Consider the following 72,089-nt stretch of genomic DNA (forward strand, 5'->3'; position numbering starts at 1 on the left):
ACATGGAGGGGCTCCACTCTGGACTCAGTCAGTAACTCTCAGGCCAGGGTACTCTGCTGAGGGGGCCCCCTGGAACTAGGGGCCCACTGCACCAAAGGGGATGCGGGAGCCTATGTTATGCCACTGGGCTCATCTAAGTCCCACAGTTTTGGTGCAGTAATACCGCTTCCTTACATACTAATATGAAAGGATGTTGTAGGGATGCAGTATTGCCAGTCACATCCACGTTTACCTGCTTGGAACAAAGGGCAGTATTACAGGTTTTTTTTCCTGATACTAAAGATTTTCCCTCTTTTCAAGCAGAAATGTTTACCAGTTGTTTCTGGTACACATTTCACAGGTTTTTCTAAGAGAAATGTGAATTGCCAAAATGCTTCATGTGTACAGCGCTGATTCAAAAAACACAGAACAAAATGCTTTACAGTGACCTGCAAAGCTCCCCAATCAGAGGTGAACCTGGAGGAGAAAATGGAACAGGACATTTTGAGGGAATAGGGCCAAAACTTGCCTCTGCGGCCACTGTGGTGAAGTGGAGCCCCCAGCCATTGAAGGGGCTCCCAGCACTACAAGCATGTTCAGCCCAAAGCCTATGAATATTTGTGAGGTTTTGGAGATTTGGGAACCCCTTTTGACAGTGTGCGGGGGACTGGGGCATCATTTTGTGTTGCACCACTGTTAAGCATCAACACATTTCCCCGTTTGAGAAGATCCTTTGATATGTTAGGCCCTTAGACCCAGGTGTGAATTGCAAACAAATAACATGTATGGAAGGTGTCAGGGATCTTTTTAAACACAATCTATACATTTCTGTTACAGGAAATATTTTTGTAGACGTATTGTGCATCAAACTGCCCCAATTTCTGCTGTTTTCATGTGCTGTCACCACGTACAAGATGTTGGAAGCACCAGAATTAGGTAGTTTAATCCCGGCATTCCTAACCGACCTGCCCTACAGTGCAAACCGTAATGTAATTGGATGGACTCACTTCAAAAATACTTAACAGGTTTTTTAAACCCTTTGGCTTTCCACTGCTGAATTTCCAGTCGACCAGTTAAATTTGTTTTTCTTATCTGAGTCAGGTAAGGCACAATGTATTTTTTAAAAGAAGGCTATGCGTGTTCAGCCAGAAAAAACAAACAACATAGAACTAGTTCAAGCAAAATATCGACATAAATCAGTGGGCACCATTAAACAGTAATAGTCAAAGTCAAATCATACTTTAGTTGGACCATAGGTCATGAAAGTTACACACAAAATAGTAAAAAAAGAAAGTGCATTTGTTATCATTGTGCTTTCACACTGGCTTAAAATAAGGTTTAGAATAAAAATAGCTTCTATAAAACCTTCAAATACTGGCAGTAAAAAGTCTATCATAGGACGTAGCCTACTATAGTCCACCATTATTCCCGGTGCATAACTTAACACTTAGATGCCGAAGTTTCTAAAACGTCTGCATCACAATGTTAAAATAATACAAGTATTTAAAAGGTAACAAAACAGTAAAAGGTGGTTACAGATTCAAATTTCCCGGATAATACCATCATCAAGATAAAAACAAACAGCCCGGCCCAAGATTTAAAGTACTAAGTTGATGTTATAAAGTAATACAGTTTCATAATAATTTAGGTAACATACTTTGACAAAAGGAACTTACTACCTTCACAATCATATGAGCAAAGTTAAGCACAATCAAATTATTAGAGACACATGCACAGTGTGGCAGATTGCTTATAGCATAACTTAAAACACATATTGGATTCATGTTAAAGTGGCACGAATCCCAAACAAGTGCATAAAAATAATTCTTTGAGGCTAACACTGGTGATAAAATAGCAGAAACACAGGATTATTACCCACATATTGTCTAAAAGAAATCTGTTCCAAAGCCCTGTCCAAACCACTTGGTCAAATAGGTCTTTACCCATAATTTGGGCTAAACACTGAAACCTGGTACTGTAATAGCCCTATGGCGAATAGACCAAGCTGCTGACAAATATTTAGTAACCACACTTACTACTAGTGTGGACGGGTCATATTTGCAAATTCAATGAGCATTGGCACAGTCGTATAAAAACAAAGCCTTGCACAATGGGATAATCAATTTTTTCCTTAGACTCTTATATCGGGGACAGAAGAAAAGCACATGTTCGGTTGACGCCATGCATGAATTCCAATTTATGCATTTATTGGCCTCAGAACTATTCTGCGACCATCGGCCAGTAAAACTGTTAACAAGTAGAATACCATATCTAAACTGAAGGAATAGAGCACGAGGGCATGCAGGTATTGGGAGATCAAGGAATTGCTCAGACCATGGCTCCTGTTTGGCAAGCAAAACTTCTGATGTTAAACGGTGTCGGAAAGTAGCCTCTTTCTAGCATGGTTACCCCCACTTTTGGCCTGTTTGTGAGTGTGTGTCAGTGTGTTTTTACTGTGTCACTGGGATCCTGCTAGCCAGGACCCCAGTGCTCATAGATAAAAACCTATATGTCAGTGTGTTTTGCCTGTCTCACTAGGATCCTGCTAGCCAGGACCCCAGTGCTCATAGTTTGTGGCCTAATGTGTATGCCTGTGTAGTGCTTAACTGTGTCACTGAGGCTCTGCTAACCAGAGCCTCAGTGCTTATGCTCTCTCTGCTTTTAAATGTGTCACTGTAGACCAGTGACTTCATTTACCAATTTCAATTGGCATACTGGACCCCCCCTATAAGTCCCTAGTATTTGGTACCTAGGTACCTAGGGCATTGGGGTTCCAGGAGATCCATATGGGCTGCAGCATTTCTTTTGCTACCCATAGGGAGCTCAGACAAACCCTTACACAGGACTGCCACTGCAGCCTGCGTGAAATAGTGCACACACTATCTCACAGCCATTTTCACTGCACTTAAGTAACTTATAAGTCACCTATATGTCTAACCTTCATTTGCTGAAGGTTAGGTGCAAAGTTACTAAGTGTGAGGACACCCTTGCACTAGCAAAGGTTCCCCCACATAGTTCAGGGCCATTTCCCTGGACTTTGTGAGTGCGGGTACGCCATTACACGTGTGCACTACATATAGGTCAATACCTATATGTAGCTTCACAATGGTAACTCCGAATATGGCCATGCAACATGTCTAAGATCATGTAATTGTCCCCCCATTCCAAATCTGGTATTGGGGAGCCAATTCCATGCATCCTGGGGGCTCCACCATGGACCCCAGTACTGCCAAACCAGCTCTCTGAGGCTTGCACTGCAGCTACAGCTGCTGCCACCTCACAGACAGGGTTCTGCCCTCCTGGGGTCTGGGCAGTCCAGTCCCAGGAAGGCAGAACAAAGCATTTCCTCTGAGAGCAGGTTGTTACACCCTCTCCCTTTGGAAATAGGTGTTACAGGCTGGGGAGGGGTAGCCTCCCCCAGCCTCTGGAAATGCTTTGAAGAGCACAGATGGACCCTTTCTCCTCTGCTCTGGTACGAAACTGGACAAAGGAAAGGGGAGTGACCACTCCCCTGTCCATCACCACCCCAGGGGTGGTGCAGAGAGCTCCTCCAGTGTGTCCCAGACTTCAGCCATCTTACTTTGCAAGGTGTGGGGGTACTCTGGAGGGCTCTGAGTGGCCAGTGCCAGCAGGTGACGTCATATACCCCTCCTAATAGGTCCATACCTGATAAGGTAGCCAATCCTCTTCTCAGGGCTACTTAGTGCCTCTCCTGTGGGTTCTCTTCAGATTCTGCTTGCAAGTTTCCATCAGGAATCCTCTGCAACAACTTCAAACTCTTCTGTCCTCGGATCAACCGCAGCCTGCTCCAAGAAACGCTGTAACTGCAATAAAGTGTCTACAAGAGACAATTTTTTTCAGCAACCTCAACTCCAAGTCAGCAACTGCAACAGTTTCCACAGTGTGCACACTCTGGGTAATCCCTGTCTTTATCCTGCATCAGAAGGAGCAAAGAAATCTCCTGTGGAGTGACAGAGTCACTCCCCTGCTCCAAGCAGGCACCTTCCAAGATGACGACCGGTACCCTGGGACTCCTCTCACAATGACGAGCGTGCTATTAAGGACACAGAGGGTGGACATCATCAACACAGACTGTCCTGAGGTCCCTCTGACCTAATTTTGAGGAGGTAATACCTTGCCTTCCCTGTGAATGATGGTACCCTTGTGTATTGTGTCTTCTTTGCCTCCTGAGGCCTCTGTGCACTCTTTGCAAAATTCCTTCATGCACAGCCTAGCCCAGGTCCCCAGCACTCCATCCTGTGATGCTCAACTCACTGAGTTGTTCTCTGGTGGATTGGGACCTTCTTTTGTTGTGCTGCATCAACCACATTTTGCACCTCCGTTGAACCCAGATCCTGCGACTCCTGAGGGTGCTGGGTGGCATCCTGAGGGCTCTCTAAAGTGCTGAGAGCCCCCTCTTCCTCCTCACACAGAGTTGAGGCCCCAAGGTCCCTTTTGGGTCAATCCAGTGCCATTTTGATGCAAAATGCACTTTTGTCATAGCCAAGGCTTGTTGGCGATTTCCAACATGAAATCTCATCTGCAATGATCTTCACACCGTAGGACAATTTTTGCATCATGCAGGAATCCACTGGCATCGTCCTAGGGTGCATTTCTGCAGTCTTCAACTAACCAGGGACTCTTCTTTTGCACCCTCTTCTGGGCTGGCAGGGGCTCCTGCCCTTCCTGGAACTTCTTTCAACTTCTGGACTTGGTCCCCTTCCTTTGCAGGTTGTCAGGTCCAATAATCCAGCAGTTGTTCTTTGCAGACTTGGTTGGCTGCTGCAAAATCCCAAAAAACGAGGTGTAGTGTGTCCTAAGGAAACTTGCAGTACTTTACTTCTCCTTTTCTGGGCTCTGGGGTGGGGTAATTTACTTATCTTTACTGTATTCTTACTCACCGAGTGATTCTGCACACACTACACTTGTCTACGGGGGAATTTGTGATTCACATTCCACTTTTTTTAGTATATGGTTTGTGTTGCCCCTAGACCTATTTTCTCCCATTGCATTCTATAGGATTTCCTACTGTTTGCATTGTTCTATGACTATTTACTTGTCTAATTTTGGTTTCTAGTGTATATATTGTGTATAATACTTACCTCCAGAAGGAGTATTGTCTCTAAGATATTTTTGGTACTGTGTCACCCAAATAAATACCTTTATTTTTGGTAACACTGAGTATTGTCTTTACTTGTTTATAAGTACTGTGTAACTATAAGTGGAATTGCATGAGCTTTGCATGTCTCCTAGTTCAGCCTAAGCTGCTCTGCTATAGCTACCCCCATCAGCCTAAGCTGCTAGAACACGACTTCTTCACTAATAAGGGATAACTGGACCTGATATAAGGTGTAAGTACCCAAGGTACCCACTACAAACCGAGCCAGCTTCCTACAAACGACCCACCCCGTTGCTATGAAGAATCTGCTAGTTAGCCTTCTCCCAATATCTCAGTTTGACCAGTGAAATAGCATTAGCTGGGATCGACTCGGGCTTCTCCCAAAATTGGGGGAAACTCAAATTGTCCCAGACTGATATCATCTCCCTCAACTAACTGACCTTTTTCCAGTTACATTGATTCCTTATAAGGTCTTTGATTGCCTTGCAAAAAGGTTCCAGTTCCTCTGTTCTCCAAAGGCGGATCCAATATAAGAGAGGCCTCAAACCCGCTACATCTTTAATGCTATTCACCCCGAGATCAAGTCTAAGGGGGATCATCGGGGTACCCTTCCCCGTCCTGGCTATATATCTGATAAAATCGTTCTCTTTAATTTGTAGGGCATCCACCTGTCTTTGAAAGCCCCATAGCGCTGCACCATACAGTTCAGCGCCCCGGATCTGAACTTTGTAGATTTCTGCAATGGGGTTTAATGGGGGGGCTAACTACAGCTCTGGCTTTACGTCCCAAAGCCCCTCCTCTTTGGCATATAATATGTGCTCCTTTTCTGATATGTGCATCCCATCTACATGAGTCCATCAGCCTAATCCCCAAATAATCAATCTCATTGACCATTTCCAATGGAATAGAATTCATTAATATACTAGCTTTCTTCTTTCACGAGCTGCAGACCATAATTTAGTTTTCCCAACATTGACTTCCAGGCCAAAGTCTCTACAAAATAAACAAAATTGGTCAACTAGATTTTGCAAATCCCAGGGGTGATTTTGCCAAGATGATGGTATCATCTGCATAAAGCAATCCTGGGATTTTCTTACCTGCCAGCCTAGGTGAATCGTTATTACAATTAGTTAAATACTTAATACAGTTGTTTATATATAAAAGAAAGAGGATAGGGGCAAGGACACAGCCTTGCCTTGCTCCTCTCTCAATAATAACTGGGTCTGTTAATTCACCATCCTTGCCACTCCTGGTTCGGGCAAAAGTGCCTTCATGAAGTCAGACAATAAGGCTTAAAAGACCTTTCGGGACTCCCATGTTGGTCAGTGTCAGCCATAATTTATTCCTGGGTACCAGGTCAAAGGCCACTCGAAGGTCAATAAAGGCCACATATAGGTTTCCACCTCCGATGTCCACAGTGCTCCATTTAGTTGGCAAAAATCTCAGGACTTGATCTATTGTACTAACCGCAGGTCTAAAACCTGCCTGTAAATCAGAAATGGCCCCACGCTCTGTGATCCACTCTTCTAAATCGAACAAAATCTGCTTTGCAATAAGTTTTTGAAAGTTGTCGAGTAGGCTTATCGGACGATAATTGAAAGGGTCGCAAGGACTGCCTTTCTTAAAAAGGGGAACTATCTCAGCTCCCCTCTATGTGCAAGGAATAGGTGCTCCTGCGGCAACTACGTTACAAACTTTGTTCAAGTAGGGGGCCCAGATATCAGGGTTTGAAGATTGCCAGGTATTTTATCGAGACCCGGGGCCTTTCCCACTTGAGGGAAGCTATTGGTGCCTTAGTTTCAGCTAGGGAAAACTTGATTGGAGGAACACCAACTTCCCTAATGCTGATCAGCTCCCTGAAATTAGGTTCATTTACACCTGAGTAAAGTGACCCAAAATGATTTACCCATACTGCCGGGAGAATCGAAGTATCAGGCAAGGGTCGGGAATCACCACTGTCATTTGAAATCAGCTTCCAAGACTTTGAGGCATCATTAGCTCTTGCAGCCTCCAAGAGAGCAGCTTATTGTTTCTACTCCCAACTTCTTTGTGCATTGGAAAGTTCCCACCTATAGCTCTCTCTTGACTGTCTTATTGGCTCTCTGGTACCCCTTCTCAGGTCCCTCAATAATTTGTGCTTGGCTTCCCTGCATGAATGGTTGAACCACCTCTCACTACACCTGTTTGTTGTTTTAGCGACAACTTCTTCAATAAAAAGTTTTTTTTAATAGTTGATTAGTTCCATATGAGCAACCAGGAGCCTATTATCATGCTCAAGTAAATGGAGCATATGCTCTATTTGGTCTGCCAGAAGGCTAAATATTGATGAAAGGGAGCCTAGAGAGGAATTAACAACATCCCACTTGATATTCCGTTTGCTATGTGCAGTAAGCTGATGCACATAGTCCCTGGAATCAGGGGCCTCTATTGTGGGCAGCAGACCCCTAATAGATAGAATCAACGGGTCGTGGCCAATTTCCTCATGTTCTTTTATCACCAAAGCAACCATATGCCCCCACAAACAAATGTCTAAAATAAGGTAATCAATACAGCTCCTATAAGCTCCACTTCTGAAAGTGGGACAAGGTTTTGCATCTTAGCAGCAGCGACCATTACAAGCGCGGAGACCATATGCAAATGTAATATCAACAATTTGGTAAAACGTTTTGCTCATTCTGAGACTTTTGTTCATTGCTAATTGCAGGATACCCCAAAGAATGTCCTCTTCTTGGTAAAGCTCTTGGGCCAGAGAATATGTCTCAAAAGTAGCATTGAAGTCCCCTGCAATTAGGATGTAATGAGTAGTGGATCTACTGGACAAAATATTATCAAGAACAGTTAAAGCATCAGACTCGCAGTTACTGCCCACACTCCTGCTATATATATTCACCAATAGTAGGGTTTTTTCTCTTTGGGTGGATAATGTTAAGCCTTGCAAGTCAGCACAACCCATGTCCATTTCCTCAACTTGACACTTGAGGGAACTGCTAACCCATATACGAAAACCACAGAGGGTCTTCCAGAAGTCACCTTATGCGCTGCAACCCAAAAATTCTCAAAACCAAATCTGTGCTTGGGCTCCAGGGCCCATGTTTCTTGGAACAGGCATATCTTGTGCTCATCTATAAAAGAGCCCCAGTCTGGAATTAGCATTTTGGACTCAAGCCCGGCTATATTCCAACTAAGGACTGTAACCGGCGCATCATCCTGGGCTTGTGGTGCATCATCCTGGGCTTGTGATGTAATCTGTGTGGGGCTCATAGAGTTCAGATTGCCCATTAGATCTACCGCTGAACTACCCACTCTAGGTCCCCCAACTTCTGTATCTCCAATGGTATCACACATCCCAGTGAATTCAGAACCGAGCACAATGGCTGGTGTATCACTCTGGGCTAGCGGTACTATTTCTGTAGGACCCATGGAATCCGCATTTGTAATCTGCTCTTTTTCCAGGCTGCTTACTCTGGATACCCAAAGTTCCTTATCTCTAGAAGTAATACACTCCCCAGTGGTTAATCTCGGCCCCATTATCCCAGGGATACCCTGTGTAACTTTGACTATGTGTCAGTCCACGTCTGGGAGGGAAGATGGAGGTTGCGTACATTCAGACTGTAATACATGATGCATATGGAAACAAGAGGGACCTCTAGAGTCAAGTGTCAAACCACTACGGGCGAGTTCGGGTACTGGGGGATAGAAGATTGAGAGTCTACACAAAGAAACACCTCCAGCTAAGGGGCTAGCTCTGCAGGAGTTTAGGAAAATCTGTTGGACCAGGGCAGCTGAGTCAAAGTTAATAACAATACAATCTCCCACTCCAAGCTTATTCAGCAGGCCCACCCATCCCACCCTCCTCACCACTAATATTGAAGGTACCATAAAAAATGCAAATTTAGCATTAACATGCAGCCAATGGATGACCTTATTTTTCAACTCTATATAAGTCTCCACTCTATTTGTTCGGAGCCTAGGAACATTTGTAATTACAAGCACATATGGGCAAGATTCCAGGGGTAGATGTAAAACTTCTAACTGAGCCCCATGGTTATTAGGTCTAGTTCTGCTAGACTCCAGGTCCATCACTAGGGGGCATACTAATTGATGCTCATAGACATTGGAAGCTTTAGGCATCTTAGACCCCCCTTCCGTCTGCTGATCTCTCGCCTTTTATACTCTCACCCCTTTGTACTCTCCTCTCTTGTACTCTCTGGACCCCCTACTTCTCCTCCCGCAAAGGGTGCAACACTCGCGTTCGCCTCCAGCTGTCCACTCATTATCCACTCACTCTTGGAAATATAAAATTATTGAGTTGTGGGGCTCTGGAAGGCGAACAGATTATGACTCGCTGGCCAGCACAAGGACCCCACCAAGAGAGGCCGCAGCTATACTTCCCCCTGCTGAATTTGTCTTATGTGCCCTTGCACCAATCTTCTCACAAAAGAGTAGAGAGAAGAGAGAGAGGAGAGGCCAGTCTCTAGGTACTACCAAGGTACTGCGAAGACTTGACTTGTGGATTCCTCTTTCCCCCACCTGGGAATAGGAGTCATGCAGAAGGCACAGGGAGCGTGCAGGGAGCCCAGGAAATACTACATAAACCGGTGAAACACTCAGCTCATCAGATCAGGCTCATCAGATTTGGCTCCAGCACTGACAACAACGCATGAAGATCACGCTGAACACAGGACGCTGATGCTTAAAACGAAACAGGGCAGAAGACGGACAGACAGACGATGCCCCCAGGGCTAGTGCTGAATTCTGTACTTTGGACTCTCCAGGTGCACCCTTCCTGCTCATCACAAAATGGGGCGGGTCGGATCGTCAACCACTTGCCAACCGCTTGCCGCTTACAGTCTGTCGCAGGTGCAGCCACAGTCTACTGCAAATTGCCGCTGTATACCACTATTTGCTGTCGATGTCAGCCACTGCTGTTTTCGAGGCACCAATTCGCTGATACAAATTTCACGGGCGCCAAAGCCGGTCAGCACCATGCAGCTTCTTTCTGCAGCTCCTCGCTGCCCACACTCCCCACACAGGCACCAGAGCTTTGCTTCTAGGCGCCAGGTCACACTCAAAAACAGGTACAGGGGGCAGAGGAAAAGAGAAGCCCTCAGGTCATCAGGCCTTCAGTGCTTGGCACCTTCAAATCACCATGCTCCAAAGCGCTCCAAAAGCGCTCCCCCTGTGACCTCCTGCGGGCTCCAAGGTACCGTGTGCCAAGAAAGAAACACAGGGAGCCGTCGTGCTCTGGGCTGTGTTCCCCTCTCTACCGCCTGCCCCGCCTTGCCTCACGGGAATTTCAGACGCGCTGAGTGGCTACGGCCTCTTAACCTCTCGGCTGCCGCGCCCGTGCTGCAGTCTCAGAGCTGCAGTGCCTCTGCCTTTACCTGGGGAATAGGGGCGCTGCCTTGCCTCGCAGGAATTACGGGACCACAGAGCGCGGAGAAGCCGTGCTCTGAGCCGCAGGCCTCTGCGCTCCGCGTCCTTCGCCTCCCTTTTCTGCTCCTGGTTCCGGATTCCCAGCCAAATCCCTTATTCCCTTTGTACACTGAGTTTGAACCTGGCAGACACTCGCAGAATGAGAAGCTCATCCAGAGCATAACGAAACTTGAGGGAGCCTACCTACAGACTACATGAAGGGGCACCACTCTGGACTCAGTCAGGAACTCTCAGGCCAGGGTACTCTGCTGAGGGGGCCCCCTGGAACTAGGGGCCCACTGCACAAAAGGGTATGCGGGGGCCTACGTTATGCCACTGGGCTCATCTAAGTCCCACACTTTTGGTGCAGTAATACCGCATCCTTACATACTAACATGAAAGGATGTTGTAGGTATGCAGTATTGCCAGTCAAATCCAAGTTTACCTGCTTGGAATGAAGGGCAACGAACAGTATTACAGGTTTTTTCCTGATACCAAAGATTTTCCTTCTTTTCAAGCGGAAATGTGCACCAGTTGTTTCTGATACACATACACTGTGGTGAAGTGGAGCCCCCAGCCATTGAAGGGACTCCCCAACACTTCAAGCACATTCAGCCCAAAGCCTAGGAATATTTGTGAGTTATTGGAGTTTCGGGAGCCCCTTATGACAGTGTGCGGGGGACTGGGGCATCATTTTGTGTCAACACATTTCTCCATTTGAGAAGATCCTTTGATACATTAGGCCCTGAGACCCCAGTGGCGTAGCGTGTGGGGTGCAGGGGGGGCCGGCCGCACCGGGCGCAACATCTTGGAAGAGACTAAATCCACGGGTTAGGGGGCGCAAATTACTTGCCTTGCCCCGGGTTAGGGGGCGCAAATTACTTGCCTTGCCCCGGGTGCTGACAACCCACGCTACGCCACTGTGAGACCCAGGTGTGAATTGGAAACAAATAGCATGTATGGAAGTTGTCAGGTATCTTTTTAAACACAATCTATACATTGCTGTTACAGGAAATATTTTTGTAGACGTATTGTCACCAAATTGCCCCAATTTCTGCTGTTTTCATGTGCTGCCGCCGCGTACGAGATGTTGGAAGCACCAGAATTAGGTAGCTTAATCCCTGCATTCCTAACCGACCTGCCCTACAGTGCAAACCGTAATGTAATTTGATTGACTCACTTCAAAAATACTCACAGGTTTTTTAAACCCTTTGGCTTTCCACTGCTGAATTTCCAGTCGACCTGTTAAATTTGTTTTTCTTATCTGAGTCAGGTAAGGCACAGTGTATTTTTTAAAAGAAGGCTATGCGTGTTCAGCCAGAAAAAGCAAACGAAATAGAACTAGTTCAAGCCAAATATCGACATAAATCAGTGGGCACCATTAAACAGTAATAACCAGTTCCAGTATGCGTGCGTGGGCTGTATTGGCTTATTATGTTTGTTTTTCATCATTCCATTTTCCAGTTTTTGTATTTTTTTCCCTTGAATTTTTCGTGTTTCCATGTTGCACTTTCAGTGCGTTTCTGTCCCAGTATCCAAGTTTGGTATGGCTCACCAGCATTGGACTGGCCTACAGAGCAATCAGGCAGTACCGGAAGGGCTAGTCTGATAGGACAGTGAATAAGCAGTTTTTTTTTTCTGCTCTGACGTTTTTTTTGTTACTGTTGCTTACCCTTTTTTTTATTTTTTGAAGTTCTACATAGCGCAGACTTTACCCGAAGGTATTGGAGTGCTTCACAAGAGCACCAGTTACATTACACAAGGACACATTTTTTTTTATAGGCACGGGTTGATTAGGTGATTTGCCCAGAATAACAGGAGGTTAATGCCCCGATTTGAACCTTATACCCCAGCTCCAAGGTTGTTAGCTGTACACGTTAGCCACACCCTCTCCCATATATCTCCTCTTACATTAAAAAATTGCTTGCAGCAAGCGAAAATCCATTCCGCCTTGCATACCCCTGCAAAACACTTACACAGTGTGTCTTCACAGTTGCAAAACTGTCCCAGTATGTAAATATGGGCCACTTTTTAGGGTCGAGCCTGCCATAGCATCTGTTAGTCCATGCTTATCGCTTGTGAGATGCTGTTGTAGTTAGAAAAGGGCTTGGAGTCTGCCTGTCGCTCACCATTTGTTGGCTTGTGTTTCACTCATCTTCATAGCCTTGTAATTTATCCACTTCAGGCCTGGCATAATTTCCGGCCCTGTCCAGAGAGAAGGGACCAATCACTGATTGATTTAACTTAATTGGTGTCCGTCCACTGCTCCTGACGTGATTGACCTACTATTTCTTCCCCCCACTCCTCCTTGCTTCTCACTCATTAGCATTTTTTTTACAGTTTTATATAGGTGGAACTCGACCCAAAGGTATTGGATCGTTTTCATAGACCATCACATACATTATACAAGGACACATTAATTTTTGGTTTGCGCGGGAGATTGAGTGATTTGCCCAAGATCACTGGATGATGAACAGACGCCGACTCAAGCCTGGTTCTCCAGCTCTGAAGTTGGCAGATCTGGCCATTGCTCCACATCCTTTCCACCCTTCCTGCTCCCTCTTTTCATTCCTAGATATTTGGAGAAGTCAAGAGGGCGCCCAGCTTCACCCTCCCCTACACCAAAGCAAGAGGAGAGCTGATTTATGCTCTCTCTCAGATGATCTTAATCTGAGTCGCCTTTCTCTCTCCCTTTCTCTCTTTTCGTGTTCCCTGAACTCAACCAATCTGTCTCTCTCTTTCTTCCTCCTTCTCCTACATATTTCTCCCTCACTCCCTCTCTCTATGGAGTATCAACGAAATAGATCAGGACTTGCAGACGGGCCACTCTGTTTTTCACTCTGTTTCCATCCTTTTATTCATAGTGCCTTGAAGCGCTCCCCATCCTGTGCTGTACCCTTGGTAGCTTTCTCGGCTGTTGCACATAGTAACCACATGTTCTGAGGGAACAAGGCAGTGCCTGTGAGATGCCTGTGTGAGGGAACCCCATACGGCCTCTGCCTGCAGGCTGGGTGAAGGAATGTTACCACCAGCTGCAGTGTGGTGCACTGCTCCTCACACATAGTTCCTAGTGGGAACTACAAATCCCATCCTGGCCAAGATTGGCCAATGGTATTTATGAGTCAAATTTACAACTAAGAGCAGCTAACAGCATGTCTGACTGAAGGACGAGCAGTACTCTAAGCGCTATAATGGCTGTTCGCATTTCACTGTGTCCAAAATCCACTTTTAGAACAACTCCAAAGCAATAACAGCTGGGAGCTGAGTTCTCGCCTTCAGAGTGTTCTTGCACATCCCATCTCGTGACCTCTGACCTCCATTCACTAGGAACAGAAGATATCCTCTGGTTTCATGGCCACTCTCTTGCAATCTGATGACCCTGAAGGTCCTTCAAGCACACAGTAAATGGTCCACTCTAATCCCCTTACAAGGGATACAACTGGAATGTCACAATCAGTTCTTTCAATCCATGCTCATTAATTTTATATCTTTGTTATCAGGCTTTGGTTTCTTTCAATTCATGCAGGTTAATTTTATTGACAAGCTTTTGGTTCTTTCAATTCATGCTGGTTAATTTTCTACCTTTGCCATCAGACTTTTGTTTCTTTCAATTAATGCTGGTTAATTTTGTTTACAAGCTTTTTGTTTCTTTCAATTCATGCTAGTTAATTTTATTAACAGACTTTTGGTTCTTTCAATTCATGCTGGTTAATTTTCTTAACAGGCTTTTACTTTTTTCAGTTCATGCTGGTTAATTTCGGTAACAGGAATCTGCCCCACTCCAAACTGACCCATTCCAATCCAAAACAATCTGCCACACTCAAATCCATGATAATCTACCCCACTACAGTCTGCCCACTCCAATCCAGAACAATTTGCCTCTTTCCAATCCAAAACAATCTACCCCAATGGTAACCAAAACAATCTTCCCTACTCCAATCCAAAACAATCTGCCCACTCCAATCTGCCAAACTAAAATCCAAAACAATCTGCCCACTCCAATCCAAAACCATCTGCCCCATTCCAGTCCAGAACAATCTGCCCACTCCAATCCTAAACAATGTACCCCTCTTCAATTTACCGCACGTCATTCCAAAACAATCTGGCCCACTCCAATCTAAAACAATTTTCCCACTCCAGTCTGGAAAAATCTGCCATACTCCTATCTAAAAGAATCTGACCCACTCCAATCCAAAACAATCTGCTCCAGTCCAATCCAAAACACTCCAATCTGCCCCACCCCAATCTGTCCCATTTCAATCCGAAACAATGTGCTCCACCGCAATCTGCCCCACTTCAATCCACCCCAATACAACCTACCCCAATTCAATTCAGTCTACCCCAATCCCCCAGTCCACCCACTCCAGTCCAATCCACCACAATCCACTCCAATCCAAACAATCTGCCCCACTCTAATCCAAAACAATGTGCCCCACTACGTTACAAAGCAATCTGCCCCAATCCAATTCACCCCACTCCAATCCAGTCCAACCCACCTCAATCCAATTCAACCCACTCTATTCCACCCCACTCCATCCCACCCTACTCCATCCCACCCTACTTCAATCTACCCCACTCGAATCCACCCCACTCCAATCCACCCAAACCCAATCCACCCAATCAAACCCACCCAGCCCAAACCATCCCACTCTAGTCCACCCCACCCTATTTCAGTCCAGCCCACTCCAATCCAATCCACCCCATCCAGGTAACCCCAGTCCAATCCAATCTACTCCAGTCCACCCCACTCTAATCCAATCTACTCCAATCCGAATGTATGATGGAACAAGAAATGCTGGAACCACGCATGCCTGAACAACACGGTCGGAACAACAATGCATAATTACCATGAATGCCTTTACCACACATGCCTTTACAACGATTTTTCAGAGTCTGGGCTTCTCTATCAATCTTCAGAAGTCCCAACTCATCCCTGCCCAGAGGCTAGTAAAGGCATGTGTGGAAACGGCATGCGTGGTTCTATCATGCCACCCCCCACCTGCCCTAAGGCCCAGAAGTACCCCACCACTAATACTAAAACTACCCAACCCCTTACCCCTAAAACAAAACTACCTCGGATACCTTCCACACACCCTGAGCCCTAAACCCTTCCACGACCTCCCCCACCCGCCCTAAAAGCAACTGACCCCCCACCCTGCCCCTAAAATCAAAATGACCCGATGCCCTCACCCCCAAAAACCAAACTACCCTGATCCCCACCCACAAAAAACAAACTACCCTGATCCACCACCCCCAAAAATCAAACTACCCCAATTCCCCCATCCCTGCCCCTAAAAACCTAACTAGCCTGATTCCCCCACCCCGCCCCTAAAAATGTAACTACCCCGATCCCCCACCCACAAAAACCTAACTACCCTGATTCCCCCACCCCCAAATACCTAATTACCCCGATCACCCCCAACTCCCAAAACCAAACTACCCCGATCCCCCACCCCCAAAAACCAGACTACCATGAAACCCCCACCCCTAAAAGCCTAACTACCCCGACCCCCCACCCCAAGAAACAGAACTACCCAACCCCACCTCCAAAAAAAAAGTACCCCAACCCCTCCACCCCCAAAACCATAACTACCCTGATCCCTCCACCCCCAAAAACCAAAGTATCCTGATCCCCTCACACCCCAACCCTACGAACCAAACTACCCACTGCCCCACCCCCAAAAGCAAAACTACCACAAACCCCCACCTTAAAAAACAAAACTATCCTGACCCTCCACCCCTAAACACAAAACTATCATAATCCTCCCACCCCCAAAAATCAAACTACCCGGATCCTCCCACCCCTATCCCCAAAAACCAAACTACACCACCCACGAAAACAAAAGTACCCCAAGCCCCATCCCAAAACAAATCTACCCCGACCCCCACCCCTAAAAACAGAACTAACCTGATCCCCCGCCCCTTAACACCAGAATGACCCCAATCCCCCACCCCTAAAAAAACAAACTACCCAACCCCCCAACCCCCGCCCCAAGCCCTTAATCCACCCCACCTCTAAAAACTACCCTCCAAACCCACTTACCTGACCGCGTCCTCTTGCGATCCACTCTGCCTTTTTCTCTGCCTTAACCACACATATGCGTTGTTCAGCACATGTGTGGTTAAGTCAGATAAAAAGACAGTTGTTGTTCTGGCAAGCATGGTTACGCTTGCATTACTTGCGTAATCGTTGTTCCATAGTCGTTGTTTCAGACGTTTCCCCTCCAATCCTCCAAAATCTACCTCAATCCAATCCACCCCACCCCAGTTCAGTCCACCACACTCCAATCCAATCCACCCAGCCCTCCCCATTCCAATCCACTCCAATCCAATCATCTCACTCTAGTCAAATCCTCCCCACTCCAGTCCAGTCCACCCTACTGTAGTTCAACCTAAACTATCCCACTCCACCTACTCCAAATCACCCCACTCCAAGCCACCCCATTCCAATCCAATCCACCCCAGCCCAGATCAATCCTCCCCACCCAATCCAATCCACCCCACTGCTATCACTCCAATTCAGTCCACCCACCAAATCCAATCTACTTTACCCCCCTCCAATCCACCCAAACCAGCCCACCTCACCCAACTTCAATCACCTTATCCAGTCTACCCACTCCAATCCACCCCAATCCACCCCACTCTACCCCAATCCAACCTACCCTACTCTACTCCAGTCCAATACAACAGACTACCTCAATCCACTCCAACCCACTCTATTCCACCCCACTCCGCTCTACACTGCTCCAATCTACAACACTCTACTCCCCCTACTCCATTCAATGACACTCTACTCCAACAAATCCACCCTACAACATTACTCCCCCACTCCACTCTATGATACTTCACATCACTAACGTTTAGCCATGCTAAGCAGCAGATACAATGGTGTGCAACATGGCAAAAACACATTGACAAGCCAATAGCTGCTAGCTTTGCCAATGCTTGTTTGTTGTTTTACATAACTATCTAATTCTCTAATGGGCCACTTTTATTTTGGTGCCTGGGCCTATTTTCTATCCCTGTCCAACCTAGCTACTTGCCGCAGAGAATCTTTTTCTCTTTCCCATTAGGCACTTAGCGAGACTCCCCACACTCGCTGCTCTTGCGATGCATTTGTACAATGTAATACCGACACTGCGGAATGCAAGAATAACACCTCAACACATGCATGCTATTCTCTTCCTTCCAGTGCTTCATCTGCCCCCTGCTCTCAAACAGGAAATAAACAAAATAAAGCCAGAGTGAGAGGTCATGTTGGCACCAGGAGAAATGGCCCCGGTCTCCCATGTTGCTCCCAGCATTCAAAGGTCACATGTTGAGTAAAGAATAGAACACTCTATTTCACTTTCTTCATCTTGGACTGGGAATGATCAGGCTGTGTGAAGCTGGGCAGTAATTTAATCCTTATGGTGGCTCATTTTCGAACCGTGTGCAAAGCCTTCCAATTATTTTGAATCATATATCATAATTTTTGGGCTCTGACCTTTGACCACTGACTCTTGAGAAACAGGACCTTTGACTGGATAAGATCTAGTAGTCTCAGAGGAGTAAACGAAATTGACTTTTTCTCTCTCTAAATCATTTCGTGAGCAAGCATAAGACCTGAAGCTTAAGCACCTTCGCTGAGGGTTCTGATTAAGCACCCTCATTTTAAAAGTAACTGGAACCATATGAGTGCAGCACTTTCTGCAAACTTGTCATGCTGCTTATCTCGTCCATGTCTTCGCATTACCTTTGGGGACTCGGTGCCACTTTTTACGTCTGGTGTTAACTAAGGTCTTTTGTTTTGATTTTGCTAAAATTATATGTACAGTATGCTTACTTATAGGGGCTTAGAACCCGCCACCTTCACCCAGTGGTCTCTTATTTCATCATTCACATTTCCCCCCACCCACTACAGCACACAGCATGGGGTAGAGGGTCAGTCCACTTTGGCCATTGGTTAACTTCACAATGAGCGACCACATTCCTTCCTTCCACAAGGAACATAACCACACACAAATTAGTACCAGGATGCCACTGTGGCAATTTGCGCTTCTTGTAACAACAATATATTTTTTACTTGATGAGGGCCCAGCAGCCTCCCAAACAATACCATTTACAAAAAACACAAGCCAAATTAAGCATTGGCAAAGCCAAAAGACTGCCAGCCAACACTAGACATATAACCTTTATTAATGCTTATTTTCGATTGGTACTTTGACAATACCATAGTTTACCTGGACAAGATTCAAGAAAGTGATTTTTTTATACACGACTTCTACATATGCTTTGTGGTAGCATTTTCTTGCAAAACAACTTAGAGCTTGTATGAACATACAGAAATTTGAGGAAGAGAATAATATAATACAGATCACAATAATCGAACTTTCATGCAGTTATAGAGAGGATAAAGTTCCCCCATCACTGAGGAGTTATTTGACCACTTAGAGAAATTAAGCCGGATGCTGAGTTTCTTTTTAAGGTAATGGCACTCCAAGGTGACCTGCAATACTCTTATAACATAAGACAGATATTTTATCCCCCATAATACATGGTACAAACTTACACTTCCCAAAAAGATTTTGGAGGTTATTTTTACACTATGGCCCTCATTACAAGTTGAGGGCTAAATTCAAACATGTGTTTACTCAAGGATAGAAATTATGAGTTGTGTGATATTCATCACAGTTTTCTCTTGGTAAATTCTGGAAGGTATAATCTGCCGAAATGTTTTGGGGTAACGGCCTGGTAAAAAATGGTATTTACCATATGTGGCAAATATGCCACCCTATTCTGAAAAACTCAGAATGAGGCCCTCATTTGTGGGGATTTGGCGTAGGGCAGCGGAGCAAGTCACCATGCTGCACTGTTTTATGTAAAAGTGAAAGCGCAGGAAAGCACAGTATTTAACCAATATGGTGCATTCCTGTCCTTTTCTTTTGCACAGGTGCCGTTTTAGCAGCACGCCAAAGCAGGCACCTTCGCATAAAGGTGCAAGGGTGCTTGTATTATCGGCAGGGTTGTTTAAGCGCAGGAAGGGGCACCTTTCTGCACAGAAGCAATTAATAGGCACAGTTTCTTCTTTCTATGCGAACTGCAGAATCTAGCACACATAGAGGAAACAACCAGGAGAAATAAAGAAATCCATGAACAAATCTGCATCTGCATAATTATCTAAAATAATGGTTGTTTAAACTCTCAGATACACTTACAGTTGATTTTAGGTGTCACCTGAGACAGCACGCATGTGCAGTCACTTGCGATGATCTATTGATTTTTTTTTTAAAACAAGCACTCTAAAAATGGGCTTTTAGCCCACCCATCACTCTCCATTGTTTGGCTTAATTGTCACTCCTGTTTTCTTCCTTTGCATTAATGAGTGCATGTCTGCACTTGCCACCTTCACTTCGTCTCCGTTTTTTTGTTTTCTTATTTGGAGCATGAACAAAGTACTGATTGATTTCTTGATTAGTGTTTTCTGTGCTGTGTACACTTGAACTGTGGTATTTTTTGTGTGTGCATTATTTGTTTTTATGTTCTTTTTACACTTGCCTATGAAGCACAATCTTGTTTCTTAGCTTTTTTACGCTCCTATGTTTTGATTTTTCCTCTTGGGCCCATCCCTTTCATTTGCTTCCCAGATATTTCAAAAGTTCACTTTCCAGTAAGCCACCTTTCTTCAGCCATTACTGTCCAAGCAGCATAACAATACAACACAATCTATTACATTTAAATAAAGTTACATGTTGCAGCATTCACTAAGGGTGCATTTGTTTATGACTCATCTTTGTTTTGGTCGCATTATGTGTAATGCTGCCTTCCTTCCCAATTTGGGAAGCCAACGTAAGTTACATGTTTTACAGTTGTACCAACTGGTGACATCAACGATTGCCGTACCACGCCTTACCATACTATACAATAACAGATCATAACAAGCAATATTATATAATAACATGCCAGACCATCCTATACAATAATGTACCATCCTATACAATAACGGGTCATACCATACAATACAATGGCAGACCATACCCTATCATGCCATATTATGCCATGTTATACAATACTCACCCCTATACCTTCAATGCACCCTTCAGCCCTGAGCCCTCAAGTCACATCCACCTCCATTTACCTCCACCCACCCCTGAGCCCACAGGTCACCCTAATTTCCATGTAACTTTACCCACCCCTTAGAACTCAAGTCACCCTCACCTCCCTTTACCTCTACCCACTTTTGAGCCCTCAAGCTACCCTCACCTCCCTTTACCTCTACCCAACCCTCAAGTCGCCCTCACTTTCCCTTTCCTCTACCCACCCCTGACCCCTCAAATCAGCCTGACCTCCCCTTACTTCTACTGAACCATGAACCCTCAAGTCACTCTCTTATCCCTTTACCTCTACTCACCCCTGAACCCTCAAGTCATCCTCACCTCCCTTCACCTCTACTTACCCCTCAACCTTCAAGTCACCCTCACCTCCTTTTACCTTTTCCCATCCTTCAACCCCTAAGTCACTCTCACTTTCCTTTACCTCTACCCTCCTCTGATTTCTTAAATCACCCTCACCTCCTGAACATTAAAGTCACCCTCACCTCCATTTACCTCTGACCACCCCTGAACCCCCACGTCACCCTCACCTCTCTTTACCTCTACCCTTCTCTGAGCCCTGAAGCCACCCTCATCTCCCTTTACCTCTACCCAACCCTCGTTGCCCTCACTTTCCTTTTCCTCTACCCACCCCTCACCCCTCAAATCAGCCTGACCTCCCCTTACTTCTACTGAACCGTGAACCCTCAAGTCACTCTCTTATCCCTTTACTTCTACTCACCCCTGAACCCTCAAGCCACCCTCACCCCGCTTTACCTCTACCCACCATGAAAACCTTGTCACTCTCACTTTCATTTACCAGTACCCATCCATCGACCTTCAAATCTCCCTCACCTCCTTTTACCTCTTCCCATCCTTCAACCCCCTAAGTCACTCTCACCTTCCTTTAATTCTACCCACCTCTGATTCCACAAGTTACTCTCACCTCCCTTTATCTCCACCCACTTCTGAGCCGTTAAGTCACCCTCAACTCCTTAACCACCCCCCCGAATTTTAAAGTCACATCCTTTTACCTCTACCCAACTCTAGCTAGCAAGTACTGGCTTTATTTTGTGTTTTTGAAACCACTCCTCACCCCCGAAGACACTTTCAGCTCCATTTACCTCTACCCATGTCAGAAACCCTTAAGACACCTTCACCTCCCTTTACCTTTACTTACTCCTGAGCCCTCAAGTCAGCCCCACCTCCCCTTTCCTCAAACCACCCCTGAGCCCTTATGGCCCCTCAAGTTATACTTACCCCAGCCCTCCATCCCCTCAAGTCACCAACATCTCCCCTTACCTGTAAACATCCATGAGCCCTCAAGCCTTAAGACTGTCTCACCTCTCGTCACCTCTACCCACACCAACCCCTGAGCCCTTAAGACTTAGATCTCCCTCACCTCCTGTTACCTCTACCCATACGTGCACCCTCAAGTCACCCTCAGCTCTCTTTACCTCTACCCACCCCTGATCCTCAAGTCATATCACCTCCCTTTACCTATACCCACCCCTGAACCCTCAAGTTACCCTCACCTTCCTTTACCTCTACCCACTCTTGAATCCTCAAGTCACCCTCTCCTCGCTTTACCTCTATCCGTCTTTGAACCCTTAAGTCCCCCTTACTTCTCTTTACTGCTACCATCCCAGAACCCTAAAATCACTTTTTGTAAATGACATAATAAGCATGTTGTTTAAAAAAGTACTTACCTGGCCTGTAAAGTACTGCATGGTAAAGATACCAATACACACATGCATGGTAAACACTGTGAGGTAAAGGTCCTGCGTGGTAAAGGCTGCGAGGTGGAGGCTGCTTCCCCTCAGGCAGTACACATGCCTTCGGGGCACTGTTGGTTGTTTTATACCCTTCAGTATCTTTGGCTGGCACCTTCATTTCTTTGACGGTTTGCCCCCTCCTTCCTTCCCACCATGTCCTCTCCATCTTAAACTTTAGGTCTCACCTGAGACAGCGCATGTGCTGTTGCTTGTGAAATCTTTTGTTCACTTAGGAGGCTAAAAGTCCATAGCAAAATATAGAAAAGGGGTGCCATCTACCTATAAGACCCTAATACATAAAGGGCGTGAAAGTAGAGGCCCAGCAGAATTGTTGCCCTTCATATGTGGGCACTGCTGGAGGTTTTCTGTCATTTTTAAATGCAGCCTGACTCTGCAGATTGCATTTACATGGAAATGGTGTGCCAAATTGACTTTGGTGCTATGGACATTTCAAATGTGATGATCTACCTTATCTTTACATATTAGGTACCCCCAGGGTCTCCCCTTGGTGACCCAGGGGTGGGGGTCACTTAACTATAAACAGGGGCCTTATAAAAGATGTTTTATAAACCCTGGAAAAAAACTATCAATTGATTAAGGGATACGTGGCTGTCCAGGGCAGAGCCTATCTGGTGAAAAGTAGCTCTGGGGCTACGCAGGAATGCCGGAGCAGGGGGAAGGGTAATAAAACATACAGCCACAAAGGAGAGCAGGACAGGAGGGAATGCCAGATCACCTAACCCCCACCATCTGGACCGCGCAGCAAGATACCAGGCTTCAGGAAGGAATTTGCAGATGTTAGGATAAGGGGAGCTATGGAAATGAGCCACACTGGGGGTTGGTTTAGTCAGCTCTTACTGCTCTGCTGAAATTTCAGCCATCTTGGATTTTGGAAGAATGGTGCTTTCTGGGACAAGAATATACCACACTTTGGAGGAAGTGGTCACACAACTCAGTGTAACCCTGCATTCTATTGGTCAGGGTGCCCCCCTTCCTGACACACAGGAGCTGGGAATAAATATGTGAGAGGTGCACAACCTCTCAGATCTGCTGCCTGAAACTACAAGAGGAAGAATGACTGCCCTGCTGGAATCTATATCTGCAACCTAGGGCTTCACTTTTGAATGAACTGTGCCTGCTGCACAATCTGGTACTACAGCCCTGGAGATGGCGCCTTGCTTCAAGAACGACTCAGGAATGGACTCCCTGCACCTAGAGGCTAACAGAGCTTCACCTGCATCATCTCCAGCAAGAGTCGCCAGCCTGAAGTGCATCCAGTGGACTTTTAAGGATTTGACCAGGTGAATTGTGGGAATTGTGGTCCAACTTTCCAAGGGCAATCGAGGAGATTCAAGACCCTTCGATTTGTGTTTTGGACCCTTTGTACCTGCAAGGAGGACTTCAGGAAACACCTCCTGAAGTTTGGAGAAGTTTGGAGAATTTTGGTAAAGCTGGCGCTTTGTGTTTCTAAGCACTAGAAAGTGTATATTCTGTAAAAATTAATATCTCCGGTTCTTTACATTGGATTTTTTAAGTTTTGGTGTCTATTTACACATACAATTCTAACCTATTCTTATACATCGGAGTGAGTTTTTTATTGTGTTGTGTCTCACTTACTTACTGTATTGGTCTTTCTGAATGCTTTACACTCTTGTCTCCAAACTAGGCCTGTCTGCTCGGTTACAGCTGGCAAGGGTTGAGCTAGAGGCTAATTTACTTAGACCTTTACTGAACCTATATTTGGTTAGTGGCCTTATTGCCTGTGGTAAGTTCATACTTACCACTACCAACAACTCAGTCATGTGCACCCCCACCTCTTCCCTCTTCATTGCTTGCCCCTTGTGTCCAGCCAGAAAAAAATCGCACACAAAGGTCATGACGAATTCCTCACCAAACCTTGCTCTGAATAGCCTTTTTGGAGCCTCCAAAACTGCAAAGTTCACCGAAACGTAAGATAATTAAACTTTTGTTGGTGAATGCAGAGAATAAACCCATGCTAAGAAATGCTTCACTGCCCCTTGTGGTTAGCAGTGTCTGAGCCATAGTACCTCTTTTCTAATTTTGAGCCATCCTGCACAGCAGCCACACTAAGGGGGTCATTCTGATAGACCGCCAGGGTCGCGGATGACTGAAGCACCGCCAACAGGCTGGCGGTGCTTCAAAACCCATTCCGACCGTGGCGGTAAAACCGCGGTCGGAAAACCGGGTCCGGCGGTTTCCCGCCGGATTTCCCCCGGCTGGGCTAATCCTCCATGGTGGCGCTGCAAGCAGCGCCGCCATGGGGATTCCGACCCCCTTCCCGCCAGCCTGTTCCTGGCAGTTTTCACCGCCAGGAACAGGATGGCGGGAACGGGTGTCCTGGGGCCCCTGGGGGCCCCTGCACTGCCCATGCCAATGGCATGGGCAGTGCAGGGGCCCCCTAACAGGGCCCCAGCATGCTTTTCACTGTCTGCCTAGCAGACAGGGAAAAGCGCGACGGGTGCAACTGCACCCGTCGCACACCTGCAACACCGCCGGCTCCATTCGGAGCCATCTTCAGTGTTGCAGGCCGCCTTCCCGCTGGGCCGGCGGGCGCTAACAATGTTAGCGCCCGCCGGCCCAGCAGGAAGGTCGGAATGGCCCCAGCGGTCATTCGACCGCAGAGCGGCCATGTGGCGGTTCCCGCCTGGCGGGCGGCGACCGCCGCCCGCCAGAGTAGGAATGAGGCCCTAAATGCTTGTTTTCTTTTGGCTGCCAACTTTACTTTTAAATTTAGAGACAGGAGACAATTTTCTGTACCAATCAGAAAGACTGAAACCTGATGCTCTTGGAAGTTTGCTAATTTATCCTTTCCAAAACATGACATTAGGTTTCATAAAATTAGAGATAACTGATTCTAAATGAATCATTAGAATTTTGATGTATCCCTCACATTTATAGTAAATCAAAATATGAGTTTGCAATTCTTGCAGTATATCAGAACTGTATCTTGTTTATGAACTCCAGTAATGAGCACTTTCAAAGTAGTACCGTTAGCAAGAGTCAGGGAGGAATTAATTATGCAATTTTAACAACTTGAAAGCAAAAGAAGACAAAAATAATCAAAGGAGCTCATTAGTAGGGGTGTATTGAATTTGCATAGTTACACGAAAATATAGTATAATTATGAGACATTAGGCAAAATTATGCAAAAAAGCAAATCTGTCATTTTGCACTATATTTTAGCACAAATTGCATTCTTGTGTCAAGTTTGGCATGGAGACACATTTAAATAAAAGCTGCTTGTATTCTGTTGTTACTGTTCATTTAGGGTAAATTATTACTGCTAATTGCACGTACGTGCGCAAAACTGCATAATGGTGTAATTTCGGCAATCATGTGTAACAAGCATAATACAAAATTCATGAAATTGTGCAGATTACACGAGTTTAATTTCAATTTCACCCAGTACTCCGCAATAGAGATACCATTAGGGCCAGATGTCTTTGTTTTTAAAAGGAAAAAAATGACATAAAGGACCTACTGCAGGACACTATCCTTTTAAAGTGTCAAAATCATGTGTAGATGGATTAGCATCATCAGTGTAAAGGGATTTTTTTTAAAAATTGAAAGACAGTGATTTTATTATTATTCTTAAAAAATACTACCAGTACGTTTATGCTCACTTTTATGTAATTGGGAAGCATTTTCCCGGCCTTTTGGTGACTACCATGAAATTTCGAATTCATTATAGAGAGTTATGGACAAATATTAGCAACAAATGTGTTTAATTCAATTTTAGTTTTGATAAGGTCAGTAAGCATATCTGAGCACCTGGGTTGAAGAATGCATATTCAGGTTGTTCAATATGTTTAAGAAGCGAGGCACAGCTGGCACTAGATTTTCTCTTTGTCGTTACAATAGGAGATTGTAAATGAGAGGCTTTAAAGGAATCCCAGTTATTAAAAATGTAAGTATTAGCAGGGTTAATACACCCAAAATATACTGTCACAAATATATCAAAATCTCTAATGAAATATTTATCAGCTAAAAAACAGTTATTGAATTTCAATCTACCTGGCTTTTTCCCAGCCTCACAAACATTAATTGAACAACAACTACAGCACGATTAGATTGGAAAATGGAGCCCATTTGAACAGTTTGTTAATAAGTTTAAATGGTTTGCTAACCAAAATGTAATCAGTAATGGAGAGAGAAAACAAGAAATGTATAAATAAGATGAAAATTCAGAACTGTCAGGGGTACAAGTCCTCAGACAGCCAAAAGTAATGTGGCAGTGATGGATTCCTTAAAAGATGTATGTGAATTATCTGAGTTAAATGTATATTTTGATATTCAATTGAGGAAGACGTTTAGTACCTGGTTAAGAGTCTTCTAAAATATAACACTATCATTTTGTAATGTTAGCCAACTTTGTTCTAATAAAATTCCAGAATGAGGGATTCAACATGACCAGATCATAAACATTAAACTGAGTAAAGTGCAGTTTTTTCCAAAATAATATTATGAAGTACCCATCGATCTGCAGCTCCTTAGTATTCAGAGATTGCTGACAAAGAATGGTTAACCCCCCTATATGACCATTAGCAGGAGAAAATACATTGTTACAAGAGTCTGTTCAATTTTTGTGTATGAACCTCATTACAGTGAGTCTTCCAGAAAAAAGTAATGTGGAGTTTTTAATTTAGCTTAGCGTGATATTATATTTGTCTTTGAACAGGATTCCCAATACCTCAGACCTTCAAATAGACACAGTTAGCCGCAGGGAATGTAGAAAAGAATGAAAACAGCAACAGATATAATCATCTTTATTAACAGCAAAAAGTACTTACTACTGACAATAATTTTGAAATACAACTTAAAGAGTATAAAGAGCAAACACTAATAAAAGCAGCAATATTCTTAAGCGAGAAAGATTAATAGAATATGAGAGCAGCATTCCCACTTAACTTGCAGACAAGCTTGCCATCTCTGTTTTTCTCAGCACACCTGCAGACAGCACACCATCAGACAGCAAACTAAGAAGTAGCAAAGTAAAAACAAGGGAGCAGACATTTTCCATCTAAGCACTTGGGATATAGAAAAATGTTGATGTATCCACTAGGACCGACTTAAAGCTGTTCCATCTTAAAAGATTAGAAGACACATGTGTTTAAAGAATACCACATCACAATGCATTCACAGTCCACAAACTAGATACCTCTCTGTAATGCTATGTAAATTAAACACTAACTCCATCTTGACCATTGACTCCATTTTCTGCCCTGCTTCAGTTACTGTCATGGCAGCATGGGGCTTTTCCACACAAAGCTTGTTTTCCACACAGAACATGTTTTTGCTTTTCTAACCAGGACAGGGTCATACCATACTGAAACATATTATGGGGGATGCGGATGTGATACAAGTGTACAAGGCTGAGAATGTTTTCATTAGAGGAAGATGCAGCTCTGTCTCCGGAATGCGCATTGGGGCCTGGCCACTTCTTTTGCGTGTTTTCGACACAGACCAGGTACAGCCAGTGCTTGATTTCATAAAAGAAGGGAGGGTGTTCTAGAATGCTCTCCTAGCTTGTTTAAGGTATAAAATACAGGGAAACTTGGTGCTAAGACAGGAACTCACCTGTGGAGCAGATGCACTGCCCGGGACATTTTGATCTCATGTGGGAGGTCTCCTGGCTTGGCCGTTTGAGGTGCCCCGGTCGGTGGCTGGCGAGGATGATGGATTTAGCCCCCATGGTGATGCATTTAAACTTTTGATTATTTAGCATATATATATATATATATATATATATATATATATACAGGGAGTGCAGAATTATTAGGCAAGTTGTATTTTTGAGGATTAATCTTATTATTGAACAACAACCATGTTCTCAATGAACCCAAAAAACTCATTAATATCAAAGCTGAATATTTTTGGAAGTAGTTTTTAGTTTGTTTTTAGTTTTAGCTATGTTAGGGGGATATCTGTGTGTGCAGGTGACTATTACTGTGCATAATTATTAGGCAACTTAACAAAAAAAAATATATACCCATTTCAATTATTTATTATTACCAGTGAAACCAATATAACATCTCAACATTCACAAAATATCAAACCACAGGTAGCTAGCAAAATAGATATGGTTTATATGCAGACAATGCAGCTCTAAGTTGCATGAATTAAAGGCATATAGCAAAGCAATATATACCCATTTCAATTATTTATTATTACCAGTGAAACCAATATAACATCTCAACATTCACAAATATACATTTCTGACATTCAAAAACAAAACAAAAACAAATCAGTGACCAATATAGCCACCTTTCTTTGCAAGGACACTCAAAAGCCTGCCATCCATGGATTCTGTCAGTGTTTTGATCTGTTCACCATCAACATTGCGTGCAGCAGCAACCACAGCCTCCCAGACACTGTTCAGAGAGGTGTACTGTTTTCCCTCCTTGTAAATCTCACATTTGATGATGGACCACAGGTTCTCAATGGGGTTCAGAGCAGGTGAACAAGGAGGCCATGTCATTAGATTTCCTTCTTTTATACCCTTTCTTGCCAGCCACGCTGTGGAGTACTTGGACGCGTGTGATGGAGCATTGTCCTGCATGAAAATCATGTTTTTCTTGAAGGATGCAGACTTCTTCCTGTACCACTGCTTGAAGAAGGTGTCTTCCAGGAACTGGCAGTAGGACTGGGAGTTGAGCTTGACTCCATCCTCAACCCGAAAAGGCCCCACAAGCTCATCTTTGATGATACCAGCCCAAACCAGTACTCCACCTCCACCTTGCTGGTGTCTGAGTCGGACTGGAGCTCTCTGCCCTTTACCAATCCAGCCACGGGCCCATCCATCTGGCCCATCAAGACTCACTCTCATTTCATCAGTCCATAAAACCTTAGAAAAATCAGTCTTGAGATATTTCTTGGCCCAGTCTTGACGTTTCAGCTTGTGTGTCTTGTTCAGTGGTGGTCGTCTTTCAGCCTTTCTTACCTTGGCCATGTCTCAGAGTATTGCACACCTTGTGCTTTTGGGCACTCCAGTGATGTTGCAGCTCTGAAATATGGCCAAACTGGTGGCAAGTGGCATCGTGGCAGCTGCACGCTTGACTTTTCTCAGTTCATGGGCAGTTATTTTGCGCCTTGGTTTTTCCACACGCTTCTTGCGACCCTGTTGACTATTTTGAATGAAACGCTTGATTGTTCGATGATCACGCTTCAGAAGCTTTGCAATTTTAAGAGTGCTGCATCCCTCTGCAAGATATCTCACTATTTTTGACTTTTCTGAGCCTGTCAAGTCCTTCTTTTGACCCATTTTGCCAAAGGAAAGGAAGTTGCCTAATAATTATGCACACCTGATATAGGGTGTTGATGTCATTAGACCACACCCCTTCTCATTACAGAGATGCACATCACCTAATATGCTTAATTGGTAGTAGGCTTTCGAGCCTATACAGCTTGGAGTAAGACAACATGCATAAAGAGGATGATGTGGTCAAAATACTCATTTGCCTAATAATTCTGCACTCCCTGTATATATATTTATATATATATATTCACTATTGATGCATTGCACATTTCTGTCTGTGATTGTTTAACTGCTATGATTATACTTGTATATACACATGTTTAACTTAATTTATTTGAGCTAAAGGCTTATTTTCATATATTTGTGTGCTTTTATTTGATACCTGTGAAATGACTTAATAAATTCATTACTCAGACTAAGAGTGCTGTATTCTTTGGCATTGTTTCCTCTTAGTTCAGGCAAAAGCAATACACTCTCCTATCAGTCATTGACTTTATTCTTATCCTTGATGGTGTACAACTCTCCATTAACCTTTGGCTAGCATCAGCACATTTTGGGCGAAGATAATACTGGCCCTACACTGAGCTCCTACCTACTGGACTGGTGCCCAACCAGATTGGTACTTAACATTCAATATGAACCTACTCGTAAAGAGTTATTTATAAATCTCAACATTGCAAATAGACATACTTTGCCACAAAACTAGTTAGCATGGAAAAGTCTTGTTCTTTATTGGAATTACAAATCTCTCCATCAACTGAGAACGGTCATGCACCATCACCCACAGAATTGAGAAAGAGCTATTAATCTGCCAATCCTTTCCATGTCTGGGCCATTCTTAGTTGGTGGAGTGATTTGTCTGGTTAATTGCCTTTTGGATAGGTTTTCACCGGAGTTATGGCACATACATACAGACAGAAAGGAGAGATCTGTAAGACATGAAATAACAAAACAATGAGACAGGAGATCAAGGGACAGTAACATAAATCTATAGCAATTAACAGTAGCAAAAACCTGTGAATCAACAACTTGACAAAGATAACCAGCAAAGCACAAAAAGTAGTCAAACATGCTCAAAGCAAAAAGTATGACAATATTAAGATTTAGGTTGGGAGGCATCCATATTCATAGACGACAGACTATGACAATATTCTCTTAGCTTTGCAGCATCTTCAGACGGCCTGGTGGTTCCATCATGCATTATTTACATGGGTGGATTATATACTATATTATATTCAACTGTATGAAAATGGGTCTTACAGAGAGGAATTCCTTTTTGCCCAGTGTTAGTAGACTTTACTAGACATAAGACCAGTACATGTTATGACTAGACCAAGTTAGTTTATTTTTTCCTTAGTCACATTTACAACACAATGATCAGTATATGCCAAGAACAACATCATTGTTTCCCAAGGTTTTGAGGAGGATGTGCCCCTTTTCCCTAGACAATGAGCCCTTTGTGAGAATAGAAGGGAAGATATATGAATATACACTAGGTGATGGATAAACTTTTTTCAACTGTCAGGAATAAGGCCATGTGTGGTCCAGGTCCCGCCCGAAACTCCGCTGCGCAGCTCTGCAGCGCTTTATGCGCACCACTTGTCATCCTCTCTTGTTCCAAAGGTGGCCAGCACCGTTGTCTGCCCTGTGGCAAAGCTCATAGAGCTGCAGGTTCAGGACATTGGTAGACAAGATGCACTCATCAGTGCTATTCCATGAAGGGATTACAAATTAGAGGCAGCAGCCATCTTAGGGTGTGGCAGGCCTATAACGCCCAGCCACATCCAAGCACGTTGCTCACTATTTTGAAGACTTCGATGCAGTTAGACCTCATTGGGAGTTCTCTAAAGAAGAGCAGAGTTCCTGCATGGCAGAGTGACATCCAATAGAAGTATCCTTGTTTCCATGGTGAATTAAAAAACGAGTAGGTCGTACTCGTAGCGGTAAGGCCTCGATGAATCCAATTTTGAAGTCATTACTTCCAGAAGTAAAGCGCCCCTTAGCACAACAAGCAAAGCATTTTCAGTTTCCAGAGTACAGCGTCCTTGGGGTGACGATCAGAGGCGTTTCAGAGCACAGGTGTAAAGTGCTCTTTGCACAACAATTCAAGTGCTTCAGTTCACAGATGTAAAGCGCTCTAGGCACGGCAATTCAAGCGCTTCAGTCCACAGGTGTAAAGTGCTCTTGGCACAGCAATTCAAGCATTTCAGTCCACAGAGGTAAAGCGCTCTTGGCACGGCAATTCAAGCGCTTCAGTCCACAGATGTAAAGCGCTCTTGGCACGACAATTCAAGTGCTTCATTTCACAGGTGTAAAGCGCTCTTGGCACGGCAATTCAAGCGCTTCAGTCCACAGATATAAAGCGCTCTTGGCACGGAAATTAAATCGCTTCAGTCCACAGATGTAAAGCGCTCTTGGCACAGCAAATCAAGCGCTTCAGTCCACAGGTGTAAAGCGCTCTTGGCACAACAATCATAGTGTAGCGTAGCGCTTCAGGCAAGACAAGTAAATGCGCTTCCTGGTATTATAAGTAAAGCGCTTCAAGTTCAATGAGTAAAAACTTTTCACCCTTTATAGTTGTGAATGTGAAAGTATTTTTGGAGATAAGCAAATCATAGTTTTCATTGTTTTTTTTTTGGAAAGCATAATATGTGAAAAGCATATTTAATTCTTTGAGATTTTCTAGGTCATGATCAAAGGTTTATGTTATGAATGCATAGATGTTACAGGATTGATATTCTGAGCATGATCATAGTCCAAAGCTCTTGCCATCTCTTGGTTCTGAGGTCGTAGTTTATTCTTGTTCAATGATGATCATAGTCCAAAGCTCTTGCCATCTCTTGGTTCTGAGGTCATAGTTTATTCTTGTTTTATGATTCAAAGAAGGGGTTTTTCCCTCATTGCAAAAGGGGTCTCCATCTGATATCGGAGACACATTTAGTCAAGAGTCTATTGATGAGTTATACTTCTATGAATGAGTAAGTGCATATTTGTTCTAACCTTTTCTTTTCAGATCTCTCTCCCTGCTGTTCCCTACCCTAATTCCCTTCTCCCCGACTGCCTTCATCATAACTCTGTGCTATAATAGCTTTCTGAGTTGGTGACGCCGGAAGGTGGGCCTTTTGTTCAGCAATGTGCAGATCCCGAGGAAAGGACACTGTGACCAACACTTTAATAAATCCTCATCCTCAGCACCCTCTGGTAGATCACACAGATAAAGATGGCCTCTCTACATCCTTCATGCATTTATGTATTTCTAATCTGCAGGTCCATTCATGAAAATTTTCAAGTAACATCTTGAACAATGCTAATTATTTGGCCATTTCATTTTGGTCCTCCTTTTACCACAGGATACATCTCTCAAATTTCTAAACTAAGGTCGGGTATGATCCCAACAACATCTCCGCCATGTCACATCCAAATTTTACAATCACCTGTTTGCACAGGGGAATTTGCCCAAGCACCATAAATGATCACAGGTATAAATATCGGACCCCCTACTTTCTCTCATACCACCAGTGCACAAAACCTTGTCACAGTTTTACCCTCCTCGAATTGCCATTTGCAGTATCTAATAAATTCACATGCCTCACCTTAGCAATCAATTCCACTGTAGTTGGGGGCCCTGCGCATGTCCATTGTTTGCAAAACTCCCTCCCTTCTACCCCTCTGCTTCCCTTCCTCTTCTCTAATTTCTAATCCAAAAAAGACCAACACAAGGGTTACCTTTGTCTCTTGATTATAGACTGCACTAAAATCTTTACCTTCCCAGTAGGCCTCCACAGCCAGGCATTTGAAAAACATGTGGGCATCATTGACTGCCAGCACCACCCCATCTCCTGCATGTAGCCTCCACCACTCGCTTGCCCTTGGACATTTTGGCCAGTGTCCAATAGCATTTGTACAGTGTAAGAAGATGATTCCCCCTAATGCAGCAGGTTTACAACATCATATAGCAAACTCAAGGATACTTGCCATTAATCCTCGTTCACCACAACCGCCAAATTCTTCTTGCAGCTGTCATCTGACCGTTTCATCTTCCTTACTGCTGCCGCAACCAATTGCCAGTACCAGACTGATACCTCTTTTCTCCTTGGTCTCATGTTCTGCAAATCCAATTCCCTCAAGCAGGTTTAAGTCTCAGTCCACTCTTGATTCTTCACCCACGATGCCAACTGTATGTATTTGAATTTGGACTGCGTTCCTTCTGATTTTTCCACCAACTACTCCCAGGGCCTTATTTCTCCTTTCAACACTAAGGGCCTCATTATGAATCTGGCGGTAATCATTGCCGACTGCTGTGGTTACGGTGAACAAAAGACCACCAATGGTGGTGGACTGCACACCACTGAATATGATGCCAAAAACACAGTCCGCCCAAAAATGTACAACCTCCACTCACCGCCAGGGCCAACGACAGCAGAAAGGCAGGACACAGCACCCTGCCACTGCCATCCCTACAAATCCCCCGCCCACCAAATAATGATGCACAAATCAGCGCGCTGCGCTGAGAAATGGGAACTGCCAACAATAGAAGCACACATTGGCAGTTTTGTAAACCACCCAGCTGACGCACATCCACACCACTATAAAACATACTCACACACAACCCACAATCCTTTGCAACGCCAACAGCACCACAGAAAACCACAACACACATACAAACAACCACCACACAAGTCACCCACACAACACACCACCCACAAAAAACACCATGGCACCCCCTAAACACCTCTGCTTCACCAACACGGAGCTGAGGACCATGGTGTATGAATTACTCAGGGTCGAGTCGCAGCTATTTGGGGCACAGGGCAGCAGATGCCCATGGTCAAGAATATGGAGCTATGGCAGAGGATAGTCAACAAGGTCAATGCAGTAAGAGATGGAACAACCTGCGGGGGAAGGTGCGTTCCGTGGCATCATGACACAACATCGCCGTACAGAAGACTGGCAGTGGTCCCCCATCTCCTCCTCCCAAATACACCAACTGGGAGGAGAGTGTCCTGGCTTTCCTGCACCCAGAGGGCCTCACTGGACTCCCTAAAAGACTGGATTCAGGTAATGCATGTATTGCCCCATCCCTTTCACTACCACCCTGCCCACATCCCCTACCCAGCCCACAACACCCACACACACCTACCCATATCCTCTGCATGCCACAACACCCACACACACCTAGCCATATCCTCTGCATGTTCACAACCCCCCATACAAACCACTATCCAGCCCCGTGTGCACGGTCACCAACCCATGTATAAAATGGCAGGAGCACCACAACACCCAGAATGCACCACTTCCCCCTCACCAAAAGCACCCAAAAGAACAGCAAGGGACCCTGCATGCTACCACATGGGGATGGAACTAACAATAACTGCTAAGCAGAGCCGCAAGGGACATGAAAGTGCAGGACACCACATTCCTGTTCTCAAGTCCACAGGTACCACCACCCATGCCACCTGGACGGAGATGTCAAGGAATGCCAGTACTCCACCTGAAGATGAAGGCCCCACTTAGGAGAGTGCAGAGGGATATCTGGACACAGAGGAGAACCCTGGTCCATCCCACAGCCCTGGACACTCACCCCACAGTAGCTCCACCCAGGACACCACTGAGGCCCTTACCACTCAGCCACCACCATCAGCTCTGGCCCAATGCCCCCACACCAGTGTCTCCACGGACTGCCCGCCCACAAGTACAGAGTACTGAGTCTCCACCCACCACCAGGCAGGATGATGATGGGCCCAGTGCAAGTGGGACTGTCAGACCTGTGCAGGGGACACAGGTACAGGGGGCTAGAGCCAGTGGGATGGGAGCAGTGGGTCAGGGGGTGGGCCAAGGAGGGATGCTGCTACCCAGAAGTCCATTGCTGAATTCCTGGGAGCATACCACCATTCCCAGGACAGGATGGCCCAGATCCTGGCCACGCTGGAGGTAAATCAAAGGCTGCAGGAAGCACACCATCACGGGGTCATGGAGCAATGGAAACACCTTGATGCTACCATGGCCACCATTGCAGGGGTGCTGCAGCACCAGTACAACATCCAGGAAGACCAAAGAGGTCCAGCTGGGAGACGGCCTTCCAACGAGGGAGAGTTGCCTCTCGGACCTAGTCCTCCACCCACCAGCGGGCCCCTTACACTAGCCAGGACAATGCCCTGCCATCCACATCAGAAGCTGCTAGTGGACTGGTGGCACTGCCAGAGGACTCACAGGACACCAGCATCCCTTCCACTGCAGCCCAGCTTCCCCCTCGCAAATGTACCCTTAGACGCAGACATCCCGGTAAAACACCAGCCAAGACCAAGCCCATCGCCAGGAAGTGACTCTGCCCTGAACTGTCTCCCTTGTGTGCCACTGAGCTCCCTTGTCGACATGCCACTGCCATTTTACCATCATTCAATGGCCCCATGGACTATGCCCCTGTGCAACCAACAGCTGTGGAAATGTACCTGAGTATTTTGTACACCATGTGCCCACTCCCTTACACTGTCCCATCAGTCATGGATGTGTTTTGTTTCAATAAAAAAACACTTGTGCACTCAAAATATCTGTCCTTCATTTAAATGTGCAAACAAATGCAAATGTGAATATAGTGGGCAGTTTACATCATAATGCTGTTTCATTGCAGGAGGGGGTCTAACAGACTGCAGTTTTTCAAGTATGTCACTCTGCACATTCCATTGCTGTAACACACATCTCCTTTGTCACACATGAAGTCTACACATCACTCGTAACGGACACCACCGCACTTTGCACATAAGTCACCCTAAACAATGCAGTAAACCCATTGGTAACATAGATCACTACCTGAGAGCCACTGGAATTATAGCCAGATTAGCTGGGTCCTGGAGTTGATGTCATCCCCCTCCTCTTCCCCATCACTCTCATCCATTCTCTGAGGTGGCAGAGGTGGTTGGACATCATCCACCTCATCCAGTAGTGGAATAGATTTCCTCAGAGCCAAGTTGTGCAGCATGCAGCAGGCCACCACTATCTGACACACCTTGTCAGGGACATAGCACACGGACTCTCCAGAGAGATGAAGGCAACAATATCTTGCCTTAAGGAGTCCTGTGGTTCTCTCAATAACCCTCCTAGTGCAACCATTTGCCTCATTGTAATGGATGTCTGCATCTGTCCTGGGATTACTCACAGGTGTCAGAAGCCATTGCATGTTTGGGTAGCCAGAATCCTGTGCAAAAGTAGGCGAAAGAGGGTTGAAACACACAAAATCTTCTTGCAAAAAGCCTGGCTGTCAGCTATGTAATCGATCCAGTGTCACACACACTCACCTATGAGGCAAGCTCTGTCCCCTTATAGTTGTCCCATCATGTGCGGCACACTGCTGTTTCTCAGGACAAACGCGTCATGGACTGATCCTGGGAACCTTGCATTGACATGAGTCATGGACTGATCAGCGGTACACACCAATTGCACATTAATAGAGTGAAAGTTTTTTCGATTTCTCAACACCTGTTCATTTACTCTTGGGGGTGTGAGGGCTACATGGGTACCATCAATGGCACCTATCACATGGGGAATATTTGCAAAAGCATAAAATCCAGATTTGATGGAGGTGAGATCAGCCATTTGGGGAAACTGGACATAACTCTGCAGGTGTTGCACGAAGGAATCCAGACATTTTGACAGGACGTGGCTGAGCATTGGCTGAGATACACCGGCTGTCATGCCCACTGTCACTTGGAATGAGCCTGTGGCCAGAAAATGTAGCACCGATAGTACCTGCACAGTCGTAGGGATAGCATGGTGATTCATATTAGCTGGCATCAGCACAGGCTCCATTTGTGCACAGAGTTCCAGGATTCAGGCAGTAAGTGATGCTGATGTACTGTTCTTACTTGGTGGCCAGATCAACCAGGGGTCTTTAAACAGATGGTGCCCTCCCTCGCCAAATGGGTCTATACCTATGGGGGGAGGAGAGATATGGTGATTTGCCACATACAGCCACAATATTCCACAATTCAACTTGTACATGCAACACTATTGCCCCTCACACAGACGCAAAGAACATGATAATCCTGTCTGGGTATTGCCTGGTGTGGTGTGTATTCTGCATTGCATCACAGTGCAGGCACTCTTCCCACTATGATTCTATGAGGAAGATCACTCATTATACCATTACTCGACAAAGGGTAGAGGGGGTAGAGGGAATAGAGCCATGGATTAGGACCCCGGACAGACTATGAAGGTGTGGTGTATGCAAAATGGAAGCCCCCTGCCCTACAGGTAGTGTAGTGTAGGAAGTGGCTATATTCCGCTGACGTTAGTCATTATGGCGGTAGGGGGTGTTCTCCGCTGTACACCTCTTCATTGGATAGCATTGGCATCTATGGGGAAGCAGGGCCAATCACCGCTGGTGGTGACAGTGCACACCGCTGCGATAAATACTGCCATTTTGTTATGCACTTGCCACTTGACTCCTACACCTCAAGGGGAACGGAATTCCACTTTGTGAGCTGCTGTGTCCTGACTCTGGGCCTGGTAATGGCACGTGTTACAGGGGAACGGGCCCTGGCCTTCACAGCAGAGGAGCTTGAGAAGCTGGTGGATGGGGTCTTACCACTGTATGCGAAGCTGTATGGGCGACCAGAGGCTCAGGTAAGTTGGTATTTTCCTCCTTGAATGGGTGTGAATGTGGCGGATGCCTGTAGGTGTTTTTGGTGGCTGTGTGGATGCTTACCCATGATGTGTCTGGCAGTTCTCATCTTGGCTATTGTCAATATGTGTGTCTCCATGGGCCATGTGAGGTAGAACTGGCATGGCATTTGTGTATGGGGGACACACACTAACATCTATTTCTTTCATCTGTGTGTCCCATGCAGGTCAGTGCCCATCAGAAGAAAGGAATGTGGCAAGCCATCACCAAGGAAATGCAGACCCTGGGGGTCCCACCCACTGCAGGAAGCGGTGGGAGGACCTGCGGTGCTGGGCCAGGAAGACCAGAGAGATCAGGCTGGGTGACGGCCTCCCAACGATGGAGAGGTGCCCCTCAGACCCTGACCCCCCTAATGGCCCACATACTGGTGGTGTCCTATCCCAATTTGGATGGGTGCTTCAAGGCAGCACAGCAGCCACAAGGGGGTGAGTAACTACATTAATGTGATGCTTCTATGCCAAGTGTAATTAGGTACCAAGGGGTGCATGGAGTGTAGTGGAAGGCCCGTAGACAGGTGTGTCCCTGTATTCCAGCCCCCCTCTACATCAGTGGGATAGTGTCCTTAGGTAGATATGGCCAGGAATATAGGCCTGTGAGGAGTCCCCTGCTTGGGCTATTGGTTCAGATGTAGCCTCATCGATTAGCAGATTTGTTGTCTTGCCAAAGTCTCTCATTGTGTCCCATTACAAAGTGTTACAGAGTAGAGGGCCAGGATGGTCATGTAGTGTACTGTGGGATGTTGCCTAGCAGTCAGGGGCACATTCAGGTGAATAATTCTGTCTGCTGGGGGTTAGTGCATTAGATGGGTGGGGGTGTATGTGCGCCAACAGGTATTTTTGATCTGGATTTGACCTACTTTTTTTCTTTTTTTGTCCCCTCGTGCTTTTGTGTCCTTGTGTGCTTTAGCATCATCTGGTGAGGGAGCTGAGGCACCGGCGAGTGGGGATGCTGCAGCCCACAGTTCCCAGGAGGCAGAGTCCACCGACGCCAAGGGGACCAGTGGGTTGAAGGGCAAGGGGAGTACCACAGGAGAGGCAACTACCACTGAAGGTAGTGACTCAGACACCTCCTGTGATGGCAGCTCCCTGGTGGTGGAGCCTACTGGGCCCAGCCATTTCTTAACATCTTCCGCCACCCCCATACCATCACCACCTTCCCAGTAGCTCCCCAGCGTGTGGCCCGTGCCCACTCACCCAGGAGGGTGGGTGTCTCCTTCACCCCAGGCACCTCATCACCTGCCCCTGTTAGCCCTGCTGCCCTCATCGAGGAGGCTATTGACCTCCTCAGAAGCATCTCTGTTGGTCAGACAAACCATTGTGAATGCCATCTAGTGGTGGCATCCCAGATTCAGGTATGCAATGCGTTCCTGGAAGGCATTCACAGTGCCATGTCTGGCCTCCAGAGATCTTTTCAGGCTCTGGCCTCCTCCTTGACGGCAGCCAGTGTCCCTGGTCTTTCCGTCCCCCTTCCCACAACCCCTACCCCTTCCAGTACCCCACTCTTCTCCCATCCCAAACACATATCCAGACAGCCATGCACCCAAATCAATACCCAAAAAGCATGCCGAAAAACACAAGCACCACTCGTCCCACCACATGCAGGCACACACCCAACATTCAAAGGCAGACACAGCAACCTCAGCCTCCCCCACTGTGTCCACCCTACCTCCTCACAGGACACAGAAATGCTCACAGACATCCACTCCACACATATCCACCAAACATGGGCATACTGTACATGCACCTGCATCCATGCACAGCAGACCTACACCTCATACCTCCACTCCCTCATCCCCATTCCCAAACCTGTCTCCAAAACACCTCCAGCTGCACCTCATAAGCTTTCCCTCTCCCAGTTTGACCTGTTTGAACCCACTGGGCCACCCCGTCTTGTCCCCAAACGTTACCATGGCTTCCTGAAACCCACTCCTTCCTCATCCAAGTCCTCCGCAGTCTGCCCTACCCATTCCCATGCCCCAGAAAAGAAGAAGGCCCATGTTGCCCCTGGTCCCTCTGCCACTCCCTGGTCCATGCCCACTCCTCCTCCTCCCATGGCAAGCTCAAACCCTTACCACCTCCAGAACCTAAGCCCAAGACCCCCCCTTCCAAATCTGAGTCCCCGCCCCTACCACCCCTGCCACTGAACCCTGAGGTGTCTGGCTGCCCCATTGATGCCCCTTCTCAGTGGAGTGTTCCTTTTCATCCTGGGAGTCATGTGTGGGCTATCTTTGCCCTACCTGGACTTTGTACTGGCCACTGACCTTTCGTAAATAGTTTTTTTAAATTAAAATTTGCTGCCCAGCAGACATGTTGGTGCTAAATTGAGCCACTGTGCAGCGGTTCACTGTGGGAGTGTGGTGTGCACAGGTGTGTGCATTTGTGCAGGTATTTGTTGGCCTGTGTTTGGTAAGTACATTTTGTTAGGGTGTGTATGACCTGGAGGTGGCCTCTGCTGTCGTCGGCGGTGCTTCCAAGATGGTGGTGGGTGGATGAGCCGCTGGCTGTTTCTCCTGTCCTTCACTGTTTGGCGGCCTGTTGGCGGTAGTTACCTTACTGCCGGCAGTGCGGTCATTGCCGCCAGGTTCAAAATGACCGCCTAAGTCTCAACAACACCGCAGCACTCTGGCTGAGCAAGTGAGTCACATATTGGTGCATACTCACAATAATATGTGATCCCCAGAACTGATCTGACCTCAAACCACAATCTAGCTGCAGCTTCTAAAAGTTTCAACCTCACTCTCTTAAAAACCTTGGTGACCCAAAACTTATTAAAAAAACCCTGTTTCAGCATAGCCTTTTATCATACCCTTCAGCACGATTCCTATAGTGTCTTCCTCTGATCTCCCAGTCAGCGACCTGCAATTTTTAAGCTGGAATGTCCAACAATAGATCTGTAGGTCTGGCAGCACCAACCCTCTATTAATTCATCTTTTTTCTAAGCAATCCTTACTCCTTTGCTACACCACACAAAACATGCTATTTTTCCTTGCCCATTTCTTATGCACTCCTTTCAAAAGGTTAATGGCATATTATCAAACAGGGAGGTGATCTTTGGGATTATAATCATATTCACCAGATTCACACAATCACACATAAACAGTGGAAGATTTGTCCATGTTTACATCAGGGTGTTGTTCTCTTTAATTACTTTACTTAAGTTTACCTCCCACATTTTGCGTAGATCACTTGACACTTCTACTTCTTACTTAACCACTGACATTGTCTTTTTAACCTTAGCAGCATAAATAATAAGACCATCAGAATACAGGGCAACCTTTTTCTCAAACCCACTGCACACAAAAGGGACTATTTCTTCATTTAGCTGAAGGCTTTGCACAAATCGCTCAAGGTATACATTAAACGAAAATGGGAAAAGTGGGGATAGAGGCACCCCTGCCTGGTCCTTCACATAATATTCACTTGCTCTGTTAATTCACCATTAACCAGGACCCTAGCTTTAGGTTCACTATAGACTAGTTGGATCACCTAACCCCAGGTACCTAAGCACTTTTAATGGGTAAATCCAATTCACTTGATCATATGATTTAGCGGCATCTAATTTCACCATTATCAAGGGTAGTAGGTGGCTCACCTCCATATCAATTGCACCCATAATATTAATATGGGTCAGTAGTATGGGTTAGTTCATACAAATACCTTCCTGGCATTAACCGTTTGGATCTTCATGTATTAGAGCCTTCACTTCTTCAGACAATCTTTTTGCCATGACAGCAGCAAAGATCTTATAGTTACAGTTTAACAGAGAGAGTGGTCTATACGATTCCCACTTATTTGCATGTTTATTGGATCTCAGTATCAGAATAATTGTAGTCTCACTCCACGTCACTGGTAATTGTGACCTCCCTCTCAAGATATCAATGAACAAGTTCTTCCAAACTGGGACTACTATCTTCTTCAATCTTGAGTAAAGTTCAGCAGCCCGTTAGGACCTGGTGACTTCCCCTTCTTACAGGATGTTAGAGACCTCTCTATCTCGTGTTCACTTATTTCCCTGGTCTGAGCCTGCTGCTGCTCATTACTCATCTTCCTCAAGTTCTTTGCCCTTAGCCGTTGTATTATCTGCAAACTCTTTAAGGTCCTATCCTCCCGGTATAATTTACTAAAGAAATCAGAAAAAGCTTTGCCAATATCTCTGGTCATGCTCTCAGAAGCACTGTCCCAAATGTCCTTAATACAACTTCTATTTTGATCAGAATCAGTCTTCCATACTTACATCTTTCCAAAATTCTTTTCATGTTCAAAGTGACCCAGTGTTTCCCATTTTTGTCTGGACAACCCTTATCTCCTCCTCAGCAGCTTCCCCTGACTTCTTGGGTGGCCCAGACAAAGCTTCAGGCTTCCCTTTAACCTCTTCACTCACAGTCTCTTCCACATTGAAGTGGCTCCTGTGCTCCCAATCCCCCTCTTATCTGTAACTGCTGCACTTACTTCAACTCTCTCAACGTCACTGTCCCCAGCTTTCCTACCTTGTGAGTCCTCCACACCAGTTCCAGTGGTGCTCCAACTCTGTGTAGAGCTCATCAGCTTCTCCCACATTCACCAGGGACGGCCGGTTTCTGAGTCCATGCTTCTAAGCTCCCTTCCATTGCCTAGCAACTGGTGCACACCAATGCCACGAAGCATCGACCGCAGCAAGACGTATTGGGTTGCTTCCCGACCTCTCCTCAGCTACCATGTCGCCAAAATCCTCCCATGCTCTTCAGACTTTAATCCAGGTTAGCAAGACACTAGTGATGCAGCTGCACTCATTACTCATCCCTGAGCTAATCAGTAGCTACCCACTCCACTTCTACACGTACTCCCCATAGTCTGGCTTGTGACCTGCTGATTCAGCAGGCCACCATGATTCCCCAACATGGTATTATCCTAGTCTTTTCTCAATTTCAACCAGCCTACATTCCATGGCCACCTATCTATCTCCGCTATATTGTAGTTTTGCACTTGTGATACTCATAACTGGTGGCAATTCCTTAAACTCATCTAAAATGTGATAATAAATGGGATGAATAAATGATGCAAAAGACGAAGAAGGATCATGATTAAGGGCCTGATTATGACCCTGGCGGACGGCGGAGGCCGTCCGCCAAGGTACCCCCGCTGAATGACCGCACCGCGGTCAAAAGACCGCAGCGGCCATTTAGACATTTCCTCTGGGCCGGCGGGCGCTCTCCAAAAGAGCGCCCGCCGGCCCAGAGGAAATGCCCCTGCAACGAGGACGCCGGCTCAGAATTGAGCCGGCGGAGTTGCAGGGGTGCGACGGGTGCAGTTGCACCCGTCGCGTATTTCAGTGTCTGCTTAGCAGACACTGAAATACTTTGCGGGGCCCTCTTATGGGGGCCCCTGCCGTGCCCATGCCATTGGCATGGGCACGGCAGGGGCCCCCAGGGGCCCCGCGGCACCCCCTACCGCCATCCTGTTCCTGGCGGGCGACCCGCCAGGAACAGGATGGCGGTAGGGGGTGTCAGAATCCCCCATGGCGGCGCAGCAAGCTGCGCCGCCATGGGGGATTCTAAGGGCAGCGGTAAACCGGCGGGAGACCGCCGGTTTGCCTCTTCTGACCGCGGCCGAACCGCCGCGGTCAGAATGCCCTGTGGGGCACCGCCGGCCTGTCGGCGGTGCTCCCGCCGACCCTGGCCCCGGCGGTCTTAGACCGCCGGGGTCAGAATGACCCCCTAAGTCTTTTTCATTTAGCATCAGAAAAGAAAGATGATATTTTGACAAGAATGTTATTTTCTTAAATACATTTTGCATCTGCCCCTGCTATAATGAGATCTTTAGTGTTATAAAAAACGACAAAGAGGATCGACCAAGAGGAATATTAGGAAAACCACAATTGGCTATAAACACTTTTATGGTAGAATTAAAGGGACAATTAATCCTGAGCTGGGATATGTTGCTGTAGAAGAAAATCCATCTAATAGACTGCGGTGCTCAAACCAATGATGACAGCAGAAGTATTGAAATAAAGTAGAAACTGTAGCAGCAGGAAACATATTCCTACTAGTAGATAGTGGAAAATGCAACAAAATGTATTCAAGAGGGAGAAAGGAAAAATGTGTCAGAAACACAGTGACGTGTCATAGAAGATCTGCCTATTTGTATTGGGAAAGCTGTTGATAAGTCAAAAGAACATTTTGGATCGTGTTGCAAAGTGCTGTCAAAGGAAGAAGGAAGGAACAACTATTCAGGTATGGAGCAAACTTTCTACAGCACTATCAATAAAAAGGAAATTTCCATAAGTAAGCCATGAGGAAACATATGCACAAACTTCACATAATCTAAAATGGAAGCCATCATTGACTGTAAAGTTGCTGCACTGCATTGCATCACCTGGATAGAAAAGAGCTGTGCCTTATCTTTAAAAATGAGCACAGTTTTGGTCTCTTCTTTCGCTTTATTAATATAATTATTAATGAGTGTTCATGTATTCTGAATAATTGGTTTGTGTAGAAAATATAATAACATAGAAAAATAATGCACGAATTGGAAAATGTGATTGTGATGAGTGGCCGCCAATGTTCACGAAGTGTACTTATTAATATGCTAACATTGTGAAATGTTGAATATATGTTTGACTAATGTAGTAATATGTCATGTTAAAGGTTATGCATTATGCTTTAGATTTATTAATTGCAGGCCTTAATTTAGCGAATGTCTTGGCCTACTTACCAACCCTCATGTCAAAGCTGTGTATCTTAACGTTTAATAAATGGCTGTCCTAGACAGCTAAACTGTGATTTCATTTTGTATTGTTTAAATGTGCTCATAGCGGATGTTTTCTCATGAGAACCGCCTGCTAGAGTATGCTGTTCTTGCTAATGTAACAATTTATGTGTAATGTGTGCGAGACTGACTTTCTCCGGAGAAGAACAATGGTGATCCTGACTAGAGTGAAAGCTGCAACAATTCCTGCCACCTGACAAGCCGGATGATGAGGACATTGCAGGACAAACCAATCAACAACATGTGAACAGAGTAATAGTAGAATTCATAGATTTGGAGTTTTAGTTTTATTGGACAAAGTGTGAACATGTGATTAACTGCCCGATAGGGATTTGGGAAGTAGTTTTACTAGTTTTAATTTAACAACACTGCATCGAGAAGGACCCAGCATTCTGCATTTTGCCATTACCATCATTGCCCATTTTCTTGCTGGCCGAACGGTCAATATTTCTTATGCGTCTTGACAAGGGACGTGCTTAACCGTAATGCTTAAATACTTTGTGTTTTCTGAACTTTGATGCTGAATCCTGATGCCTTGCTGATCGACTGATGTCCTGAGGACGAAGACTGGCTCTGCTTGTTGATCCACATTGAGGATAGGTATTATGAATTAGACTGTTGATTATTATGCATACTTGCTTTTCCTTTTTAGGTATCAACTGCACTGTTTGAATGGAGCCAGAGTTAGATGTTTTTCCAAATTGGTGTTAATAAGTTGTTTTGCATGAAGGCCAACATGCTGATGCTAATCTGATGTTAGTTAAGGATCGTTATTAATGAAATTATGCTAATAGGAATAATGCTTGATGAATTTCTTGGCTGAATTTGAAGGTATATAATCACTTTGACACAGTGGATTTTGTTATTAATTTGTACCGTAACCTTAGAATGTGTTGTAGTTCAAGTTTTGATTAGATTACGTTTCTTCCACCGCTTCGGACAGCCACTATTGTTTCTGTATGTGTTTCATCTGATTTTGAGATTAATCTACATGACCTTAGCATTGTTAATAAGGGGAAATAAATATTCTACATTTACTAAAAGGTGTGGTTATTCATGACTGAAAGTTCATGGTGTGTGACAATTACTGACTCCATTGATTATGGATGTTATGGATTGTTGTTGATTATTGATTATTGTGTATTGGTTATTGAATATGTACGGTAGCTGTGGTAAGAACATCTTAATTGCGAGTCAAAAGGTTCATCGAGCTATTCGCATCCCCTTGTAAGTGTACTTATTAAGGTCAGATGCGCTAAAAGAGATGGTAGCAGACTGATGGTTCGTCTCCTTAAGAAGCTTATCATAGACGTCCGGTACCGAGTAACAAGTGTTAACAGAGATGGTCAGACAGGCTGATTGTCTCCTTAAGGGCTTATCATAGACGTCCAGTACAGAGTATCAGGTGTTAACAGTGTTGGTAGAGAGAGGTGAAGGTTTGTCTCCTTAAAAGCCTGTGATAGATGTCCAGAGATAGTAACAGACGTGAAGGTTCATTATTATTGAAATTTGGATTTTGTTTTTCAATTATGCTAATTGGAGAGGAAATGATGCTCCCTTAAGAACAGAAATGACTTTCCCAAAATCCTGGATCCTTCTAATGGTTGTCTGAGGATGTTCTTGTTGTTCTAGTGATGGTGTGAATGAACTGGGTTGCGATTTGCACAGCTTATGCAAATCGCAGGTAAATTGTAAGGTTTGTGAGGGTTTAGGGAGATTGCGTACTCCAAATGAAGTTGTAGAAGGAGTGTGTGTACTCCGCAGTGTGAGAGTATGGAAGTCAAACTTCATATGTGTGTGGCGCTTTGTGCTCAAAAATTGTCCGCGTGGTTGTTGATGTAAGGATCGTGTGTACTCTAAGACTCAGGAGGATATTGAAAACTGTATGGGACACTTGGTTTTATGTTGTAATCTGTCTGGTTTAGTAGGTTTATCGGGTGTGGTCAACAAGTCATAGTGTGAGGTAAACTGAGTGAAAGAAAAATATCGACTAAGATTTGGCGAGTCCTTTGTGCACCAGGACAGACCCATTGATCAGTTGAGAGTAAAATTTGCGGGTCGAATTTTGCTTGCGAATCTGTGAGACTGAGAAAGAAGGTGTAGCTGTAAGTGCGGGAAGAGCTGTCAGTGAAAATCCGTAAGGGTTCTGAAGCGATTGTGTTACCTTTCCTGTAGTAAACCAGCAGATTTGGGTTTTAGTTTTTGATTACTGCTCGCAATTTTTGCATTTGTTTGTGTGAATCGAAGTTTGGGAGGACTAGCCGCAAGACTTTGTCAACCGCAGTACCTGTGAGTGGGATGTCATTGGAGCTGCGCTGGGATAGGTCAGTTAGTGAGAAGGGTCGCGCACGGATTGGCAGCTGTCCGTGACAGATAATTGATTGAGAAAGTAGGTGAAAGGAATCTTGGGATTAAAAGTCACTTCCTGATTTGATTTTGAATAGCAAAAAGGTAAAAAAGATGACATTTTTCAAAGCTTTAAAGAGTGCCTTAAGGGGAGATACATATATTACAACTAGTGTAGAGAAGCTACACCTCCAGCAGGTACACCAGCTTACATTGTAATAGAAGAGAAGGGTATCGCGCCATGTCTTTGGCTAAAGCAATGGTGCAAATTGACCAAAGAAGGATGGGAACTTAGTGTTTCCTACTAATGGGACGTTGAATTTGAGGGTTTTGGAGCATTTAAGGATGGTGCTATTTGAATCGAAGCCCCTTCCGAGACCAGCACAGTTTGAGGAATTAGCGATTTGGGAGTTAGTAGCCAGACAGTAACAACAACAGAAATTCAAGAGAAGGATGAGAAGGCACAAAAGACTTTAACAGAGGCTAGGTGGGACAGTGCTCAGAGAGTTTGGAGGATGGGGACTTTGCGTGGAATTAAGCTGTTTCCGGTAAGTACGCAGGACAATGAGAAGGAAGGAAGGAAAGCTACTAGGAAAATTAACAGAAATCTGTCCAAAAGTAGGGAGGCTAGAAAGTCTTCAACAGCGGAGGAGGAATCAGATGATGATGAATTTATTACATAGTTATTGAGAAATCGCCCACCACCGTACTCTGCACATTAGAGGGGTCCAAGTACCAATGCTGATCCGACAGCCCCGGCACAGGTTAATGTGACACTGAGTCCGATGCAGGTTAATGCTAGACTGACACCACATGCGATGCAGAGTGGTCTTAATGTGCCTACTACTCCTGTAGTGTGAAATCAGATGCAACTGCCACAGGTTCAGAGAATTTATCCTGATGTGCCTATTATGGAAACAACTTCGAACTTAATGGTGCCTACGGAACAGATTTACCCAAGACCGATATTGGTTCAGACTGAACCAACTCCACTTTTACTGCCTCAAGTACAGCCGCAGGTGATGCCAAGGTTTACTCCAGTAACAGGGATACAGTCAGATATGACTCCGATGAAGAATCAGAATATGGGAATTACTCTCCCACAGAGCGTAAGTGCCAGAACAGCTCCAGATGCTATATCACTACCTATTACTGTTGGTCCAGCCATACCCTTTTTTGCACAGAAGAAAATGACTGTGGGTGAACAGGGAGCAATGTCCCAGAGTATAATGAGGGGAGGTCATAAGAAAGATGCTCGAGTAGTCTCTCCTGTGAGACAGACTTCTGACGGATCAAGATCATTGCTAGACCTTAGCCCATTTGTAGCACTCCCAGATACTATGGCGGGATCAAACATTAGCCAGAGTTTGAAATTATTGACACCGCAGACCCCGAATGTAGTTACACAGCAGGTGCCACCAGTCTAAGCAAGTAACATTTTGTTGCAAGGATTGACAGCTCAGCAGTTAACTGAATGGTTAGACAAGCTGAATACCCCACAGAGTGCTCCCAAGGGAGAGGAGTATTTGAATTGTGCTAGGCTAAGCACGGAAGCGGGTAAACTCATTGAGGGAACTAATGGGGGTGAATAGGTAAGAATCCTACACAGAGGCAGAATTGAGATATTTGTGCCCGAAGATTACGAGAGAAGTGAGCAATGTGCATCAGAAACTAGCGGACTTGGCAGAGAAGTATGGCATAGAAATAGAGAAAATGAAGCATTTGAAAATGAGTTACAGTTTAGATTTTGAACCTAAAGATTTTGAACACATGAGATCTGCCGGAATGAAGGCACACCTTAGGGAATTGCTTCAAGGTGCTCAGACATGGGGAGCATTAAATAACAAATGAGAAGAGAGATGGGTAAATAAAAGAGACAAGAGAAAAGGGATTCTTTGGAGCTGGCTACAACTGTGCAGCAGAATAAAGATCCAGTGAAAATTTTACCAATGAGAGAGATTCCAGGGGGGAATTTTGTTCATGTCCCGTGGAGCAGAAGTGACATTCTGTCATTTACAAATGATTATCCAAAATTGAAAGAAAAGCCAGTAGAGTGGTATCAGCAGACAGACAGGTTTGTGAAACTCGCAAAGTGCCTATGGGAAGACTTGAACACCTTACTAGAGCTAGTAGTTCCAGCTGATCTGTGGATTGAGTGTAAGAGGAGTGTGGATTGGCCAGCAAGCAAACCAGAGAGAGACAAGAATACAAGTGCACCATCTCTTGAGGTAATTAAATATTACTATGAGGTGATTGAATTTTTCAAAAGGAGAAGTTCGCCCCAAAATATTGATTGGCAGAGGATTGACAGGACAGCTCAGGAAGCGAAGGAGTCGATACATGCGTATTATGAGACATTGTTATAGGCGTTCAAGCATTACAGTGGTACAGAAACAATTGAGGCTAAAGACATTTTGTGTTCAGATTTGTGGAAGGGTTGAGACCTGAGACTGGCCAGATGATTAAAAGTCATTTGATTTGCTGGCAAGCAAAACCGATTGATGAGGTGTTGCAGTATGTAAAATACTGTAGTGATGAAATTGAGTTGAAGCAGAAAAAGTTGAAAGAGAAGGCGATGGTGATGCAGATTAAAGCAGCTCAGATGGGAGTGCAAGGTAATTTCCAGCAGCAGTTACTGCAGCAGCAGCAGGGAAACATGATGTTTCAGCCCCAGATGAGAGGCAGAGGTTGTGGAGGAAACATGACCTGTGGTCCAGACTTAAGTACTGTAGGGGTTCAAAAATGATGTGCAGGGAATGAAGAAGTTATTGCCATGTCACGTTTGCGGAGCCATTGGACATTGAAATTGGAGTGTCCAATAATGGTGCGGGAAGGTGTCGTTCAGCAGAGTAGTGACATCAACTCATTCCAGATCGTGAGAGGACCGAGAGTGAGACGTCCTAATCCAAATTTTCAGAATAATGTGAATCAAATGCAGAATTTTCTGCCCATGCAGCAGGTGCAAATGCCACGTGTACAAATGACACAGTTGCAGCCAATGCAACAGCAGGTTCCCTTGGTGCCTAGACAGCAAATTCAAATACCTCAAACCCCGATGGAACAGCAACAGATGATGCTTTGTCAACAGGTTACAGGTCAGGGGCTTAACCAAAGTAGTAACAAAGTGCACCGATTCCCATTACAATGTGAGAATGGAATAAATGATGATTGGACGAGTGACAGTTCAAATGAAGAGCAGTGTGTGCTTGTAACCTCCCTAGAAGTAGATCAAAGAGGACCCTATGTGAAGGGAAAGGTTATGGGTCACAGAGTTTCATTCTTGGTTGACACGGGAGCTACACGCTCTACAGTATGAAGTGCAGAAGTTCAAAATTTGCCCTTTCAGGTAGAATAGTTCAGGTTATGGGAGTAGCGAACCAGTATTTGAAAAACCTGATTACAGATCCAGTTTAAGTTGAGATTGGCAACTTTCAGGGATTGCACAAATTCGTAGTCAGCGATTCAAGTCCGGTATCCCTACTGGGAAGAGACTTGCTGTATAAAATGAAGTGTTCGATAACTTGTTCGAATGAGTGATGATGAAGATGACCAAGCCCCAGAGTGTGAAACAACAAATGAGGAATACCCCCTGATTGAATTTTTCCCGATGTTCACAATGAAAGAGTGTAAGGGTGGGGAGAGGGAGCTCATGCAGCAATGAGTGATTGTCATATGGGGGGGGGTTGTTTGTGCTGTGTATAGATTCTTGTAGTATTGAACAAAGGCATCATTAATCGCCTCTTGAGTGTTAACCACTTCCCCTTTATCGTTCCTAATTGAACCTATTACCGTTCGAGGTACCTCAGAGCGCAACAGCCAGGCCAACATGCGTCCAGGTTTGTCCCCTTTCCTATGTTGTCGGGTCAAATATTCTTTGTAGTCTAATTTCCCAAGCCTATCTAATTCTTCGTGATATTGTTTACGTTGTAGTGATAGTAACCGTTGTGCTGATGGGTCAGTTATGGCTCTTTTCTCTAGCTGACCTATTTCCTGTTCTAGTTTCAATACAGTGCGTGTAAGGGTGGTTTTCACTCCCCAAGAGGAGGCCATACAATGACCTCGTACAACCACCTTCATCGCATCCCATTCCACTCTAGTGTCGCCCACCGAGCCCTTGTTGTGTTGGAAGTATTCTTTAACAGCTGTACCCAATTGTGTTCTATACGGCACGTCTTGTAAAGATTCTACTCTGAGTCTCCATGTCGGTGTCTTAGGCCTGGGTCGCCCCCATTTAAAGCCCACCCGCAATGGGTTGTGATCGGATAGAGTTCTACCCAAGTACTCAGAGCTACGGATATTGGGCCACATGAGTGGATCACAAAAAATATAATCCAATCTCGTATGTCTGTGGTAACCTGGTGCATAGTAAGAATACTGCCTATCTTCAGGGTGCTGTAGACGCCAAATGTCCTGTAGCCGCATGGTTTGCTTCCATTGGCAACAGTGTTTAGTGGCATGAAAGCCGGGAGTGTTCGGCAGGGGGGGGAGTCGATCGGTCCAGATCTGTGTTTTGGATACAATTAAAGTCTCCCCCCCATAAACTAGGCGTGTTTGGGTCCTGTACTAAGGACGGGGAGAGCTCATTAAAGAAGGGCCCCTGCGCTGTATTGGGACCATATATAGAGGTCAGGCGAATGAGACGACCATCTAATTGTCCTTCTAGGATAACATATTGCCCCTCTTGATCAATATGTATCTTGATTGAGTTAAACAGCACTTCTTGAGCTATCAAGATTAAGGTGCCTCTGGCATATGCAGAATAAGTAGTGCTGTATATCTGACCTCTCCAACGGTGGGTGAGCTTAACTAGTTCTCCCTCTGTCAAATGTGTAAACAGGCGAAATGTACTCGGCATCTCCTGAGATAGGAATATATTTTCTATCTCTTAATGGGATTAGTCATACCCCGGATGTTCCAAGTCAGCATAGTGGACTCAGTAGTCATTGTTACTTAGGTTGAAAGATCGATGCGTCTCATGCTCTTCCCCTGCGCTCATCAGCAACTGTTCCAACTGTAGCCCCCCCAGACACCAAGCATTTAAATATATTAATCCCTTACAAAACAACTCCCTGAGCCCAGGCTTGATCCAAAACAAGTATCATGCCAGAATCCCACAAACCTACTTCTATGAAGTGTAAAACTGTAATATTTGCATATCCATTCGGTGAAAGCACACCGTGTGGTGTCCTTTGCTTTCGTGGGGGGGCAGGAGGTACCATGTTGCAGATGGGAATCCTCCCACGGGCCCCATGTCTTTTCAGTAGTTCCAGTAGTTCCACGACCGAGCCCCGGAAGCTCGTCCCAGCAGGCGTCCCATGACTTCGTGTCACGGGGATTGGCTGGGTCCATCAATCTCCTGAACTCGCAAGATCTCCGTGTTCACAGGTCATCGGCCAAGCGTGGGGTCAGTGTCGGGCCCTCATCATCTAGTGATCCCCGCGAGGGCGGCGGGGTCCCCGTATCTGTGTCTGAGGGAAACTGATGGGTCTCTGTTAAGGCATAGGAGTTGGTGGATAGTTGAGCTGCTTCCTTTACGGCCTCCTCACGCTCCTTGACTGCTTGGGCTCGAGAAGTTCTCCCTTTGCTATGTTTTTTCTTGCGTTGCTTCATGCGTGGAGTCAGCCAAGTGGGATCCTCGTGGTGGCCCGGAGTCGTGTGCATTAGGCCTTTCGCGTGCAGCCAGGTCCATGCGTCCTCTGGTGAGTGAAAAAGCCGTGTTGCTTCGCCATCAATCACTCAAAGTTTTGCGAGGAACAACAGTGCATATTTATAATTCAGTTCTCGTAGTCGTTGTTTCACCTTAAGAAAGGAGTTGCGCTGGGATTGTACTTCCAAGGTGAAATCTGGGTAGGCTGAGATTTCTGTGTTCTCATAGCGCCACGGGCCGTGAGAGCGAGATAACTGCAAAATCAAATCTCTGTCTCTGAAGTTTAAGAGTCGAGCTATTATGGGTCGTGGAAGAGAGCCTGGCCTAGGGAGTCTGCCTGGGACCCTGCGGGCTCTTTTAACAGAAAAGAACTTGGAAGGGTTTCCACCCAGTGCAGTGTTGATCAGCCATTGTTCTATGAATAGTTCTGTATTGGGTAGTTCCACTTGTTTGGGAAATCCCACCAGTCTAATATTATTTCGGCGTGATCTCCCTTCTGCATCCTCCACTCGTTTGTGTAAGGCCGTCAGGTCCAGTTTTACTTGTGCCATATGAGTCTGTAAGTCCTGCACCTTGGGACGGTTGGCTGCTAATGAGGATTCAGTTCCCTCTACTCAGTTCGGCAGGTTTCGGTGGTCCACGCGAAGTAAATTGACCTCCGTGGCAATTGCATCGATTCTCGATTTCTAGTGACCTTTTCGTATCCAGTATGGCCTGCAGGACTTTATCAAACTGAGTGGAGTGTGACTTAAGTGTAGCATCCAGGTGCGCCAACGGTTCCAACGTTCCTCCCTCCCTCAGGGTATAGTCTATATCGGGTCCTGTGCTTTTAGAGTTCTTAGTTTTGCCCATCATTGCAGTGTAGTAGGGGACCCCAGCACCAACAAAAAGCAGTTCAAGGAGTAATCAGGAGGACTCCAGACGTGCTGTGAGAATTTAAACGTAGAGTCCTATGGCTCTGCTCCTCTCTTAGACTTCTCCAATGGAGCCACAGCGTACCACTCAGGTAATCACCCTTTCCAGTGCACAGTGGTCTCACTCAGTCTCTCAGATCTCTTGGGAAGTAGCGCCAAAAGGCTCACCTGTGTCATAGGCAGCTCCGGGAGCTTAAATTCCAGGAATAGTCTCAGTTTGTTGTTCTATTTGACTTTAGGCAGTGGTCTCTGTTAGTTAATGATTACCCTGATCAACTTGGGTTTCCGGTGGGTGCCGAGTTCCCCCGTCTCTGCTGCAGGCTCGGTGACCATTCAGTATTACTGTCTCTGTTTCCGAATTGCCGCAGAGATCACTGGGTTCTCTGTGACCCTTCCGTCTCGAGCTTCGTTAGCGCCTCCGATTACGCCGTCAGTTACTTTGCACTTTCTGACGGCCACTTTGGGGTTGGGTGGTATTTCACGGCTGGTGGTCACTCTTCTCCCTTGACTGGCCGGTATAACTACTGCTCCGGTTCCTCCTTCCAGCCCTCAGCTCTTTTCGGTATTTTTGGTATGCGCTCACCCCTGCCTAATGTACGGGCTGAACACAGTCTCCTCCCCACTCGGCGGCAGCACCGCGCGTCTCGAATGGTACTCACCGGTCCACATTCTCCGCTCCTCTGCTGGGTCACAACGAGCGTCTCCGGCGCTCGTGCAGGCGGCGCTCATCTCTTTCTCTGCAATCGGGCTGGTTTTAGCCTCCACTGATCCTCCGAAACACTGCTCCACAGCACTCAGCGGCAGCGCAATGCACCCCGGTTGAGGTCCGATTCCAAGGCCTACTGGCTCGTGCCCGCCGATCTTCCGTCGGGCGCCTTTCCCAGGCCCGGGCCCTTCTCTGGTGTGTGGGACGTCAGCCGAACTCCCCCTTCACTGCCGCGGGCTCGGTGCCCATCCAGTATTTCTGTCACCACTTCCGAATTGCCGCAGAGATCACTTGGTTCTCCGTGACCCTTCCGTCTCGAGCTTTGTTAGCGCCTTCAATTATGTCATCAGTTACTTTTGCGCTTTCTGAGGGCCACTTTGGGGTTGGGTGGTGTTTCTACTGCTCCGGTTCCTTTTTCCAGCCCTTAGTTCTCTTCGGCATTTTTGGTATGCACTCATCCCTGCCTAATGTACGGGCTGGACACAGCCTCTGCCACGCTCTGTGGCAGCACCGCGCGCCCCGAATGGGACTCACTGGTCCGCAGTCGCCGCTCCTCTGCTGGGTCACATCGAGCGTCTCCGGTGCTCGCGCAGGGGGCGCTCACCTCTGTCTCTGCAGTCGGGCTGGTTTTAGCCTCCACTGCTCCTCGAAACGCTTCTCTGCAGTGCTCAGCGGCAGCGCAAGGCACCGCAGTTGAGGCCCAATTCCAGGGCCTACTGGCTCGTGCCCGCTGATCTTCTGTCGGGACACCTTTAGCATCTTCTTCGCTTTCTAGCGGCGCCAGGCGTCTCACCTATGCCTCCGCTCAGCTTCTTTCTTGTTCTCACCGAGGCTCGGGCCGCGCTCGGATGTATTTCAGGATATTCTTTCGGGGGCCCATGCGGAGCTCAAATTCAAGCGTCCGCTCCGACCGCCATCTTGACTCCACCCCCCGAAACCTTTCACATTGTTTTGTCATGAGAGTGATGCATGTTCTTTGTCTGTCTTGACATAGGTCCATGGAGGTTTAAACCGCCCAGTAGCATATTTTTCAGCTATTCTGGACCCAGTTGCAGCAGCCTTACCAGGTTGTTTGCATGCAGTTACAGCAGTTGGTCAAAGCCTTACACTGTGTGAAGGCATTGTGATGGGACATCCCCTGACTATAATGGTTCCTCACTCTACTGAGATTCTACTTACAAGGATGAAAACCCAATATTTGACTGGTGCGAGTTTGAAATTTATGAAACGAGTATTCTAGGGTCACCAAATGTGTCATTGAAAAGATGTACAGTGCTGAACCCTGCAACCTTAATTCCAAATGAAAATGTTGAAATTGAAAAGATGGAAGATATGGAGCATGATTGTCTTGAAGTAACTGACTTGTACACAAAACCGAGACTTAACATTAGAGACACCCGATTGGAAGAAAATGACCAAATATCTTTGTTGATGGTTCTTGTCTGAGAAACAATGCAGGGACACTGAGAGCAGGATATGCAGTGTGCACTATTACTGGTATTTTGGAGGCTTCTTGGCTTTGAGGAGTGGATTCTGCCTAAGTAGCGGAACTGGTAGCCCTTACTAGAGCATGCCATGTTTCTGCTCAGTTGGAAGTCACAATCTATACGGATAGCCAGTATGGATTTGGAATAGTCCATGATTTTGGCCAGTTGTGGTCACAGAGAGGTTTCATTACCTCTTCTGGTTCACCAGTGAGAAACGGTGAAAGGATTAAAGAATTGTTACATGCTATTCAAATGCCTGAAAAGATTGCTGTGGTGAAATGCAGTGCACATCTGAAGTCGCAAGACTTTGTATCAAAGGGAAATGGATATGCGGATCAAGTCGCAAGGTTTTGCGCATTGAACTCTATATCGTTCAAAAATAAGTGGGAACTGTTATCTTAAGAAGATATGACATGTCCAAGCTATGCATTGAAAGTAATTGACACTTTGGAGGAACTGAAAATGTTACAAAATAATGCTCACAGGGACAAAAAATGTTCATGGAGCAAAATGAAGTGTGTGCAAAGACAAGATGAATTGTGGGTTTCAGTAGAGGGTCAATTGGTTTTACCAAATAGTCTGTTGTCACAAATGGCGAAGTACTATCATGGTCAAGCACATATTAGGAGGGATGCAATGATTTGATTGTTCAAATATGATTGGTTTAACCCAAAGTTTAGACAAGTTGCTGAAGCAGTTTGCTATTGTTGTGTCATTTGCCAACAGTTGAATGCAGGGAAAGGGACAGTGGTCAATTTGAGCCACATTGGAAGAGCGGAGGTCCATTCAGCAGAATGCAGATGGATTTTATTGAAATGCCTGTGTGTGGAGGTTTGAGATATGTGTTGGTGATTGTTTAATCTTTAGTCATTGGATTGAAGCTTACTCTACATGAAGAAATGATAGTCTCACAGTAGTGAAACTACTGCTTAGAGAACTGATACCTCATTTCGGGTTTCCGATCTCTTAAATATCAGATAGGGGAAGTCACTTCAACAATGAAGTAATTAAATTACTGTGTGCAGCATTGACCATTGAGCAGAAGTTGCATTGTAGTTACCGCCCTGAAGCATCAGGACTAGTAGAACAGATGAATAGTACCTTGAAGTCAAGAGTTGCAAAGATGTGTGTGTCCACTAATTTGAAATGGCCTGACGCATTGCCTTTAGTGTTGATGTGAATGAGAAACACACCAGACAGGAAGACAGGATTGTTGCTGCATGAAATACTTGTGGGCCGAGCCATGAGGTTGCCAGCGGTGCCTGCAAATGCACTTGTCAACATTACAGATGATATGGTGTTGGACTACTGCAAAGGTCTGGCTGGTGTGGATTGCTCTTTCTCTCAACAGGTGGAAGCCACCACACTGACACCGATCCATGACCCAGGGCACATCCTGAGAGCTGGAGACTGGGTTGTGGTCCGGAAACACATGAGGAAAATGTGTTTGGAGCCTGATCTGACAACTACCCCAGCTGTGAAGTGTGTTGGAATTCCGAACTGGATTCATGCGAGTCACACGAAGAAAGTGGCATGTCCACTGGATCATGAGGAAGAAGAGTTGTTGGCAATATCAAAAACAGCGAGACAAGTCTCAGGGCCGGAAAGAGAACAAAGGGGAACTGAGACCGGATCTGAGCCCGTTGAGGACGGTTCAGTCACTCCTGTGAGAGATGAAGGAGAAGACCTCCAGGAGGGTGACGGAGAGCCTATCTCAATTGGACTTTCCCAGAAGCAGACAATCTTGAGAGACAAACAGAGTAATTGCCAGACCCAAAGGGGAAAGGAGTTTAGGTGGATCAAAGACTTTGTGATCTGACTCTTCCTGAACCGATTGCATATCCGTCAAGAGAAAACAACGCAGAACAAGGAGAAAGTTCAAATTCGACTCTTAAGGGAACATTGACGAAAGGTCCACTGAAAGGAGTTAAGTGGCCAGAGTAGCAAGTATAAAGAGGAAAAGGAGTGGTTGTTGAGACAACAATCAAGGAAGTATTGGATACAACAAGGAGAGAGGATCTCAGTGAAGGAGAATTGAATGGTGATCGAAAGTTGAAAAGAAAGAGAATAGCAAGTCGAAGAGACTCAGGTCCTGAATGAGCGTATGCAACTAAAAGTGAATGGCAGCAGGAGTTTTTGTCTTTTTCTTTTGATAGAGACATTCTGGGTCAGTATTTTGGCACCTGAAGGAAGCTGAGAAACTGAACTGTTGAAACAATCTGAGAATTTTTTTTTTGAAAAAGGGACTGTTGAAAGTAGCCGAAAGAGACATGGATAACCTAATTTGACTTTTGAAACCTGATTTTGACAAGCTGCTTACCGATTTTGACAAGGGATCCTGGAAGTGAGACTGAAAACTATAAACAATCGCTGAAAGTAGAGTTGTCTACTTTTGATCTTTGATACAGTTTTTCTAAATTTCTTCTGCTTTCTGATTCTTTACAGATCATGAGTAACATTAGCCAGCAGGGTAGAGAGATTAGGTGCTGTAAATATATGAGTATTGGTTTGGCAATTATGTTTGGAATATTGTTTGTCGTGTTGATTGTGGATATGTCTGTTCTTGATAAGAGTGAAGCCAACCATACATCTGCTTTTGAGACAACTACTGCACTAATTGCAATAGAGGAGTTTAGGTGAGAAATATGTGCATGAGGATACTAATGCGCAAGGAGAACTTTATTCTAATGTCTTCTATCACTTATTCAGTGAGTATGTTAAGACAATGGATGCGAGGAATTGTTCTGTGTGTACTCAAATTCCTTCATCAGCTGAGGAAGGAGTCACCTACCACAGATTGCCATTAATTTACGGAATAAGTTGTAGTCTGCTACTAACAATATTTTATAACCGGGAGTACACACAGTACTTTACTCAAATTATGATGTCTTGTTTTCGTTTTTCCCTACAATTAGGTAGTGGAGTAGAGTATCTAGAGATAATGACATAGTAATAGTTAGAGGTTTCTTTGAGCCTACATTGATGTTCGGCACAGTTTATGCACATAGAAATAATTTGACATGCTTGCTTACACCTTTAGAGAAAAGCTTTTTAGATCACACAGATGACAGGAGAAAGGCATTGAAGGAGAAGTTAGAAAAAGGCTTAGAGAAAAGGACTTAGAGGAATGATTATGCTTATAGTGCAATTTAAACACAAAGTAAATTAGCTTTAGATGTGCAACATGGAGGGAAACTTTGGCCCGTATTTATACTCCGTTTGCGCCGAATTAGCATCGTTTTTTTTTACGCAAATTCGGCGCAAAACTAACGCCATATTTATACTTTGGCGTTAGACGCGTCTAGCGCCAAAGTATGGGCAAATAGCGTCATTTTTTTGCGTGAACGCCTTCCTTGCGTTAATGAGATGCAAGGAAGGCATTCCCGTCTAAAAAAATGACGGCGACGCAAATGCGTCGTATTTATACTCCCGGGCAAAAATCACGCCCGGGAGTGGTCGGGTCAAAAAACCCCGCATTTGCGCCACTTTTTAACGCCTGGGTCAGGGTAGGCGTTAAGGGGCCTGTGGGCTCAAAATGAGCCCACAGGTGCCCTCCCCTGCCCCCAGGGACCCCCCCTGCCACCCTTGCCCACCCCAGGAGGACACCCAAGGATGGAGGGACCCATCCCAGGGACATTCAGGTAAGTATAATTTTTTATTTTTTTAAAAACTTTTTGGTGGCATAGGGGGGCCTTATTTGTGCCCCCCTACATGCCACTATGCCCAATGACCATGCCCAGGGGACATAAGTCCCCTGGGCATGGCCATTGGGCAAGGGGGCATGACTCCTGTCTTTACTAAGACAGGAGTCATTTAAATGGCGTCTGGGCGTCGAAAAAAATGGCGCAAATCGGGTTGAGGAGATTTTTTTGCCTCAACCTGACTTGCCCCATTTTAAGACGCCCTAACGCCATTTTCCCCCTACGCCGGCGCTGCCTGGTCTACGTGGTTTTCTTCCACGCACACCAGGCAGCGCCGGTCTGCTAGCGCCGGCTAACGCCATTCCATAAATACGGCGCCCGCATGGCGCTTCAGAATGGCGTTAGACGGCGCTAAATTTTTTGACGCTAAACTGCGTTAGCGCAGTTTAGCGTCAAAAAGTATAAATATGGCCCTTTGTATATATAGGCCTAAATCATGCACTAACATTTTGTTTGTGGGAACGAGTGAATGCAGGCATGTGTTTTTGTTTCAGAGTAAATGGGCGTTTATGTTGAATGGACAGGACCCAGCAATTCCCGGAATTACATCATACGAGACAGGGGAGTGAGTCCTCTACTGGTATAGTGCGAGATATATTTGGAACAGTGATTCCTTCCGTGGGAGTCATTCTGAATTCGATAAAGATTTGAAAGTTGTCTACTATTGTGGATCACATGCTGACACATTTTTCAGGAGCCATACTCCTGATAGATACAGAATTAGCTGCTGATAGAGCTATGACTCTTCATAATCATCTTGCCTTGGACATTCTTTTAGCGAAGGATGGTGGAGCTGGTAGAATGATTAATTCTAGGAATTGTTGTTCGTATATTCCTGATAACAGTAGAGAAACTAAAGGCTTAATTACTAATCTGACTAATGAAAGTGCTGACTTGAAGGAATTGAAAGAACCAGGGGCCAGATGTAGGAAACAAAAATATTGCGAGTCGCATTTTGCGAGTCAATGCGACTCGCAAAATGCGACTCGCAATTTGGTATGCCAGGAAATAAACCGGTCCGATTTAGTGACTCGCAGCCGGACTCGCATCGCTGTGTGCGAGTCCGCAGATTGCGAGGTCGCTGTTTACGAGTGTGCAAAAAACGAACTCGCAATTAGTGAGTGGGTGTCGCAAATTGCGAGTACCCTCAAAATTGCTTGCAGGTGCAGCAGAACACTCCAGAAAGCACACCAAAACACTCTGGAAACACTTCCTGGCACATGATGATGACATCACAGCCAGGAAGTTATCAAATACACCTGGGAGGAGGCTGGACCACACCCTTTTACAACTGCCAGTCTGCACACTGAGCAAGCTGCTGCAGCCATGGAGGGAACCCCCCGAAAAAGGAAAATTAAATTCTCTGAAAGGGAGCTTGAGGTGCTGACTGAAGAATGCTGTCAGCACCATGATGAGCTCTTTGGGAGAGCAGCCCTCACTGTTCCTGAGGCCACGAAAAAGAAAATCTGGCAGGAAATGCAAGAGAAAATTAATTCCCTGGGGGTGAGCCACAGGACAATTGAGGACATAAAGAAGAGGTGGTATGACCTCCGCTCCCGGACCAAGGAGAGGGTGGCAGAAAGGCTCCGGGAGATGAGAGGCACTGGAGGGGGACCATCATCTGTGCCACCACCCACACCCCTTGAAGACAGGATTGAGGAAACCTTTGAGCCGGAGGCAGTGTGTGGATTTGGGGACCTGGACACCTCAGAGCCCAGCACATCAACCGGTGAGTACCATGTGATAAGCCTGTACCCCTATCAATGTCATACCCCACCCACCATGTACACAGGTGCATGCACAACCAAATTAGCTCCATTTCAGGGTAGAAAATGCCAGAATGATGCATTATGGGAAATGTAGTCCAATAGGCAGTGCATAGGCAAATGTTTATTAGGAATTGTGCAATAGATACTAGACACTGACAGTGTGTTCCCCATGTCCCACAGGTCTCCAGCAAGACACCCCCTACACCCCAAGCACCCAGGCCCAGGAGGACACCCCAGGACCCTCCAGCACCCCCACATGCACAGTCAGCAGCATTCCTGCAGTGGTAACGCCTGCTGCAACAACAACGCCAGGAGCTGCCCCAGCAACAGCCAGGGAGGATACAGGTGCGAGGACAGGGCAGCCACCACTGCGCAGGCGTCGCAGGGCAAGAGCGTCTGGATCCCGGATTCATCCTCCAACCAGCAGTGAGGCACATCTGCTGCGGGGTCAGCGCCTGCAGAACACAATATTGGGCAGGATCAGTGGGGTGCTGCACCGCATTGAAAGACACAACCATGCAAGCATGCGGCACCTCAACAGGCGGATGGACCTGATGTGCCAGAACACTGGGGACATTGCCTCTGCCATCAGGGAACTTGCGGCCGGACTGCTGGGCCAGGCAGAGGCTGGGCGGCGCAGAGATCGCCAGATTATGTTAAGACTGGACAGGATGGCCACATCAATCGGCAGGCTAGCCATCAACACAACAGGCCTGTCGAGGCGGACAGTTGGCCTGCAAATTGAGATGGGCCATTTTGCTGGGGATGTTGCCAGGGGCCTGGGACGTCTCACACATATTATAGAACTAATGGAGACACGTGAGATGTCGAGGGCCACCAGGGAAACACCCCAAGATAGTGAAGAGGGCTCCACAGTGAGCAGTGTATCTGCCACTGACAGTAGGGTGCTAAGGAGTGGGAGGCAGAGCACCATAGACGCGGCAGGGACCAGCCAGGCTGGCAGGAGGGGCAGGAGAAGTTAGTCAACAGCCCGGAAAAACAAATGTGGCACATGGCGTTAATGTGCCACATGAGTGGTTGGCAATTCCCTGCCCATGGACAATTTCATCTTGTATATAGTTCATTCATTACATTATTAAAACAGTTATTTTTCTTCCACTTAACAAAATGAGTGTTTGGTTAATGGGTGAGTATGGTGGGAGTTTACACGTACCGTCCAAAATATTGCGTTGCAATGTGTTCCCGTCTCAGTCTGCCTTGATTAGCTAGACTCCTATCCCCATGATGGCGGTGTGGTTGTTCTTGCTCTTCTTCATCAGGATCTGGGTCTGCAGGGGTGAGAGGTAGCCCACGTCGGGTGGCTATGTTGTGGAGGATGGCGCATGCAACCACAATTTTGAAGGCGGTAATGGGGGTGTATTGGAGGGCGCCTCCGCTGCGGTGGAGGCATCGGAATCTTGCCTTCAGGAGTCCAAAGGTGCGCTCTATGAGGTTCCTGGTCCTCTTATGCGCACTGTTGTATTGCCTCTCTGATTCATTACTTGGGGTTAAAAACGGAGTCATGATCCAAGGCCTCAGAGCATATGCACTGTCGCCTGTTGGGCACAAAAATATACTGTTAGTAAGTCCAGATAGTCGTGCACAGTGACCTGTGTGTATGTCTGCATGTGTCTGTGGCTCTACCTAGGAGGTATCCGTCTCCAAATTCCCCACGTTCCAGGCGTTGATGTATCCCACTATGTCTAAAAATGTATGAATCATGGGTACTGCCTGGAAACTTAGCTACGATGTCCGTGATGACGTAATGGGCATCACAAACAACCTGTATGTTGAGTGAGTGGGTACACTTTCTGTTGCGGAAAATATGTTCCAGATTAGCGGGGGGCATATTTGAATGTGTGTCCCATCTACACATCCAATGACATTGGGGAAGTGGGCAATCCGGTAAAAGTCCAGCTTGGTGCTGTTAATTTCTGCCTCATTCCTTGGTAAGTATATGAACTGAGACCTGTGCGCTACTAAGGCATCTAGGAATGCCCTGAGGAACCTTGACACTGCACTTTGGGATACCCCACCTGCCACGGCAATGACCCCCTGATAGAGCTCCCTGAGGCCAAGAGGTGCAGTGCGCATAGTACTTGCACATGCGTAGGGATGGCGCAGCCACGCAGAGTCTTGTGTTCTAGATGTGGTTTTAGTAATTCTATCAATTCTAGAATGGCAGCGCTGCTAAGGCGGTATTTATCATAGATCTCCTCTTCAGTTTGCTGGAAAAGGGTCTGCCTTGTTCTATGTATCTTCTCCTGTCTGTGGCCCCTCCTCCTCCTCTACTGGGCTGCGTAGACTCTCCTCCTCACTGCTATCAGGTATATGTCTGCCATCTTGAGTAACCCAGATGCCTTCTGGGTCTCCTTTTATACTTTGGTAATGGTTACCACCTGCTCTGAGTTAGTGGTAAATGCGACTTGCAAACTGGGTTTTTTGCGACTAGTCGCAATTTGCGAGTTGCAATTGCATATGGGTTGCGACTCGCAAATTGCGACTCGCAAATTGCGACTCGCAAATTGCGGGTCGCAAAAGGGGGTCGCAACGGATGCGACTCGCAAACGGGTTCCATCGCTTTTTGCGAGTCGGAAATGTTTTTTTTGCATCCCATTTCCGATTTTGCACTGTCGCAAATTGCGATTCGGGCCGTTTGCGAGTCGCAAACGTTTGCTACATCTGGCCCCTGGTGTTTGGGGAAAGATGGCAAAGGTTTTGCTTCTGTAGGAAATTGGCTCAGCAACATTCGGAATAGGATTCTATTGAAAATAGTGCAGGGGATATTAATTATTGTGGTTTGTCTAATTGGAATATGGAGATTATATAAATTATGCAAAAGAATTAAATTGAAAAGGTCAAAGAATAATCAGAGGTGGGAAGAAAAGGGAAAAATTGTACAGAGAAAATTCAAAAGGGAAACAAAAGTATGAAGGGTATCGAACTGACAGAATTTTTAGCTGATGCTAAAATATGTGGGTGGTAGTTAGTGTGATGTCGCATTTAGTCATCAGAGGAGGGATTGCTAGTACAGGTGTATTACTAAAATTATTAATGAGTGTTCATGTATTCTGAATAATGGGTTTGTGTAGAAAATATAATAACGTAGAAAAATAATGCACACATTTGAAAATGTGATTACGATGACTGTCCACCAATGTTCATGAAGTGTACTTATTAATATCCTAACACTGTGGAATGTTGAATATATGTTTGACTAATGTAGTAATATGTCACATTCATGGTATGCATTATGCCTTTTGTAGGCCTTAACTTAGCGAATGTCTTGGCCTATTTGCCAGGCCTCATGTCAAAGTTATGTTTCTTAACGTTTAATAAATGGCTGTCCTGGAGAGCTAAACTTTGATTTCATTTTGTATTGTTTAAATGTGCTCATAGCAGAAGTTGACTGCTAGAAAATGCTGTTCTTGCTAATGTAATATTTTGTGTGTAATGTGTGTGAGACTGACTTTCTCAGGAGAAGAACAATGGAGATACTGACTGGAGTGGAAGCTGCAACAATATTGTTACCTGACAAGCCGGATGATGAGGACATTGCAGGACAAACCAATCAACGACATGTGAACGGAGTAATAGTAGAATTCATAGATTTGGAGTTGTAGTTTTATTGGACAAAGTGTGAACATGCAATTAACTGACCAATAGGGATTTGGAAAGTAGTCTTACTAGTTTTAATCAAATGACACTGCACTGAGAAGAACCCAGCATTCTGCATTTTGCCAATACCGTCATTGCCCATGTTCTTGCTGGCCGAAAGGTCAATATATCTTATGCGTCTTGACAAGAGACATGCTTAACTTCAATGCTTAAAGACTTTGCGTTTTCTGAACTTTGATACTGAATCCTGATGCCTTGCTGATCGACTGATGCCCTGAGGACGGAGACTGACTCTGCTTGCTGATCCACATTGAGGATACATATAATGATTTAGACTGTTGGTTATTATGCATATTTGCTTTTCCTTTCTAGGTACCAACTGCACTGTTTTGATAGAGCCATAGTTAGATGTTTTTCCAAATTCGTGTTACTAAGTTGTTTTTCATGAAGTCCAACATGCTGATGCTAATCTCATGTTAGTTAAGGATCCTCACTAATGAAAATATGCTAATAGGTAATAATGCTTGATGAATTTCTCGGCTGAATTTGAATGTATATAATCACTTTGACGCAGTGGATTTTGTTATTAATTTGTTTCGTAACCTTAGAACGAGTTGTAGTTCAAGTTTTGATTAGATTACGTTTCTTCCGCCGCTTTGGACAGCCAGTATTATTTCTGTATGCGTTTTATCTGATTTTGAGATTAATCTACATGACCTTAGCATTGTTAATATAGGAAAATAAATATTCTACTTTTACTAAAAGGTGTGGTTATTCATGACTGAAAGGTCATGGTGCATGACAATTACTGACTCCATTGATTATCAATGTAATTGATTGTTGTTGAGTATTGATTATTGTGTATTGGTTGTTGATTATGTACTGGAGCTATGGTAAGAACATCTTAATTGCGCGTCAAAAGGTTCATCAACCTATTGGTGTCCCCTTGTAAGTTTACTTATTAAGGTCAGACACGCTAACACTGGTGCACCTTCGGCTGTCTAGCAACCAACCCAGGCACCCTTGCGCTATAGTGCAAAGATGTCTGTGTTGTGGTCAGGAAAGTTTTTGTCCAGGGAGGTGTACCTTTATGCACACAAACTATCTTATGAGGCTATTTCCTCCTTGTGTGTGAGCTGCAGAACATAAAAAGAGTACATAATTAGAAGAAAAGGGGGATACTAGACAATGGTACCCAAAAGAAGCTCAGAAGAAAAAGGAGCCAAGATATAAAGACGCTACCAAAGAGAAGAAATAGCACAATGCATAAAAAACCTCTCAACAAGTCGAAAGATACAAGAGAAAAAGCAAGTCATTTAGAACAATGGAAAAACAAGTCCTCCTGTCAATTCTGCATCCTCAACCATTTGGGCGAAAGTAATCCATAGCTTCGAGTCCACCAATACCATGCATGCTAGGATCCCCAGAGCACCACACTTCCCAATGACCACTCACTCTACAGAAAAATGGGATAAAACAGCACAACTCAAGCCAAGGTAGAAAAAACTAAACAAGGAAACCGAGGCATTGAAAAATGAAGCAAAACAATAAACATGGAGGAAATGCAATAACTGGAGTAAACAAGTACGTGAGTGGAAATCCAATACAACTATACAGCACATTGTCAGGTGAAGCCTAAGAGTCTACGTGGGTCCTTTTTTTCACCTGGAAGTGACCAAAAACCAGGAAGTGAATTACCCGTACTGAAGTTAGCGGTCTAGTGTCTTCTGTAACGTTCATAGGCCAATTTTGCAGAATTTCCAACCTCTTTGCAACTGCTCTTCCTCCTGAATCTTCACATCACTCCAGATTGTCTGTAGATCATGGAGATACCAATATTAATGAGCATGTTCTCCTCACAATGAACAAATATCTCCAGAACTCAATGTCCACCGGAGCTTTACCGAAAGGTTGTCATCTTGTCTGGCCCTCTGAATTCAACGTGTTTCATGAACATCATTTAGGGGTCACCAGGGGTCGCATCTGCAGCATGAAAGCAGCGATAGGATTGGATCCAGGGCAGGTTGGGAGATTGTGCCTGTAATGCAAGATGGAGCAGAGCAGAGTGGATAGAGCGGCGTGGAAAAAAGGTAAGTTTTATTTTTTATATTATTACATATTTTTTTGCCCCCTGCCATGTGCCGCCCCGCCCTTTTTTCCTCCCGCAAGCCGCGCCTGTGTGTAAGCATGTGTGTGAGTGAAAGTGAGTCAGTGACAGATAATGAGTAATATTGTGTGAGATTGAGCGACTGGGAATGAGTGAGTAAGATTAAGAATGAATATAAGTGAGTGAGAATGAATAAGTGTCAGGGGATGTCAGAGAGTATGAGTGAGAATAAATGTGAGTGAGTGATGTGAGTGTGAGTGAGAGTGGGGATGTGATGTGATGTGATGCTTGCAAGTTTGTCATTGGCCTTGGTTTACTGAAGGTAATTATTGTCTAGGTGAAATATTGGTGCTGGCATACTTGAGGGAATTCTTAGCATGGTAGACAGATGTGACAGGAGACTGACACACAATGCATAATTGTTGCCTTGGAGGGCACTAAAAGGAAAATACTAGGTACTGTCATAAAAGAGCTAATTCGTGGCATATGGGACACACATGGAAAAAAACTGACATACTTGAGGAAATTTGTGACGTGTTATGTTATGTTCTATTGATTTGTATAACGCACTAATTACCCAAGAGGATATCCAGGTGCTTAGGCAGGTTTGTAGGCTTGCGGCTCCGAGGGTGCTTTAATGAAGAGACAGGTCTTCAGCTTCTTGCAGAACTCAAGAAGTGAAGAGGAGGCTCTGATGTGTCGAGGGAGGTCGTTTCATGTCTTGGGTGCAATGTACGAGAGTGAGCGACCAGTTTTGCTTTTGTGGATGCAGTGAACGTGTGCATGTGAGAGTGAGACAGTATGTAGGGACCTGGTGGGTTGCTGAAAGTGTATTCAGCTGCTCAGGTATTCTGGTCCTGTGTTGTGTAGGGGTTTACATGTGTGCATGAGAAGTTTGAATCAGCTGTGCTTGTGAATGCAGTCCCAGTGAAGCTTCATGCGGTGCTGTGTGATGTGGGTGCGGTGTGGGAGGTCGGGTCTGAGTCTTGCAGTGATTTTCTGGATGATCTAGAGTCTGTGTAGGAGTTGTTTGGAGATTCTGGCATGGAGAGTGTTACCGTAATCCAGTCTGTTGGTGCTGAGTGTTTGCATGACCGTTGGTCTGGTGTTCTGGTGTAATAGCTCCAGCACAATGGAGGTAATTCCTGGCATAAATGTGAAACACCTGGCTTATGGGAGGGTGGCAACTATGACAAAATAGTTTCCATCATATACTGAAGTAACTTTTGACATAAGGGTCATTTATAGTTTATGGGCAGCATACATTGCAAAATACTAGCACAGGAATATTTAATGTTATTTTTGGTATAAGAGGTCACCCATGGTACAATGCTGGCCCTTGCATGATGGATGTAAGTGTTGGCATATGGGGTAGACCCATAGTACATTTCAAAGCAAATTGGGTCAACACCTGGGGAATGTAAGGTTTGATTGGCTTGGCAAACCATGAAAGGATTTAGGGCCAGATGTACGAAAAAAGCAATTTGCGAGTTGCAAATTGCGAGTCCCTGCGACTCGCAATTTGCAACTCGCAAATTGCTATGCAGTACGGTGTCTCAGACACCGACTGCAACTCGCAATGGGGTCGCAATGACCCACCTCATGAATATTCATGAGGTGGGTCGCAAATTGCGGCCCCATTGCGAGTATAGGCACTCGCTAACATGGAGGCCTGCTGACGTCAGCAGGCCTCCATGTTAGCGACCTGCTTGTCAATAAAGCAGGTTTTTTTTTTTTAAAGTGTAGCCCGTTTTCCCTAAGGGAAAACGAGCTGCACTTTAAAAAAATCCGAAACCTTTAGTTTCGGTTTTTCAGGGCAGGGAGTGGTCCCTTGGACCACTCCCTGCCCTGAAAAATTAATATCTGGTCCAGTCACAAAGGGGAAGGGGTCCCATGGGGACCCCTTCCCGTTTGCGACTGGGTTACCATCCACTTCAAGTGGATGGTAACTGCGAGTCCATTTGCGGCCGCTTTCGCGGCCGCAAATGGAATTGCATACCAGTGCGAGTCGCTAATAGGAAGGGAACACCCCTTCCTATTAGCGAGTCTGAAATGCATTTTGAGAGTCGGATCCGACTCGCAAAATGCATTTCTGCATAGCAAACCCACGTTTGCGAGTCGCAAACGGCGATTTTCGCCGTTTGCGACTCGCAAACTGGTTGCTACATCTGGCCCTTAGATATTTAATAAGTGCTCTTTCAGTACCTAAAGCATTTTAGCAGATGTATGTGAAAATGAGCTTTAAAATGTACTATTTCACCCATTCTTCTTATTTTTTTTCTCCAGGTAACAAGCCTCCTTGAAGAGATCCGGCCTACTCTGGTCATTTGCTCACTACAATTCACTACATATGTTTGTATGTGGCATTGAATACAAACACCAATCCCAGTAAACAGCCCCGCAATGGTCACACACATCACCCACATTGCAACACAATGGAAGGACAATGGGATGCAGAATAGACAGAGAGACAAATATACAAAGCTCACTATGCAAATACCTGCACAGTAGGGATGGGGCCATCAGGAGCACTCAGGGAAGGAGGGTGCACTGGGAGACATATCACTTTGCACATGCCCCTTAAACAACATTTGCACAGGAACTGGCCGTACATGTATCTCAGGGACAAACAATACTAGCCCCACGTAACATGCCTATCTGTGCAATGTGGAAATGCAATTCAACAAAGCACATACAACTCCAACCGTATGGGACATACCTCTACACAAAGTAGCTGCAAGGTACATACAGCTAAATGGACACATACACAGTCAAATGCAAACAAAGGTTGCACAATTGAACACACAAACAAAACTCAAGCTGCCACACATTAGATGAATACATAAGCTATATCAGGGGGACACGTCTAACACCATGCATGCTCTCATTGGACAATTCAAGATGAAATACTTACCATACCAAACAGTACACAATGCCATTACATCACCATTGCATTTACACTCACATGCATTTAAAGTCAACCTATACCGTTATCTTGGGGGCACACCAGCACTGCCCACAAAGTCAGATACTGCAAACAACAGCAAATGGATCAGCAAGTAGGCTGAAACACACACAACTGTAGGCACACAACACAAGTCATTCTGAAACAACATAAAGGTAGATAAGCAATTGCAGGACAAATGAATACCCCCAAAAAACAACTGTTTGGGTTTATTAACTCTCAATTTTGTAAAGTCCAAGGCCATTGGCCAGTCTATATGTTGCTGCACAGCCACATCATGGTGCTGTCACTTGACTCCTAACTGCCCGGGAATCTCCAACGTAAGGGGAATCAAGTGGGCAGGTAGGCACCTCAGGGATCATCTTTGGGTGATGGGTGTCAGATTGGAAGGGGTGGGTTTGGTTTTGGGTTTGGGAGGGGTGGACTGTTTCTTGGTAGGGGTGGGCTTCTTCTTGGGGGCGGGATCTGGGTGCTTGCGGGAGGCAGGTGTGACACGGGAGAACTTGGAGGTGAAAAGGAGGGTTTGGCAGGCTAGTTGGGGCCTCTTGGGTTTGAGAAGGAGTGGAGGGAACAGCGGGAAGGCCACGGTCAAATAAAAAACTTTATTGGGTACACGGGACGGTCATTAAAAGAGGGTGGGGATTTGGAGGTTGAGAGAGTGGTTGTCTGCTGTGTCGGTGTGGATGGTGTGGGTGCCTGCGTGTGAGAGGTATGCTTGTGTTTGGGTGGTGCCTGTTGCATGGGTGAGTGTGTGCATTTTTGTGTCTTTGGTGGCTGGGAGGTGGAGGTGCTGGGGCTGGAGTGGTGTATGTGTGTGTGTCTGTTGGGGTAGTGTCTGGGGGTATTCTTCATGTGGTGGGTGTCTGTATGTTTGTAACGGATGGCGTTTCTGGGTATGCTGTGTATGGTGGGTGTGTCACTGACTGTTGTGGTGGTGGCTGTGGGTATGCTTGATGTAGGTGGTTGTATGTGTTATGGTGAGGGTGGTGAGGATGTCTGGGGAAGTGGTGAGTGATGTTGTGTCTGTGGGTGTCTGTTGTTTGCTTGCATGCCAGTGTGTTTTGTTGTGCTTGTATCTGTGTGTGCTGCTTTTGTGTATTGAGATGGGTGTGTGCAGATCGGTCCTAAAGCTTTGGGTAGGTAGGGGGTTGGGGGATATGGATTGAGAAGAGGGAGGTGGAGGAGGATATAGGGTGGGAGGTGACTGGCTGGCATCAGTATGGAGGCCAGAGCTTAAAAAAATCTCTGTAGGCCAGATTTTGCACCATGAATGCCTTCCAGGCATGTATTTGCCTGCTGCAGTTGGATTGCCAATCCATGGATGGTATTCACAATGGCTGTCTGACTGACAGAGATACTTCTTAGGAAGTCAATAGCATCCTCACTGAGGGCAGCAGGGGTAACAGGGACAGGGCCAGAGGTGTTTGCAGCAAAGGAGACACCCACCTTCTTGGGTGAGACGGAATGGCTAACTGAGTGGTGAGCAACGGGGAGGGCAGTGATAGAACGGGGTGGTGGACAAAGATGGTACAGGGGTATGCCCTGATAGGTCCACCACCACTGGAAGAAAATTACGATTATGATGTTCTGGTCTCTCCCGTGGCACTCCCCCACCCTTCGGGCCATTGGGTCCCTCTGTGTCCATGGTGTCTTTACTCAACAATAAGTACAATAGCCTGGAGAAGGTGATATGGAAAATACTAATTTCACACTGGAGGCAGTGCCACAATACATCCTTCACCAAGTGATATTTGTCCCAGTAGAGTCATGGAGGT

This window comes from Pleurodeles waltl, chromosome 8 (assembly GCF_031143425.1).
Source record: "Pleurodeles waltl isolate 20211129_DDA chromosome 8, aPleWal1.hap1.20221129, whole genome shotgun sequence".
Classification (NCBI taxonomy): domain Eukaryota; kingdom Metazoa; phylum Chordata; class Amphibia; order Caudata; family Salamandridae; genus Pleurodeles; species Pleurodeles waltl.